At 36.3% G+C, this 72089-nt stretch overlaps 1 long non-coding RNA gene across 1 annotated transcript; it reads right to left on the bottom strand.

Annotated features, from left to right (window-relative positions):
* Positions 1 to 65185: 65185 nt before the first annotated feature.
* LOC144614708 (uncharacterized) lies at positions 65186 to 67396 on the bottom strand. Its single transcript, XR_013552727.2, has 2 exons — positions 67078 to 67396; positions 65186 to 66298 (listed from the first exon to the last, which is right to left on the bottom strand). It is a non-coding gene; the product is annotated as an uncharacterized LOC144614708 (long non-coding RNA).
* Positions 67397 to 72089: the final 4693 nt, after the last annotated feature.

Below are 72089 nucleotides of genomic sequence, written 5' to 3'. Positions count from 1 at the left end.
GTTCCATCTTTGTATTCTCAGAGCCTTGCCTGGTACATAGTGAATACTTAAAACTTGTTGGATAACTGACAGGATTAATTCAGTCATTCTTTTATAATTCTTACGTTTGCTTTAAACATAAAGTCTTTAATTAGTTGAAAGAAGCAAGTCCGCATCATTAAATTCACTTGTATGATTTTATTTTTGCTATTGTGACAGAAAGAATAATCCTTTCTTCTAGTCCTTTTTATATTTGATACAGACTCTTGTCTAATTTTCCAATTTCTTCTTTGACATTCTTTATACACCAGAGAGCTATCAGTCTTCTTGTTTCCCAAATCCTTGTTTGCCAAGTGTGAATGTTCAAAGCCAGAATAATTTCCACATAACATATACTGCATTTTCCTACCTAAAAGATCAAAGAAAGACACTATCCTTGGCATGATTTATTTTTGACAAATATGTGTGGCCTGCTTTAATATGTGAAAACATTTTTCATTAGGTTCCTGAGGGGGAGAATTATGTCTCACTGGATATGTATCTCCATTTTAACAAAGCATTACTCTTTCCAATTTTGTTTTGTTTTGTTTTATCACCTAGTATCTCAAAAGAATACATATTCTTAAGTATAAATGTTCCTGTGATAGATTTCACAGTATGTAATATAGGTGATTTTAAAACCTCTAACATGCTGAACCTGTTTAAGCCTGATTTGAAGTTCATTCTTGGATTTTCTTTTACAAGATTTTTGTAAGATTTACATAACATTAACTAATAGCCAAGTTGATATTCTTTTTTTTTTTTTATTTTTTAACTTACATCCAAGTTAGTTAGCATATAGTATAATAATGATTTCAGAAATAGAATCCAGTGATTCATCCCCTGTGTATAGCACAACACCCAGTGCTCATCCCAGCAAGTCTTCCTTAATGTCCCTTACCCATTTAGCCCATCCCCCCACCCACAACCCCTCCGGCAACCCTCAGTTTGTTCTCTATATTTATGAATCTCTTATGTTTTGTCCCACTCCCTGTTTTTATATTATTTTTGCTTCCCTTTCCTTATGTTCATCTGTTTTTTATCTTAAATTCCACATATGAGTGAAATCATATGATATTTGATTTCTCTGAGTAATTTTGCTTAGCTTAATACCCTCTAGTTCCATCCACGTAGTTGCAAATTTAGGTAAGATTTCATTCTTTTTGATTGCTAAGTAATACTCCATTGTATATGTGTACCACATTTTCTTTATCCATTCATCTGTCCATGGACATTTGGGCTCTTTCCATACTTTGGCTATTGTTGATAGCCAAACATTGGGGTGCATGTATGTGCCCCTTTGAAACAGCACACATGTATTCTTCAGATAAATACCTAGTCGTGCAATTGCTGGGTTCTAGGGTAGTTCTATTTTAATTTTTTCAGGAACCTCCATACCGTTTTCCAGAGTGGCTTCACCAGTTTGCATTCCCACCAGAAGTGCAAAAGAGATCCTCTTTCTCTGCATCCTTGCCAACATCTGTTGTTGCCTGAGTTGTTAATGTTAGCCATTCTGACAGGTGTGAGGTGGTATCTCATTGTGGTTTTGATTTGTATTTCCCTGATGATGAGTGATGTTGAGCATTTTTCAAGTGTCTGTTAGCTATCTGGATGTATTCTTTGGAAAAGTGTCTACTCATGTCTCTTGCCCATTTTTTCACTGGATTATTTGTTTTTTGGGTGTTGAGTTTGATTAAGTTCTTTATAGATTTTGGATACTAACCCTTCCTCAGATATGTCATTTGCAAATACCTTCTTCCAGTCCATTGGTTGCCTTTTAGTTTTGATGAGTGTTTCCTTCATCATGCAGAAGTATCTTGATGAGGTACCAATATTTCATTTTTGCTTTTGTTTCCCTTGCCTCTGGAGATGTGTTGAGTAAGAAGTTGCTGTGGCTTAGGTAAGAGAAGTTTTTGTCTGTTTTCTCCTCTAGGATTTTGATGGCTTCCTGTGTTCCATTTAGGTCTTTCATTCATTTTGAGTTTCTTCTTGTGTATGGTGTAAGAAAGTGGTCCAGGTTCAATTTTCTGCATGTCACTGTCCAGTTTTCCCAACACCATTTGCTGTTGAGACTGTCTTTATTCCATTGCATATTCTCTCCTGCTTTGTCAAAGATTAGTTGCCCATACATTTCTGGGTCCATTTCTGGGTTCTCTATTCTGTTGCATTGATCTGTGTGTCTGTTTTTATGCCAGTACCATACTTTCTTGATGATTACAGCTTGGTAATACATCTTGAAGTCCAGGATTGTGATCCCTCCAGTTTTGGATTTCTTTTTCAGGATTGCTTTTGCTATTCTGGGTCTTTTCTGGTTCCATACAAATTTTGGGATTGTTTGTTAAAGCTCTGTGGAGAATTCTGGTGTTATTTTGATAGGTATTGCATTGAACATGTAGATTGTTTCAGGTTGTATTGACATTTTAACAGTATTTGCCCTTCCAATCCACGAGCATGTAATATTTTTCCATATTTTTGTATGTATTCTTTAATTTCTTCCATAAGCTTTCTATTGTTTTCAGTGTATAGATTTTTCACCTTTTTGGTTAGATTTATTCCTAAATATTCTTTTTTTTTTTTTTTTGATGCAACTGTACACGGGATTGATTCCTTGATTTCTCTTTCTGTTACTTCGTTGTTGGTGTATAGAAATGCAACTAATGTCTGTGCATTGATTTTATATCCTGCAACTTTGCTGAGTTCATGGATCAGTTCTAGCAGTTTTTTGGTGGAATCTTTTGGATTTTCCATATAGAGTATCATGTCGTCTGCAAAGAGTGAAAGCTTGACTTCCTCCTTGCTGATTTGGATGCATTTTATTCCTTTGTGTTGTCTCATTACTGAGGCTAAGACTTCCAATGCTATGTTGAATAACTGTGGCGAGAATGGACATCCCTGTCTTGTTCCTGACCTTAGGGGGATAGCTCTCAGTTTTTACCATTGAGGATGGTATTAGTGGTGGGTCTTTCATATATGGCTTTTATGATCTTGAGGTATGATCCTTCTATCTCTCCTTTCTTGAGGGTTTTTATCAAGAAAGCATGCTGTATTTTGTCAAATGCTTTTTCTGCATCTGCTGAAAGGATCATTTGGTTCTTGTCCTTTCTTTTATTGATGTGATGCATCATGTTGATTGATTTGCAGATACTGAACCGGCCCTGCATCCCAGGTATAAATCTCACTTGGTCGTGGTGAATAATTTTTTAATGTATTGTTGGATCTGGTTGGTTAGTATCTTGTTGAGGATTTTTGCATCCATGTTCACTAGGGAAATTGGTCTGTAGTTCTCCTTTTTAGTGATGTTTTTGTCTGGTTTTGGAAAAAAAGGTAATGCTGACCTCATAGAATGAGTTTGGAAGTTTTCCTTCCATTTCTATTTTTTGGAACAACTTCAAAAGAATAGATGTTAACTCTTTAAATGTTTGGGAGAATTTCTCTGGAAAGCCATCTGACACTTGACTCTTATATTTTGGGAGATTTTTGATTACTAGTTTAATTTCTTTACTGGTTATGGGTCTGTTCAAATTTTTCATTTCTTCTTCTTTCGGTGTTGGTAGTTTATATGTTTCTAGGAATTTTTCCATTTCTTCCGGAGTGCCCAATTTATTGGAATATGATTGCTCATAATATTCTCTTATTATTGTTCGTATTTCTGCAGTGTTGATTGTGATCTCTCCTCTTTCCTTCTTGATTTTATTTATTTGGGTCCTTTTCATTTTGCTCAAACTTGCTAGCGGCTTATCAATTTTTTCAAAATACCAGCTCCTGTTTTTATTGATCTGTTCTACTGTTTTTTTTTTTTTTTTAATAGCATTGATTTCTGCTCTAATCTTTAGTATTTCCCATCTTCTGCTGGTTTGGGTTTTATCTGCTATTCTTTTTCCAGCTTTTTAAGGTGTAAGTTTAGGTTGTGTATCTGAGACCTTTCTACCTTCTTTAGGAAGGCCTGGATTGCTATATACTTCCCTCTTAGGACCATCTTTGCTGTGTCCCAGAGGTTTTGGGCTGTGGTGTTATCATTTTCATTGGCTTCCATATACTTTTTAACTTTCCTCTTGAACTTCTTGATTAACCCATTCATCCTATGGTAAGATGTCCTTTAATCTCCAAGTGTTTGTTGTCTTTCCAAATTTTTTCTTGTGGTTGATTTCGAGTTTCATAGTGTTGTGGTCTAAAAATATTCATGGTATGATCTCGATCTTTTTGTACTTGTTGAGGGCTGTTTTGTGTCCCAGTATGTGATCTATTCTGGAGAATGTCCCATGTGCACTTGAGAAGAATGTGTATTCTGCTTTTAGGATGAAATATTCTGAATATATCTCTTAAGTCCATCTGGTCCAGTGTGTCATTTAAAGCCACTGTTTCCTTGTTGATTTTCTGCTTAGATGATCTGTCCATTGATGAAAGTGGTGGTGTTGAAGTCCCCTACTGGTATGGTATTATTGTCAATGAGTTTCTTTATGTGTGTGATTAATTGATTTATATATATTGGATTCTCCAACATTGGGGGCATAAATCTTTATAATTGTTAGGTCTTCTTGATATATAGACCCCTTAATTATGATATAATGCCCTCCTTCATCTCTTGTTATAGTCTTTATTTTAAAATCTAGATTGTCCGATATAAGTGTGACTACTCTGCCTTTCTTTTGGTGACCATTAACATGATAGATGGTTATCTATCCCCTTACTTTGAATCTGAAAGTTTCTTTAAGTCTAAAATAGGTATCTTGTAAACAGCATATAGGTGGATCTTGTTTTCTTATCCATTCTGTTACCCTATGTCTTTCGATTTGAGCAGTTAGCCCATTGACATTTAGAGTGAGTACTGAAAGATATGAATTTAGTGTCATTGTGTTCCCTGTAGAGTTGGAATTTCTGGTGGTATTCTCCAGTCCTTTGTAGTCTTTTTTGCTTTCAGTGTTTTTTGTTTTGTTCATCTTTCCTCCCCTCAGAGAATCTCCCTTCAAATTTTTTGCAGGGCTGGTTTAGTGGTCAGGAACTCCTTTAGTTTTTGTCTGGGAAACTTTTAATCTGTCCTTCTATTTTGAATGACAGCCTTGCTGGATAAAGAATTCTTGGCTGCATATTTTTCTGATTCAGCACATTGATCTTATCCTGCCACTCCTTTCTGGCCTGCCAAATTCTATGGGTAGGTCTGCTGCAAACCTGATCTGTCTTCCCTTGTAGGTTAAGGCCTTTTTTTCCTCTTGTTGCTTTCATCATTCTTTCCTTGTGTATTTTGTGAATTTGACTATGATATGCCTTGTTGAGGTCGTTTTTTTGTTGAATCTAATGAGAGTTCTCTATGCTTCCTGGCTTTTGATGCCTGTGTCTTTCCCTAGGTTAGGAAAGTTTTCCACTTTGATTTGTTCACATAACCCTTCTACCCCTTTTTCTCTCTCTTCATCTTTTGGGACCCCTGTGATCCAGATGTTATTCCTTTTTAATGAGTCTGTGTTCTCTAATTCTTATATCATGCTCTTTTGCCTTAGTGTCCCTCTTTTTTTCTGCTTCCTTATTCTTCATAAGTTTGTCCTCTATATCACTGATTCGCTGCTCTGCTTCATCCATTCTTGCTGCTGTGGCATGTATTTGAGATTGCATCTCAGTTATAGCATTTTTAATTTCATCCTGACTAGATTTTACTTCATTTATTTCCACAGGAAGGGATTCTATGCTTTTTTCAAGCCCAGCTACTATTCTTATTATCATGTCTGGTTTAGATATCTTGCTTGTATCTGTGTTAAGTCCCTGGCTGTCATTTCTTCCTGTTATTGGGGTGAATTCCTTCATTTCATCATTTTGGAAGAAGAAAAAGAATTAATAAAATAAAAAATTAAAATTAAAAAAATTAAAAGCAACACAAAAAATAAAATAAATGATGCTAGATCCTAGGTGTGTTTTGGTCTGGTTGTTGAATGAAGCTTGATAGAATAGAGAAAAAAGAGAAAGAAAAGAAAAGGAAAAAAAAGAAAGAAAAGTAGGAAAACTTTAAAATTAAAAAAATGAATACAATAAAATAGAATAAAATGAAATGATGAAAGTAAAATAGAATAAAAAAATTAAAAATGGAGTAGAAAAGTTAAAGAAAATTCTTTTTTATTTTATTTATTTAAAAAATTTTTAAAAATTTTCCTTTATTCTTCAGAAAGAGAGACAGAGCATGAGTGTGAGAGGGGCAGAGAGAGAGGGAGGTACAGAATTGGAAACAGGCCTAGGCTATGAGCTGTCACAGCACAGAACCTAATGCGGGCCTTGAACTCATGAGCTGTGCAATCATGACCTGTGCTGAAGTTGGACGCTTAACCAACTGAGCCCCTCAGGTGCCCGAAGAAAAATATTTTCTATAAAGATGGAAAATAAAAATAATTTTTTTCTCTTTCTGTATTCAAGAATAAGAAAAGAAAAAGAAAAAAATCGAATAGATGGATCAGCAAACAGAATGAAATATGAATGAAATTATATCCAGTTTCCCTTAGAAGTCAAACTATGAAGCAATTTATAGTCTGTACATTAAGCAGGCAGAGAGACTTGTGCTAGTCCTCTAGAGCTTGGTTGGCGCTGTTGGATGGAGCTTGGTGTAATGGCTCCATTATCCACTAGATGGCACTGCTTAGCTTATTAGGGTGGATTGTTGTGGTGCGTGTCGTGTGTATGTGCAATGCAGGAGAGGTGAAGCATCAGAACTCTGTGCTCTTGTGAACCAGGAATCAAGCACACCTCCTTTGTCTCACGCTTCTGTCCACTCCCTGCTTCCATTGTCCATAACCAAACCATCAGCCTGCCAGGCAGCACCTCCCTCCTAAATTTTATCTCAGATGGGGCTGTGTTTCCAAACCCCTCACTTCTGAGGGCCCTGTGTCTTTGACTCGCTCTGACCCTCTGGGAGAGGGTCTCACCAAGCAGTGGCCAGGTGGTGGCCCATCCGCCGGAATGTTTGCATGACCATGCTGCTGTAGACGCCCAGAGACTGTGGCCGGGTGCCAGCCCACCCCAGAAAAAGTTTGTGCAATTGTGTGGCATCAGCGTTTAAGCGATTATGGTAAATCACAACACACATCTGGTGTCAGGGTTCACTGCCCCCTAATGTCCTTGTTCCCACCCCAGCAAATGTGGCTGTTCTCCAGGGTCCATTGGGACCTTTGCCTGTGGGGAGACCACATGGCCTCTACCAAATGTCCTCTCATCGGGGGAATTGCTTCTCCCTGTGTGTCTTGAGGACCCCTTGGACCTCACTGTCTTCTCCTGGAGATTTGCCCTTCCCACCAGAGCTCTGATAGGTATTGAGCTGTGGAGTTTCCAACTCTCCACTCTCCTGTTTATAGAGTCCTAATGGTATTTAAGCCCTCTCCTTTCTCCTTTCTCCCTTTCTTGTTCAGTCCCTTATGGGTGTGGAAATATGGGTGTTTCCACTCTTTCTCATTCTCTCCAGTTGCTTTTGGGGGGAGTGCTTTTCCTGTACTCTTCCCCCCTGTCTCCATCATCTCTTTGCAAACAAAAACAGTTCCCTACCTTCCACAGCTTCTCTCTCCCCCAGTTCATCAAGTTATATAGATTACTGTGGTAATCCTCAGATCAATTTTCTAGGTGTGCAAAAATGGTTTGATGCTGATCTAGCTGCATTTCAGGGTTGAGAGAAGCAGAAAACTTCCATGTTGCTCTGCCATCTTGGCCTCTCGCTCTATAGCAAGTCAGTATTCTAAAATTTAAATATCCTTTATTCACCTTCCAAATTAGCTGATTGATCTGTATTTTCTTTTGTTAATTTCATGTATTTTCAATTTATTTACACAAATGTTTTTCATTTGCTTTTTGTGTTGTATTTTGTGGTGTGGCATCTCTGACATTCTTTTATTCATATTATTTTTTTATGACATCTTGCATAATTGTGACTCTTCATTATTCAGCTCTTAGAGAAACTCAAAATTAAATCTCATTAGCTTGCTTGCTTCTTTATTTCCACATATTTTTAGGGAATTATAATGATATATAGCTCCTTCCCCACCCCCCTCCCCCACTCCTTTGCTAACAAAGAGCCTCAGACACCTCTGTGTTGCTTAAGCAATGATTGGAAAACATTTTTTTTACTCTTCCCTTTCATTAACTCTCCATATGAAATAAATCTCAAAATACTCTTCATTTTGTTTCCTCAATATCTCTTGTATTAGTCTATCTCTCCTCCCCACTGCTACTGTCCCACTGGGCTTTTGTCATTTCTCATCTACCTTAGTGAGAAGACCTCCTAACCATTCCTTCTTTCCCATTCCATAATTTCTCCTACCAAGTGACCTTTCCAGAGATTATTTTGGAAATCTCATCATTTTAGTTCCTCATATGCAATCACCCAGTTATTTCCAATTCTGTTGGAAAATTCCAATTCTCTTGGAAAAGTTAATGTTGCTTAATGTATGATTAGGCTCTAGCCCTACTGAATTTGTTTTTATGTCTTCAAACAAATCTTATTCTTTTGCCTTCCTGATCTCATGCCCTTTGGCATATAGTGGTTCCTTTGGCTGGAAAACCTCTCTTCCTTAACCCCACTGCCCCACCCACGTTTTGTTTCTTCCCAAAGCCAACTCATCCTCAGGTCTCAACTTCAAAAAGCCTTTGAAGCCCACCCTTTCCTCCCAAGTAGGAGGTTCAGTTGCCAGTCTGTGTTTTCCCTTGAAGTCTTCTACTTTCCTTCTCCTCTCTCTTAGTGCACTGAACTCGTATGGTCCCTTGGCTGTACCTTCTACCTTATTGGAAATTCTGTGAGATTACCTTGTCCCTGATTCAGAGCACATAATTGTTATTTATAAAATAAATTATTCATAAAAGTTACCTCCTGAATAGTTTTGATTGATTTCTCTTTACCATGTGGGAACATCTCTCACAGAGAAACTATTACTTTAAGGAAATAAAATGCTTTAATTTTTTTTCTATTGATGTTATGAGCTTTCTAAAATTATGAATTTGAAGTCTATATATTTTTAATCTTTCTCACACCTCTTTTAGAATTTCAAACTCCACAACCTTATGATCACTATCTTTCAAATTGTCTTTCTTGAGAAGAATGAGTCACTGTTTGATTTTTATGTGCACTGACTGTGACCTTAAATTGTTACTTTATTATGCATAACTCATAGTGCCTTAGATTCATTTAATTGGAAAAGTCCAATTGTGTAGTTTCTAATTCTGCTAATGTAATGCTGTTGGGCCAAGGGGAGGTATAGAGAAAATTTTAAATTACTTGCTATTTCTATTAATTAATAATTGGTTCAATTCTCCTTAGTAAAATGTAATATCCCTTTAATTGTACTAGGATTCCTCTATTATGGAGTGAAAATAAGGTAAAAAGCAATATGACATTCTATTTTACAGATAAAGCCTTGCACAAAAAGGTTTAGAAAATTAGTAACTGGTGCATTGTCAGTACATGAAATGATTACTAACTCTCTAATCTAATAGAGAATATTTTATATGATGGGAAAGTGAGATTAAATAATTGCCTCCTCAAATACAAGTTTTTCTTGACTAGATGCTACCAGTATGAGAGAGAGGAGAAGTAAATTTAAATTACAGATCATTAAAGACAGTAATTTATGGCAACAATTTTTTCAGAGATTAATTAGTGAAATTTCATAATCCCCAAGAACATGAAATAGGATGCTTACCTTTCTTTCCAACTTCAAATCCTTCAGGAAGATGAATTTGAACTTATTGACCCTGAATTCAGTTACCAATAGCAATGCATAGACACATGAAAAACTATGAAGATATTGAGTTCCAATATCTAGCCATGAAATGGCTTCTTAAGATCATTTGGCAGGCAGCTCACTCACTTGTGTCCTCAAATTCTTTCCTTTGTCCAGCTAACTAACCACACACTAACCATCAAATCTAGTCTTTTAGTCCTTACCCGTTAATCAACCTCTGCTTACCTAATTCATCATATCCATGTAGTGGACACCGATTCAGATATCAGTAGAGCATATATTTTCTGCTAACCTAGTGTAGGCCCTAGACAGCCATGTTTCTGCTGTGTGGACTTGTTAACCCACCCACATGACCATGATGTGCCTGCCTTCTATGTTGATCCTCAATATTTCCAATACTTAGCACTATCACTGTACATGGTAGATACTTAATTCTTTTGAGTGAGTGCATAAATGAATAATTGGGTGCCTGACTCCAGCTGGACTCATCAAATCCTCTCACTTGAAAATTACAACTGAGAAACGTGGAATTAGGATTTGTTGGCTCAGTCTCATTAATCATAGGGCTCAAGAGGGAAAAATCTACAAAAGTTGCTGATTCTAAGTTACCCATACCTGATCAGGTTCCTATTCACTGAAGTATGGTTGCCTAGCTCTACTTTAGATTATGAGAGGTATCTCAGTATCTATCAGGTAATCTATTGTGCAAATTACATTTCTTGAAATTGCTAATTTTTGTACTCTTAGGCATCATTTTGATCTTCTGAAAGAGTGTGCTTGAGAGTGTGTGGGTAGGAATAGACTGCACATATGCATGCATATATGAGTATGTATTGTGTTTAATTATAGCAGACACAAAGAAAAGACATCAATTGGGTATGTAACTGTAAATGCATGTTGTTTATCATCCTGCATTTGTACATAGATTATTAGTTTTTGTATGTTTTTCTTAGCATCAGATATGTGTGTATCTGGATATATAGGTTTGGGAAGGCATATGTTTAAAATTAGTATGGGCTATGCACGTGCAAATAGATGTATTTAAGATAATGTCTGATTTTAGTGTAACTTACCATTTTTTATATGTTTCCATCTTGGATTGAAAGCCACCATGTCTTCTTTTATCTTTTCAATATTATGGATGGATTTTATTACTCTGTTTATTTTTTTGTTTATATGCTGTTTTTATTAGTTTAAAAGTCTATCTATTTTTAAAAGTTCTAACTAAAAAACAACAAAAAACAAGAAAAAAATCAAGATTTTTTTAGCTACTTATTCTTTGCATCTTCCTCCTCTTTTATTAGCCACATTTGTTCTGGTTCATTCGTCAAACCAGCATTCTTACAGGTAAGGTGTTTCTATTTAGAACTTCTTACACTTGAGAGATGAAAGTATTAAATAATGTCTAATTTTGAGGTTTCCATTTCCATTCTATTATATTCCTTCATATTAAAGGATTGTAGCCTTTTTAACTAATTTGATTAATCTGTCTTTAGTATCATAGGCTATTTTAAAAACAAAATTTTCACAGTTTGCTGATTATCAAATGGTATTTGGAACTCTAATTTCTGTTTATTTTTCATAAGCTGGGAATACTGAAGAGATAAGAGATTACTCTAAATTTATACTTCCTTCTAAAACAGAAACTTAAAACATTTCTAAATAATTAGAAATATGGAATTATAAATATGAATGGATGTTTTCCTGATATGAAGGGGTATTTTTAAGATGCACAGATGAGAAATTCAAGATTCACTGGGTTTCTTACAGAAGATCCCATTCCAGGTTGGAAATAATCCTTTAAAAGAGAGAAGTTCCAGGGTTGGGATCCCATATGACTTAAAATTTTAATTGCATTATTGCATTTTATTTTATATGAGTGATGAAATGACTGCATGAGAATAGTTCAAGGTTTTGTGCTAGAATTTTCCCATCTCTAGTCTCAGGAATAGTGTAGGATGTTTGTTTTTCCCCAAATCTTGACATATTTTGGAGATGATTTTCAGTAGGGGTAGGAGTCCCTCAACACGGACTGGCTTACATTTTACTGTTGTGTGAGGAATAGGGTTGTTGAGGTCATGTGGTAAGCAGTTTTAATATTGGCAGTTTCTTTGTTTGAGTCTTTTCTAATCTTTCAATTCTATGCTCATTACTTATTGAAGGGGGTCTTTAAAGGATGATAAGACAATACAAAGGGTCAAACTGTCATATTAGACCAGGGGCAATCACAAGACACAGGCAATTTCTTCTTCCTTTGGGGAAGTCTACCTCCACCAATTTAACTCTGAAAATGTCCTTCATCTCTGGCATTGTTAAAGCCAGTCACTCCCAACTAAATCCATGCATTCCGTGTTTTTCTTTAATAAGTAACCTAGAAAAATCCAGTGTATTCCTCTAAAAGTATTTCATAGGTAAGTACTGTCCATTATATTTCTGCTAGTATGTTTACCAGGAAGTCTAGTTTGGAGCCATATTTACAATGGCATTTGACTGCGGCCATTCTTTGTGGTTTTATCATTTTAGAAAAGTTCTTTTCTTGGTTTCACTTGGTTTATCATAGTAGTCTATCTTACTTTGTTGTCTTTTAGGATATTCCAAAGTGGACCAGGAATTCAGGTCTTCAAGGTTAACTGTATTCTGAAAGGATGAGGGTATATTTCAAATGAGGTAGGACTGATTTAGGTGTTAAATCGTGGTAGTCTGTGGTACAGTTTTGGTCTGTCACTGTGTGTGATATCCTGTGCCATCATACAGAAAAGGCAGAGTTCATTATATAATGGAAATGACTGTACCAGAAATATGTAAGAAATTCTGGTTTCTACTAAAATTTTCTTCTTGAAGTTTTAAGACTATTTTCAAGAAAAGTATTTTCTAAAGAAATAGGCCTTTAGTGAAACACCAGGGAATAATGTCATTAAGTTGAGAAAAATGCCACAAGCTTCTTTTTATTGATCACACTCCCATGGGTTTAAATGCAATTTTTAATTAGAGTTATTACCAAAAATACCCTTTTATGTTTATTTTTAAAAATATTAGATCATATTTTGACACTTTTAACTTATAGATAGAATAACACATTCTGTGAAAGATTAGAAAAATTCAGTCTGTGATCTGCCCTTGACATGATTTGTCAGTTATTTTCTGCATAAGTGATAATAAAACTTAAAGAACAGGTTATAGAGCTGATGCTTTTTCTCAAATCAAGTATATAACACTTAATTTACAAAATTGTTAAATTTTACAAAACACATTTGAAAAATCCATTACTATCTTCCCATATTTAATGATGTTGATTTTAGGAAAAGATGATCATGTAAACACTAAGATACATTGATGATTATATATAAAGTATATAATTGTTATATTTATCCAAACAATTTAGTGCAGTTATCATCTTTGCATAATAAACTATAATAGAAATGGGCTTTTAATATTGGCATTTACATGAGAAATGTCTAAAATTTTCAGTGGTGCAATTTTTCTTTAATCACAAAATTCTTTTGTTTCTACGTTTTTTATAGTTTTTGTAATGAAATTTTATATGAATCTAGAATTTCAAGGTAGTCTATTGAATTTTAAATAGTTTGAAGTTTGACATGTTATCATATAAAAATGATATGTATCTGTTCTAGTCCTGGGCCTGTTTCCCCTCAGATTGATTCTTGCTTTTTCCCAGAAAGGAAAATCAAAAGGAGATTGCCCAGCAGGAGGTGATTCCCCTGTGTCTTGGTAATCCAGGGCTCTGGGCCCAGATAATGTCACCACTCCTTCCTGGCTTTTTTCCAGTCAGTACGTAGAAGTGGCTTCATGCTTTTGCTAATCTCAGTGTTGCTTCCTCTCCCCTATCTGGCCATTCAGCAATTCCATTGTATGTGTAACCAATTCCCTGCATTAAATTGTATCATAAGTGTAACCAATTCCCTGCATTAAATTGTATCAGTTTCAGATGTTTAGTCATGTCAATTTCCTGGGCAAACATTGGTAGAAACATTACTGATAGTACCTTTTAAAGAATGCTAATGTATAACCTAAAATCATGATTATAAATTGGAATATTCCTGGTAGATGAGCTCAAAAAGTGTAAGTTTAGTGTAGATTAGATACTATGAAACCAAGAAAGTAGTTGGGGAGTTCATCAATATTCTTTTCTTTCGTAACAGATCATTTGTTTCTCCATTACTGTAAAGTATTAGGACTATTTCTGTACTAGGGATTACAGTGTTGCTGGTGGTGGTTGTGTGAGAGTTTTGTGTGTTTATGTGTGTACATGTGTGTGTGCCTGTGTGTGTGTGTGATCGCGTTCAAGGAACATTGTTTAGCCAGCTTTAATGCTATCACAGCTAGCATTTGTGTATGTTTGTTTTGTTTATCTCAGCTCTGGTAAATCCACGAAAAACAGATGAAAGCCAAATCTTTCATTATTCCTAAATCCCTGATTATGACATGTTTCTCCTAAAATGTGTCCCATAAGAGTGAACGAGGCATCTGTAAGTACGCATGGGTTATGGCGCAGTCCCCTCAGTGGCATTTTGTCCATATGGAGCTTAATTCTGTAAACTACCTATAACTAGGTATAAAATTCAGACAGAAAATAGCAATTTATCACAAGTGTCCAGCTGGTTTCTTCTTCTAAGTGGTTATTTCCTAATCTGAAATCCAGCCCATTCACTGCCCACTTACATTTTTGAGCTATAAAATCAATAATAAATAGCAAGAACATTCCCTGGAGAGATTAGCCATGCATTCCAACTGGGAAGAACAAATGAAGGGCAATGCCATAGCACTTTGTGCTTGGATTTTAATGTGAAAAATAAAATGTGGAAAAATGGGAGTGCTCCTTCAATCAAGGTGATCAATAATGCAATGTAAGATTAAGTTTAAAATTCCCCCTGAATTCAGAAATGCTCCTTAAAAGCAAATTTTTAGAGAAAGATGTTTTCAATTAGTATAATCTCAGAAATGACTTTTGTATATTTTACTGATTTACTGATTTTCCTTTAATATAATTGATACTGATCAGTTCAAAATACACATTTTGAGCTCTCTTCAAATAGAAGTCCTGAAATCTGCCTTAAAACTGTTGATTATATTGCCCTCTGAGGAAGTGCATTATTACTTCCAAATGCATATCCAACAGAACTGTGCTTTCCAAACATTTTCAATCCTATCTTGGATTATCTTATTTTCTTATCTGGCTTTTTATGGATACCTGTATATAAATGGTTGAGAGTGTATTTGTTTACCTATATACACCTATATATATATACAAGTATGCATGTACATTTATATACATATATATATTTATATATATACACTATTTATAAGCTTAAATAAACTTATATACAAATATATACATACATTCACATACACATACACATAAAATTTTGCATAAATTATTTAATGGTAGGATGTTATCTTTCTGTCGTGTTCTTATATCCAAGGTTTATTATTTATTCATAAGTGTATTATAGGAAATTGAAATAAACAATCCATTATTAAATAAATGTTTCCTATAATTCCACTTTTTATAATAGTATATGAAATATGCTATTGAAATATGTGAAATATCTATCTATGAAATATAATAAAACTCCTTTGTTCTTAAGGGCTTGCAAACTAGGTGGTAAACAAACAAACATAAAAAATGTAGGATTGTAGCAAAATCATAGTCAGTAAGTACCAATGCTATTTCACTGAATTCTTACCATCACACTAGGAAATAGTTATTACTAATTTCCCTTTAGAGATAAGGAGATCCATTCAGAAATTAATTTAACCAAATCACATGGATAGTATGTAGCTTATTGGAAATTAGAACACAAATATGAGCAATTCTGAAGTCCTATTCTTTTCAGCATATAATACTGACTTCCATAATAAAAATTAATACAATAAAATGGAATGTATTGGAAGGTAGCCTGTAATTAAAAGACAATTGAATACAATAGAAAGTAAACTAGCCATATCCAGAGTAGCTTGTGAAATTTACATAAAAGAGAAGTTTTGTTGTATCTTAAACATTAGGTTAGACTGTAAAGAAGAGAACACTATTAATATGAAAAATGTGGAAATTGGAAAGGCAAAAAGATGTGTGTAAAGGAGCCAAGAAGAACAAATCAGAATGTAAGATCCAAGAAGGTCACAGTTTGGAGATATTGTCGAAAATGTTGATTACACACAAATTCAGAGTGACGTGAATTCCAGTTCGTGAGGTTTAAATAATATCTTGGCACATAGGAAACACTCAATAAATGTTTTTTAGATTGAATTAATTAATTTAATTAATTTTAGATTGAATTAATTAATATAAAAAAAATTATCCCGTAGGGAGTGTTGATGGTTTTTTGTGCAGAACCATGGCTTGTTGACAGTATTGTTTCATACTTATTAATCTGGCATTATTCAGCATGGGCAAAAGTAACTTGAGGGACTTCTAAACATGAGATAAAGTCAGAAGAATTTTAAGGAATGGGTGGACAAAGTATACACTTAGAAGTCATATCAGGAAGTCAAATATTCTGAGTCTCTAGAAATGAAATAATTTATGAAATGCTATTTCAAAACACGTACTGAGTACCTACTAGGGGCTATGTGAACAAAAGGGAACAGAGTTCATGAACAATGTGAGAAAGGTACAGGAAATAAAAGATGGTGTGATTAACTATGAGATTAAGAGTAATAGGTAAACCATCAGCGTTTTTTTTTTTTTTTTTTAATATTTGTTTATTTTGAAAGTGGGAGAGAGAGCATAATCGGGGGAGGGGCAGAGAGAAAGGGAGAGAGAGATTCCCAAGCAGGCTCCATGCTATCAGTGTGGAGCCTGACTAGGGGCTCTATCTCAAGAACTGTGAGATCATGACCTGAGTCAAAATCAAGAGTAGGATGCTTAAGGGCTGCATGGATGGCCCAGTTGCTTAACCAACAGACTCAATTTTGGTTCAAGTTGGGATCTGACAGTTGATGAGATGGAATCCTGCCACAGGTTGCGCACTCACAGCACAAGCCTGCTTGAGATTCTCTCTTTCCCTTTCTCTCTGCCTCTTCCCCACTCCTTCTCACCCTCTCTCTGTCTCTCAAAATAAATAAAATAAACAGTAAAAAAAAATCGGCGGCTTAACCAGGTGCCCCAGTAATAGACTTTACTTCAATGAAATATTGAACTTGTTCAAAGGATGCATAGTGCATAGTAGGAAACATCTGTCTTCTGAACAGTACACAGTTTTCTAAAAAAATCATTGCAATAAGATGAAAATATTGTAAAGCAGTGCTATTTATGTGATTAGGCATATATGTGTGATTATTTCCAGATACTATGAAATGCAGTTTGTTTGTAAATTTGTAAATTCTTTGTAAGTTTTTTGAGAGGGAGAATTTGTTTTAGTTTCAGTTTCTGTAATGGAACCCATAAAAAATCCTAATCTATTTAGGAATATATTTTATATGTTTATATATTAATATTTACATAGTTATATATAATATTTATATAATATATAAATAAGTATAACCTTGAGTAAATTATATAGTTTTATTTTAATATTCGAATAATATTCATGTATCTTCAAATTATTTGAATTCAAAATTTTGATCTGTGATGCTTTGGAGTATAAACTTTATATAAACACTATTCTTATACATAGAAATATAGATGCATTATAGAGTATATTTAATCTATAATAAAATAACATACATATTGCATACTAAGTCTGTTAATATGTCAAAGAATGGGCTGTCATTAGAAGAGTGAACATATGAATTTATTTTGGGATTTAATTCAATTTATAATTTCATTCAGTGAACATTTAATGAATTCAAGTAACAAATTAAACAAAATATGATTTAATTCTTTGAATTCAAGATACATAACCTCTCTTTTGTTAGAAAGGCCATGATGTTTTATATTTATTTCTAAATTGGTAACTTTCTAGAAAAATACACCCAACACTAAAAATGTCGTTAGAATAACACTGTAAAAACCACATTTCAAATGTAACAACATGGCACATGTCATTCAAACATAGTCGCTAGACGGGATTAACAACATTTAGCCTTTCAGGGAATGGAAGTAGCAAACATTTTTCTTTTTACCAAGATGTCCCTTTACTTTTGTGAACGCCTAATGAAGTGGTTTGTGTGTATTCTCAAGTAATAGTGTTCCCTAAACCCACCTCTAAATTTCTGAACTGAATTATGTGACATGGTGATTTTCAGATGCTTCTAGTTAGTTAATAAATAATTTTATTAATCAGCTTCTCAGCTTTCTGTTGAGAGAGCTTAGAATTCCCAGTAAGATTCTCTATTCTTCTTCCATAATCAAGGCTATTAACCAAGTTGATAGAAATTTGTGGAGAACAATAAAATCTGCCCTAGAATTTTTTTTTTTTTTGGTAGAAGTGGATGAAGTTTGCTCCCTATTTCATTGCTTAAATGAATACTTAAAGGAAAAAAAGATGTTGAAATTCTTGAAGGGTTGACAAGGAAGCTGCTGGAGTGTGATTATGACAGTGGTAACCCTGCCCTGTTGGATATGTAGACCACATTTGCTCTTGTAGGGTGATGTTATATTCCTTTAAATTTTTGTGCAACCAAAATGTTGAACACTGGCCATTTTTGTCTTACACAATCGGATGAAAGCAGTTGCTATCAATGAGTATAACATGAAGATAGAAGAAAGGTGCCCACCATTATTCAATAAATAAGATAAGACTATGAACTGAATTTCTTTATTTTCATTTATCAGAATATTTCTGAAAATATGATATAAAGATATTACAGAAATTGTTCATATAAAAAGTAAAGCCTCTTTACTTGAACTTTCAGAAAAATTCTCTTCACAAAGTAGCCCATTGGAGAGTTCATGGGCAGAACAATAAGGAACACAAAACACAATTTGAACAAAAAATCAGTAAGGCCAACTGGAACAAAGTAATCTCCCTTCAAAGATATAATTTGTCTTTTGGAAAATATTTTCATGTTTGCATTTTAATGTTGCTATACCGTGGGAGTATCTGAGAAAGTTTTACTTCCAATACTAAAATAACACTGTAGTTTTAAATATGCATCCCAAACTCCACGATTGCCTAAAAGTTAATAGTAACAAATAAGAGGTAGGAATAAGGACATGAACTTTTTTTTTTTTTTCCATATTAGCTGATGAATTTGATTCATGGACTATTCACATTCAAGATTTTGAAAGATAAGGTTTGAAAATTAAATTGTTTCATTCCTTACTCAAACATTTTATCACCTAACCAGAGTTTCTTGTTTATGGAATATATTGGCTACTTAGTAAATGGCAGGCACAGCACTACTTGCTGAGAATTCAAAACGTTAGGAGATAGATGATCCCCAGACATTGTTTGAAGGATATAATGAAAGTTCAAAGTCCTATTTGATTAAACATTCTCATAAATTAGAATAGATGGATGGACTTTTATTGCTAGCAAGCTTTAGAGAGTGAAACAGAAGAATACTTATATTTTACTACAAAGGGACCAAAAAAAAAAAAAACCAGCTGAACTAAATCTTACGAATTTAATACAGCAAACCTATCACAAACTTCACTTTCTTGGTGAAAAGGAGCTTCCTAGGCCTCACTGTTTGATTTTTCCAAGCTTTATTGTTTTATGCTAAATTTGGTATCTTAGTGACAGCTTTAAAGGAATGCCCGTGTATGCTTCTAAAATGGGCTGCAGCTGCTTCTCAAACTAACATCTTGGCTTAGTTTCCACATTTTCTATTTGAACATGAAACAGTGTTGGAGTCCCAAATAGTGGCTATTAATCCTCTCCCCTAGAATATGTGGCAATTCTAAAATTCTGAATGGCTTGCTTTTAAATTCTTTCACTCACTTCATTTGATGAGTATTTGTTCCTTTTATGTAACTTAAACAATATTTTTTTTCAAATACTTCTTATAACAGGCAAGTCTGTTCCTACTTAAGTACTTCCATACTCTAGCACATTGTATGTTGCATTTCCATTTCCAAATGTTGGAGGTATAGGAGAAGAAAAAACCATGTTTTTAAAGTGATTGAGCCCATATCTATATCTATATTTATATGTATATGTATATGTATATGTATATGTATATGTATATGTATATGTATCTCTATCTCTATCTCTATCTCTATCTCTATCTCTATCTCTATCTCTATATCTGTGTGGTTATTTTTTGTTTTTTCTGTGTTGTTTTGTGGACTCTTCAGAAACCATATCTTCCTGTTTGCCTGAACTTTGCCATCTAGAAGTGGAAGATGGGTGGAAGAAGGTGCTTAAAAGTTGATTACTACTCTGAGATTTGAGGAAACTTAGACAAATTTGCTTATTATTCTAGACTTTACCAATGTTTTAAAGTGGGCATTAGAATTGATTATACAAAGGCCATGTATATACTTAAAAGCCAGTTACTAGGTCAATATATGTTTAATCACTGGTTTAAAATCAAGCCTTTTTCCAACAATAAGATAAATATACATATACATATGTATACATTTCATATACGTTTCATATTAATTCCTATATTAAGGCACTCAGAGACCAGTTTCTAGATAATAGAGCTATAGTGGACAAAGAAAATGTGAATTCTTCAGGTCATTGCAAAAGCATACCTGAGGGTAAAGCAAAACCCGTGATGATATCTATAGCAGGTGACGTTGTATGTCTTATAAAAAGGTGTCAGAAATTTGCTGAAAATAAGATAGATTTTTATTTTTTTATTTATTTTTTTAAATGTTTATTTATTTTTGAGAGAGAGAGTGCACATGTGAGAGCAGGGGAGGCACAGAGAGCGAGGGAGCTGGAGGATCTGACGTGGATTATGCGCTGATAGAAGCGAGCCCGATGCAGAGTCCAATGTGGGGTTGGAACTCATGAACTGTGAGATCGTGACCTGAGCCGAAATCAGATGCTTAACCAACTGAGTAACCCAGGAGCCCTAAGATAGATTATTAAAAGGTTCTGTTTTAATGAAACATTTTTCATTAAATGAAAAATGAAAATGAAACAAAATGAAACATTTTTCTCATATTTGAAAATCGTGTAGAAAATGCAAATAAAATTATTTGGCCTATTTATCCTGGGAATTCAACATGAGACTAACATTCAAAAACCAATCATGTTAACAGAATTAAGGAGAAATATGTCATATAATAATTATAATGGATGCAGAACAGGTATTTGATGAAATCTAACATCTTTTCATGATAAAAAGTTTTAGAAAATTAGTAATTTTCATAAAAGGTACCAACTAAAACCGACAGCAAACATATCCTATTTAATAGTTAAATATTGAAAACTGTCCCTTGAGATAAGTGAGATAAGAATACCACTGTCTCCTCTATTCATCATTTTTCTGAAGATGTTGTTCAGTGCAGTGGAGCTAAATAAATGTAACAGTATTGAAAGAGAGGAATAAAATTGTCATTATTTGCATATACTTTTTAAAAATTAGTAAAAATGAATTAGCAAATTCATCTTCTGAACATGGTGTTTCTGTATATGATACTAACCATAAATATCGAATTAATTTCTAAATATAAACAAAATTTAGAAAAATTATATAATGATACCTTTAAGAATAGCTTAAAACTATCAAATAACTAGGAATGAATCTAACAAAAGTTAGGCAAACTCCTTGCAAACAAAACTATTAAATATGAGAGAAATTAAAGAAGGCTAAATAAATGGAAAGAGGTACCATATTCATGGACTGGAAAATCCAATATTGTAATGCTATTAAATGTACCCTAATTGATCTATACATTAAATGGAATTCCAATGCAAATTTTATCCTTTTTTTTTTGGTGGAAATTGATAAGCTGAATTTACATTATATATTGAGAAGCTAAGGACCAAGAAGAAATGACGATCTTGAAAAAAGTGAGGAATCTTACATTGTAAAATACCTAGACTTCTAAATCTTCAGGAATTAAGTAATTATTCAGTATATAATGGAGTGAGAATAGATAAAGCAACACACAGCACCAAGTTATAGTCACTTGAATTATGATAAAGTTCCTCTTCAGTACAATAGGAAAAAGATGTTCTTTTCAATAAATGGCTCTAGGTCAACTGGATATCCACATAACGAAAATCTTTAAAAAATTTTTTTTTTAAGTTTATTTATTTATTTTGAGAGAGACAGAGACAGTGCAAGTGGGGGGAGGGACAGAGAAAGGGAGACAGAGAATCCCAAGCAGGCTCCCCACTAACAGCTTGGAGCCTATGTGGGGCCTGAACTCATGAAACCAGCGAGATCATGACCTGAGCCGAAAACAAGAGTTGCTTAACCGACTAAGCCACCCAGGCGCCCCCACATAAAGAAAATCTTAATCTTGAGTCCTACTTCAAATTATTAAAAAAATAAATCATGTCTCAGTGGACTGTAGACCTAGATGTAAGGGTAAAACAATACATTTTCTAAAAGATAACAAAGGAGAAAGTTTCCATAGTTTGGGAGTTGATAAATATTTCTTAAATTATCTACATAAAACTTTTCTAATAAAGACCTCTGAAGTGGACTTTGTTAAAATTGATTGCTTGCATTCGTTAAGTCAACGGTAAGAAAGAGAAAAACCAGAGTGGAAGAAGATGTTGGCAGTATATATACCTGAAAAAGGACTCACATCAGGAGTATGCAGAGAGCTCCTTTAAATCAGTAAGAAAAATACAGACAATTTAAAAACGATGGGCGGAGCGCCTTGGTCACTCAGTCGGTTAAGCATTGAACTCTCGATTTCGGTTCAGGTCATGATCTCACAGTTCATGAGTTCATGAACTCTACCAGCAGTGTGGATCCTGCTTGGGATTCTCTCCCTCTCCCTTTCTCTCTGCCCCTCCCCCCTTTCTCAAAATAAATAAATAAACTAAAAAAAAAAAAAAAATGATGGGCAAAAGTATTGAAGAGGCATTTCACAAAAGAAGATATTCAAATGTCCAGTATGCCTATACAGAGTTGCTCAACATCGTTAATCAGAGAAATTCAAATTAAACCCAAATGAGATAGTATTAAAAATGAAATAGAATGAATTAACTTAAAAATTAAAGTTAAAAAATTTTAAAGATGAAAATGAAAATTCTTGATGAGGATATTGAGCAGCTGGAACACTTGCATTCAGACGGTGGTTATGTAAAATGAGTCAGTCACTTTGGAATACCGTGTAGAAATATCTACTGGAGCTGGATGTACACAAATTCTATGAACTGGTGTTCTACCATAGACACGTACCTAACAGAAATGAAGACTTGTGTGCCTGTAATGACATGTACAAGAATGTTTGTACCCACAACCTAAAATCTGGTATGAACAAATAAATTGTAATATAAATTGTAAATAAGTTGTGATGCCACATGAAGTGGCATATAAGTAATGTCATAAAATAACATCACTACTGCTACATATAGCATAATGGATGAATTTCACAAACATAATGTGGACCAAAAGAAGAGTTCTAGAAAGACTAGGCATAGTATGGACTTATTGGTGGCTACAGAAGGCAGCATATTGGTTACTTTTTTGGAAGTAACATAATGACTTGAGCAGATAGGAAGGAGGCTTCTGTGATGCTGGGATTGTTCTGATAAATTATATCAGAATGGGATTACATGGGTGCGTTCACATTGTGATAATTCATCAAGCTGTACACGTATACTCTGCTCACTTTATGGTGTGTGGAATAGATCTTGATAAAAAAGTTTAATTTATTTAAAGAAGAAAAGATATTTGGCATTTCTATAAGGAAGAAGTCACTGAATTATTTCCTTAAAGTATATAAAAGAAAAAATGAATTTCAAACCGAAGAGATGGTATTCCTGGGTAAATATTGGATTTGTGGGGAGGGTTATGTGAATTATTTGGTAGATAAATAGAATCTGTAGTGTGTACAACTTAAAGCAATTCTCCAGTATCAGAAACAATTTTACTCCTTGTTCACAGATGCTAACATAAAACTATAAATAGGTTACACAACTTACTAATCATCACAAGCAGGGAATATGCAAAAAGGAGACAGAATTATTAAAATCCTACAAGCATTCTCTGTTCCGTCAGAAACTCTGTTGACAGGTTCTTTCCTCTTTTATTTGGCATTACACTATTTTTTGAAAGTTCTGATAAAGGAGACAACGGGTAGTAGATAAGTCTCCCGAATATGACAGCAAATTTCCATAGATCAACCTGTGGGCATCTTGTCGTTGGTAAATTGGTGATGCTTTTTAAAATGGTTTTGAACTTCAGAGAATGTCTCTGTAATGCCACATTACAGGGAGAACTGCAAAAAGGACCCCTTTCCTTCAATGTGCCATTGTACTCTGCTGCTGTTTTGTACCATGAGCTTTATGTGATTTTAACTATTATTGTTTACGATGGTGATGTCTTAAATGTTGATGTAGCAGCCCGAACTTCTTGGTGGAAGCTTCATAATAATTAAAGATATCATTATAATAGTTTCTGGAAAGTAAAGAAATACCAGGATTCCTTAGGTAGGTTTTTGCGGGAACTAATTGCACAAGGATCAACATATTTCCTATGGGACAGTAGGAGGTAAGATTAAAAAGCACATTTTTGCCACTCTCTCCCCACCCCCCACCCCAGCCCGGTCCCCTGCTGCTGCTACTACCTTGTGACTAACAAGTAAACAAACAAGGCTTACTTGTTTGTTTTGGTTTTAATTTGATCACTCACAGTGTCACCCTATTCTCCCCACATCCTTGATGGCATTATCGCAGGCTGGGAAATACACATAACATGTACTAAACATGCATGTTGTCCTTGATAACATGCATGTTGTCCTTTGCGATGCCTATTACTATGAAAATAATTGAATTTATTAATATATTTAATGGAGGAAGGAATTTTGCAAAAATTTGAGCATTTCTGTGCACTGTGGTTTGTTCATTATTATTCTTTAGCATCATGTCATAGTGGTTTCTATTTCTATGAAAGTGATTTTAGCTGAAATTTTCTTTCCTTGAACGGTAATAGTTTACTAGTGCCGTTTTTTGTTTTGTTTTGTTTTGTTTTGTTTTGTTTTGTTTTTAAGAAAATAGTGGTTGTTATCGGGGAAAGGATGATGAGTGATTATATTACTTCAGATGTCTTTCTGCCTGTTTTACTAAAATGCAGACATTATTTAATGATTTCAAAAACTTCATCTGACCATATAGGTTAAATAATCCTTGTCTTCCTTCTTAAGTTAATGGCCATGCATTGTGTATGTTCATGTGTAGATCGAACCTCTTTTTCTTAGGATTGAATTTTATGATGTCTGCCATAAGGAAAAGTTCTAATATTTATTTACTGACCTTATTTCTTACAGGAAATAGAATATGAACTATCCCAACTGATCAATTTTTCTAGACTTCAGGAAGGTGAAAATATAAAATAGAGTTTCATACTTTTTTAGAGATTTTATACTATAAATAATCACATTACTCTCAACTTGAGAATCCTATGGACCAGCTAACAAATGTTCTGTTACTAGCCTTTGCATGTCTGACAACTAAAAATGACTTAATTCTATTGATGATACTTTAAAAACAAAAAAGGTACCACAAAATGGAATTTGCATATCTGAAACATGAAAATCATCAAAAACTTAATAGAAAGCATTAGCAATTATTACCATATGGTATAATTTTATCCTGAATTTGTTTAAAGGATTAAAGATGAGTACCAAGATGTGTTCCACAAAGAATATTTAATATATAATATTTTAAACTTTATATTGGCGAAAGGATTTGAAAATATGCTTTTTTAAAAAGAATAACTTTAAAGTAGAATAAATATACAAAAATTAATCTCCTAAATTATAATTTTGGCAGGTAAAAATGTACAAAATGCATACATTGCATTGACCTCCTTCCGAAGTGAGCAAGCTGTTAACTATTCACTGGAAAGATTGGCTTTACTACATTTTGATGGGGAGGTAAAACACAATGGGAGAAGAGTATGGGGGTATCTGGAAGAGATACTAGGAAACAATTATTTTTCTTTATTTTCCTAATTGAGATGAACATTTTGCAAGTTATGAGTTCACTTAGATAGGGACAAGGGCAGAGTTCTGGAGAGCTCTCTGAATATCCTTTTTGGACATTATTCTATATATTTGGAGATTCAGTTTCATAACACATTTTAGCTGCATCTGATATTCTTTTAATGGTACTCCGGGAATTCTTGAGCTGTAGAAATGGGTATTCCTTCTCCCCAAGTAGAACTGACCATTCCTTTCTTCTCCTGTGGTATCTTTTTTACAGTGTATAGACATGTTGTACCCATTGGTTTATGCATTTATCTCTCTCCCCCAGATTGTAATGTGAATAAGGTGTGTCTTCACAGCTCCAGGTCTATCACACTGCCTCAGCACAAATGTGTGTTCAGTTAAGTGATTTGTAAATGATTACGTGGATGAATAAATGCTTTAGTAAAGCATACCTCATTGACTCACAGATGTGTACATAACACTGTGATGTCAATCCGGCAAATGATTTTAGAGGACTATCCAAGAACTAAGTATAATCAATTAACTCCTGGGTAGTTGGAAAACGTCTCAGAAAGCAAACCTGTCCAAGCAATAAGTTACTGAGAGCACATACATAACACCAATCGGAAATTAATAAACCGCCATACATTTTGGCTTTGGATATGTCAAATTAGGAGTAACTGTGCTTACAGCCACAGTGGTTTAATGAATACAGATTCTACACAAGGTTTATAAAACTGAACAATGACTGTCAAACATATTAAGACTTCTATGAAAATATTTATCGATACGAATATGAGGAAATGCCTGGCATGCTATGGATTGGTGTTGGTCATAGATCCTAGCTATACAGTGATGCAAAACAACCAGGAACCTTACATGAGACCAGCGTCTGCATCTCCTACAGCTGAGAGTTTTACTGATTCTGCAGGACTAAGGCACTAACCTTAATGTAGAAACTGCACTATACATATGTTATCCACTAGAGCACCTACTAATTATACTTTTGTTTTAGAACTTTGATATATGACACTGGGAGATTTTTTATGGTATTGAAGATTCAATTTTAGCATTTCTTTTTTCTATACTAAGCCAATTATTTCTTTCAAGATCTTGCATGACAGTTAAAGGAACAATTCATTAGTGTGGTGGTTAGTAGGAGAGGAGTCAGAAATAACCACTCTTTTTGGAAGTAGAGTTGGAGCATATCACAGTGGGCACAGGATCAAGGCTGCTGTGCACCAACCCTTAATGGGTGTTTTGAGTACATGATGGTAGGATTGGGGCTGATTATTTGGGCCATTTGGACATCTGCCTCTGCCATACGGTATTGCTTTTTTGGCAGAAGCTGCCAGAGCTACTTTCCAAGTTTGCACCTGATCACGGACAGGACTCTGTTTCTTGTTCTTTTACATTTTGTCTCTTCAAGCCCTATCATTGCACTCTGGATAAATGCTTTCTCTAGGTTCTGTGGGATAAACCCTTTACTACCCAACACTGAAAATAAATGTTGGGAATGAACCTAGCCCCTAACTCTCTACTGCATCCTTAAATTCTCTCACAGTTTTCTTATACCAAATTATGCTATGTACAAATACAGAATGATTTGTGGTAAAGGGGAAAAGTTACACACAGCAGACAAATGAAGCCCAGGCCACTTACAATTTCCTGCACTCATGTATTTCTTTTCATTCTCATTTTTGATACTTTCCCTACATTTCATTTCACTTTTGTACTTTGGCAAGCACACACATTCAGCTGCAGGTATTTTTTTTTTCCTTTGACCTTAATAAGAATGAATCCCCAATTTTTATTCAAATGAGAGGATTTCCAAATATAGGGGTTGGAATCAGTTGTGAACACACAGAATATAATGAAATGAACGAAGTGAGAATAAAAAGTAGACAGGAGAAGAGGACAGAAAAAAAACTTACAAAACTAATGAAACAAATATTGAAGGCATATGATAAAGTCATAAGTGATGTTAGCATGTTCATTATAAATTAGGTGGCATTTCTTCTCATTTCTGCATCTTCTCATCTCTGAACCTGTTATAGCTACACAGGTTCAGTTTATGCTACTCATTGTGGTAAGCTGATTAAGAGCTCTGAAGCCCCATCCATCATTAAACCATCTCAATGTATTATTAAAACAACAAAATGACTTTTCCTCCAGGCAGACAATAAAACAAACTGCAACAACTTCATGCTGTGTCTATACAACAGAGAAGGAATGGAAATTTCTCCCCCTCCACTTATTTTGATCAATGTGCATACGTAAATGAGAGAGCTGGAGCTACATTTTTACTTTGTGGCTTGAAGAACCTGTACAGTTGTCATCTTGATCAGATCAGAACACTAAGTGTCAAAAATTTTTGGTTGCTTTTGATTTGGCCTAATTATATATTGTAGAGAGATTTTAGCTTTTTAGAATTAGTTATCTCTTCTTCAGTTTTTTTTTTAAATCAATTGACCCACAAAATAATGAGACAAAGGAAGATACCTATTTTTGAATGGAAGGAATGTAAAGAAATTAACATGTTCAGAGATTCTTAGATCAGATGGTCAAAAAGATATGGAAGAATTAGATAGAGCACTCTGGGATTTATTTTCTGTACCTCCATTGTTTATTCATTCATAAAACATGAATAATACTAGGTACCTTCCCGGTACTTTTGCAGACACATATAGAAGCTATAGTCCCTTCTATCAGGAAACTTAAAATCCAAAGAGAGAGAGGCAGAAAAGGAAATGATTGCTAACACTATAAAGGGAAGGAATAATGCATGAGTTGCAAGACACTGTAGGATGAAATGGAGGTGGACTTAGGATTCAGAGGTTTCCCACTGAAGTTAATAATGATAATTATCATGAATGCCCACTCCGTATTAGGCACTGGATTAAATTCTTTGCTTGCATTAATTCATTTAACCTCCAACAAAATTTTGAGACTAGTAGTCATTATTTTCATTTCATGTAACATGTTCAGAGAGACCTTTTCCCCAAAAACCTTAAGTAGAAAAACATAATTTGAATCTAGGTCTGTCTGATTTGATAGTTCCTGAAACCTCACTTTCAACATACACAAATTCCTTACAGACTTACTTATCCCAGGCCCCACTAACTGAAAAGTTTATAATCAGTCACTCCTCACAATCCCAGGGCAGCTCTTTCTGCCCACAGGTCCTGTTCCTGTGCTTCAATAAAAGCACCTTTTTGTACTGTGAAAAAAACAAAAACAAAACTAAATACTAAAAGATGGCCTATGGTTAATTTTCCATCAGGAATTTCAGTTCTAGGTGTGTGCATTTAGAGGGTGCTCATTTGTGTACATAAAGAGGTTGAGACCAGGAAGTTTACTGCAACAATGTTCATTAAAAAAAAAACAAAAAAACTTGTAATAAGCTAATTGTCTACTAATGAGGGAATATTTTTAAGGAATCTTAGGTATTTATTAAGAGAATCATGTGAAATACTGTAGACCATCTGGATTCAAAACCCAACTCTGCTGTTTCCTTACAGTGTGACCTTAGGGAAGTAGCTAAACTTGTCTGTGACTTGATTTTCTCATCTGTAAAATGACAATGATAAGAATATATAACTTATTTGTAAGAATTAAAAAGGAAACAACACAAGTAAAACACCAGAAGTGTCTTGCACATAAGTGTTCAATAAATGTCAGTTAGTATTATGTAATGGACCTTCTGCATAATTATTATAAGTACTCAAAATGGAAAAATAGTTCTCAAGACATATTTCTAAGCATAAATAAGCAAGTTTCAGACCATTGAGACAATATGATATTTATAAACTGTATGTTTTCATAGATACATATTATGTATAAAAGCACAGTAGAAAAGGATACCTGACAAAATCTCACCTCCCTCTCCCCCTTCCAAGAGCCCTTCAAAGCATCAATACAGCTCTTATAACCATCCAAGTCATTAGCAGTTATGTCTACACATCTGTTAGGGAAATAAAAAGTGACTTGGGTGAGGTAGCAGGGAGGAATATCTATTAAAGTTATACTTTTCATTTACTTTGACATAAACATGTACATATATGAATATGTGTGTGCCTTTCTAAAACTGGAGTAAGGCCAAGTTCTGTTGTTCCACTGAGAACAAAAATACATTCTGGAAAAATTTCAAATGTGCTCCTGCCAAATATGGCTTTCATCCTATTTTCAAACAAATATTGATGTCTTTTGCTAGCAGGATTCTTTAAAAGAGTAATGAAGCATAAATGTTTTTCTGTCACTAAAATTATGTGCCTCTTTGGGAGATATTTAGATTTTCGTAAGTTCCTTGGGATTTCTTAGCATTCATGATTTTGATGGGTATTTTTGAGTAATAGAACTGCTTCTTTAAATTCCTTCATCCATGTGGATATAATTAATCCCATCATTTGCTCTATGCCAGAATGCATGTTTTGTCTTCCTTCTTAGGCATAAGAGCTGGGCCATGTTTTGATTTCTTCTGCAGGAAGGTATAGCCAGCCTGGCACCATTGATTCTAGTGAATTTTTTCTCCAGCCATGTCAATCATTTTGCTTAGACTAGAGGAGTCTCAGCAAGGTTTATGAAAAGCATGGACTCTCTGAAAGTGTGAGGAATGTCCTGGAATGTAAGTTCCTGGAATGTCATGAGAAAAGGATTTGGGGGAAAACAAAGAAACTCTGGTGTGTAAGGTTTCAGAAGTTCAAGAGAATGAACATCTGGCTCTTGATGGTACCACATTTAGGACATTGCATTGAGACTTACTATTTGAGGTCCTAGGTAGCAAAAAGAGAAAATGTTCCACTTAAATATTTTTAACATTATTAATAAAATAAGTGTGTACTGACTTTTCAGCTTATAAAGCTCTTTCACATTTATTTTGTTTTTATCTTTATGCAAAACTCACAAAATAGTTCAATTTCTTTGTATCTTATTAGAGAAAGCTGATTCTTTCTCTAAAGATAATCAAACTTTCAAAATGACATGCCATCCTCCCCCCAAGACTCTAATATTTCTGATAAATGAAGACAACTTTTAAAATTAAATCACTGCTTTCCTTATAACGACGTTACTTTGAGCAGAAACCTTTTAGGTTCACATGGACCTGTAAAGAACCCTGGCTTTAGAAAAAGAAGGTTTACCTTAATACTTTTCTATCACTAGCTGTAGACTTTGCAAATTAGTGTAACATTAGCTTCCATTTAAAATCTTTTTCAACTATAAAATTTTCAAACTATTTGTTTCTTTTTTTAGTAAAATTTTTTGATTGTAGATTATTCAGTCATCTTTTTAGAATATGTTTTAAGATAACTCAATTTTTTCTGATTTTTTATGTCTAAAATGCAAATCTAGCTTTTTCTTATAAAATTTAGAAATGATATAATGCAAGAGAAAATACATCAGTCAGAATTCTATCATCTAGAATGAAAAGAAAAGTTAATATTTTGGTTTATATATTTCCAGAAGTGTATATAGGTATACTTTTAAAACACAGGTGCTATGCAGAGTGTTTTATAACCCATTTTTTCAAGTAAGTTTTGTAAGCATTTTCTAGGTTATTAGATGAATTTTAAAATATGACTTTAAAATTTCATGGTGTTTTCTGGTATGCCACTATCAAACTTATTTTATTTACGCCCTATTCCTTATCATTTAGATTGCTTACTAATTTTGCTTTTAAAACCAGTGCTAAAATAAACATCTTTATGTATTCATCTTTTCCCACTTGTCTTATGTGTTTTTTTATTCGGCAAACTTGGAAAAATGTCATTCTGAAATAAAGACTTATATCCTGAAAAGACACCTTCAGCATATGGTCATATTTCCCCAGAAAGACTACTTATTTACACTGTCACCAGCAGATTTCTTCTAAAAATTTTTTTTGGGGGGGTAGAGTTGACACATAATGTTACATTAGTTTCAGGTGTACAACATAGAGATTCAGTTTCTCTATACATAATGCTATGCTCATCACAAGTTTAGCTACCATCTGTCACCATCCAATGCTATCACGGTATCATTGACGATATTCTCTATGCTGTGCCTTTCATTCCTTATTCATTCCATAACTAAAAGCCTGTATCTCCCATTCCCCTTCACTCATTTTGCCTATTCTCCCATTCCTCTTCCCTCTGGTGGCTTTGAGTTTGCTTTCTGTATTTATAGGTCTGATTCTGCTTTTTGTTTGTTTATTCATTTGTTTTGTTTTCTAGATTCCACATATGAGTGAAATAATTTAGTATTTGTGTTTTTCAGTCTGACTTCTTTCATTTAGCATAATACCCAGTAGGTCTATCTATGTTGTTGCAAATGGAAACATCTCATCTTTTTTATGTTATTTATTTACTTTGAGAAAAAACATGCACATGAGCCAGGGAGGGGCAGAGAGAGAGGGAGAGAGGATCTCAAGCAGGCTCCTGCTGTTAACATAGAGCCGACACGGGGCTCGATTCTTTATGGATGCATAATATTCCTGTGTGTGTGTGTGTGTGTGTGTGTGTGTGTGTGTGTGTGTGTGAATGTGTACACATCTTCCTTTTTCATTTGTCTATTGATGGACATTTAGTTTGCTTCCATATCTTGGCATTGTAACTAATGCTGCAGTAAACATAGGCGTACATATATCTTTTCAAATTGGTGTTTTCGTTTTCTTTGGATAAATACCCAGTAGTAGAATTATTTGATCATGTAGTATTTCTATTTTTAATTTTTTTGAGAAGTCTCCATACTGTTTTCCATAGTGGCTATGTCAGTTTACATTCTCGTCAACAGTACATGAGGGTTTCTCTTTCTCCACATCCTTGCTAACACTTGTTATTTTTTTTAATTTCAGCCATTCTGACAGGTGTAAGGTGATATCTCATTGTGGTTTTTGATTTGCATTTCCCTGATGATTGGTGATGTTGAGCATCTTTGCATGTGTCTGTTGGCCATTTGTATGTCTTCTTTGAAAAAATGTCTATTCAGGTCATCTACCCATTTTTTAATAGAATTTATTTTAGCTTTTTTGATGTTGAGTTGTTTAAGTTCTATATGTATATTTTGGATATTAACCCCTTATCTGATATATCATTTGCAAATATCTTCTCCTATTTCTTAGGTTGCCTTTTGATTTTGTTGATGGCTTCCTTCACTATGCAAAATCTTTGTTTCAAGGAGCCCCAACAGTTAATTTTTGCTTTTGTTTCCCTTGCCTTACAAGCCATACCTGGAAAAATGTTGCTACAGCTAATGTCAGAGAAGTTACTGCCTGTGTTCTCTTTTTGGGTTTTTTATGGTTTCAGGTTCACATTTAGGTCTTTAATCCATTTTGAGTTAATTTTTATGTATGGTTTCACCAACAGATTTAAGTACCAATATGCACTCACCCACAACTATATTGGTATAAACATATTTAAAAAAATCTTTGCCAGTTTTTAAGTGAATAAATGAACAGCATTGTTACTTTAATTATATTTCTTTGATTTATGTTGAAGTACAGTATAACATATTATACTAAAATGAGCCTTAATTATGCATTCTTCACTGTTGTAAGAGTTAGACTCATTCTATTTGGTATTTCGGTTGGTATAAATTTTGAAGTACGTATTGGTACAGGAGAAAGGAAGAGGTGAATTTCACAAGAAAGAACAAGTTGCATTAAGTTATAGGTAGAATTGATGAGACTTGAGGGAATGTAGTAAGTGTGATAGCTGCAATCCTCAGGAACTTGAAGAAATGTGATTGATGTCCTGAATGGATAAATAAATACTGAAGAACATGAAGAACTTGTCATCTGAGAAAGAGGGAATTATCTTTTTTAGAGAAAAAACACTTTTAAATTGGAATGATCACTTCATGTGACATCTTCTCGGTGAAGTAGAGGTGAAAGAATCTTTTGAAAGCAAAGATTTGAATCTGAGGAAAAGTGAAAGGTGCACCAGACTTTCAAGTTGAGAAGTTCAAAAACAAGTACTTCCACAGTGTTACAGAAATTCTACAAAATGTCAGTAAAATATGACAGGAAGTGGAGGGGGTGTGAAACAAACACAAAGGAAGTATAACAATAATCCTTAATTTATTTAATGTAGTCGTTTTTGTAGATAAGATAAGGACTTGAAAGCTGTGAATCCTCTCCTTAGATAAGTGTGTATTCATCATATTTTACAAACAATTTTAGCTAGTAAGATGATTCTCCATGGAATTATGGATCTTTACTCATTAAGGGGATATATAAGACTTCCTCCCTAAATCTGTTACCAACCTGGGGCTGCTGTACATCTTGATGGAAAATGGAATCTTCAGAGACATGATAATGTCACCATAGTGGCTTGTAGGTTTAAATATTTTTAAAAAGGTAAGAATAAATGGCAAGGCATAGAAACTCATTTACTTTCTTTGGTTATTACTTTGTTCTTCTACTGTTCTCAGACTCATCTTTGGTGAATCTCCTTTCTTTTCCCTTCATATCTAAACTTCTAATGAATGCAGTTATGTTCCTTGGTTGGTAATTGCCTTTACCCTTGAAAATTAGGCATGAACTAGGTAGGATGCTTGAAAATGAGAGATGGAATAGTTTTTTTCAGGGTGGCTTCTACTAGAGACCTTAAGCCAAAAGTCCAAAAATGAGTTGTTTAGTTTCATCCATGATCTCACCCATGTTCCTTTAGAAGGGCAAAAGCCAGGTCTACTGCAACAAACAAAGGGACTACATGCGACTCATATATAGTTACTTCAATCTGCAAAGATTGCATTGAGAATTGGTAAAGAACATGACTCATCTGTGAATTTCATTCATGATAAATTCCTTCTCTTCATAAAGAATTGAAAGGAAATTAACTCCTCATGGTATTTACTGAAAATGTTTATGTCTTGTCTAAGTTTATGTTTATCCAACTGAGAAAGAACAGAGTACGTTATTTTCTGCTATACTAATGCCAATATTAATGTCAGTGTGGATTTTTTTCATGGTTGATTTGATCATTTCCTTGGAGATGGGCCATTTGTATAAAATGATAACAGACAAGTGGAATCAATTCTAGTGTATTGACAAGGTTTATTGTCTTCTCAGAAATCATTTGAAAAGAAAGACATGTGAATTTTGCTTAGGAGAAAACTGATTTTGGTTATAAAAGTCCTTATGCTCTTTGAGTCACCTGCCAGAAACATTTGTATCATTAAGAGTGTATTTTATGTATAATATGACTTGAGTATAACAGGTATAACCTGGGTTTGTAGAAATCCAGGTTAAAATAGAAAGATTTCAGATAACAAAAGTAACAAAAAGAAAACAAACATATGAAATTATAATCTTGGAAAAGTTATAACTGAGATAATGTTGAGTATTTAGGCACTAGACATTTAGTACTGAATCGTATGAGCATTGTACTTTGACAGAAATTAAAACAACTAGATGGAATCCATTAAAGATGCAGATGCAGGTAAAGTCACCTACCTCAAGCCTGTATAAACAGATACATATGACAATCGGAAAAAAAAAAAAAAAGCTGGTACAGCAAAATTGATAGAAAGGCTGAAGCTTGCAGTGCATCTATAGAAATGATATCTGAGGATACTACAAGAAGATATAACAATTTTTAATATTTATGCATCCAACATGGGACATCCAAATATGTAAAACAGTTAATAACAAGAATAAGGGAACTGATTGATAGTAATTCAATAATAGTAGGGGACTTGAACACATCACTTACATCAAGGAACAGATCCTCTAAACAGAAAATCAACAAGAAAACAGTGGTTTGGGGTTTTTTTTTTAGAAATTTTCTTTAATGTTTTCATTTATTTTTCAAAGAGAGGGAGAGAGACACACACACAGAGCGAGTGGGAGAGGGACAGAGAGAGAGGGAGACACAGAATCTGAAGCAGGCTCCAGGCTCTGAGCTGCCAGCACAGAGCCTGACATGGGGCTCAAACTCACAAACCATGAGATCATGACCTGAGCCGAAGTCGGACACTCAACCGACTGAGCCACCCAGGTGCCCCAGAAAACAGTGGTTTTGAATGACATGCTGGACCAGATGGATTTAACAGATATATTCAGAACATTCTACCCTAAAACATCAGAATACACATTCTTTTAAAGTGCACAAAGAACATTCTTAAGATTAGATCACATATTAAGCCACAAAAAAGTCTCAACAAATTCAAAAAAATAGAAGTTATACCATGCATCTTGTCTGAGCACAACACTATGAAGCTAGCAATCAACCACAAGAAAAAAATCTGTAAAAAGCACAAATATAAAGAGGTTAAATAACATGCTTCTAAACAATGAATGGATCAACCAAGAATCAAAGAAATAAAAAATTATGTGGAGAAAAATGAAAATGAAAACACAACTGCCCAAAATCTTTGGGATGCAACAAAAGAGGGTGTAAGAGGAAAGTTTATAGCAATGCAGGCCTACCTCAATTTTTCATTTTTTTCTTTGATATTTACAATTGTTATATCTTCTTGTTGGATTGTCCCCTTTGTTATTAGTATCCTTCTTTGTCTCTTGTTGCAGTCTTTGTTTTAAAGTCAATTTTGTCCAATATAAGTATTGTCACCCTGGTCTTCTTTTGACATCCACTTGCATGATTAATGTTTGTCTACATCCTCACTTTTGGTCTGCATGTGTTTTTATGTCTGAAATGAGTCTTTTTTACGCAGCATATGGATGGGTCTTTTTTTAATTATTCATTCTGTTATCCTATGTCTTTTGAGTGAAGCATTTAGTCCATTTACAGTCAAAGTAATTATTAGTAGGTATGTATTTATTGCCATTTTATCACTTATTTTGTGGCTGTTTTTGTAGTTTTTCTCTGACTCTTTATCCTCTTGACCTCTTTCATAATTTGCTGGCTTTCTTTAGTGGTATACATGGATTCCTTCTTGTTTACTCTTTGCATGTCTATTACTGGTTTTTGATTTGTGTTACCCCATTAGGTCCATATATAACATCTTCTGAATATAGCAGCCTGTACTAAGCTGATGGTGGCTTGAGTTTGAACCCATTCTTTACTCCTCTCCCCTCCATGTCTTAGGTAAATAGTGTCATATTTCACATCCTTTTATTTTGTGACTCTCTTGACTGATTTTTATAGATATACTTCTTTTTACTGCTTTTGTGTTTCCTATTCTTCATACTCCTACTTAATTTTTTCTTTCCACTGAAAGAGTCCCCCTTAACATTTCTTTTAGGGCTAATTTAGGGGTTATGAACTCCTTTAGCCTTCATTTGTGAAACTCTTTATCTCTTCTTCTATGCTGAATGATAGTCTTGCTGGATAGAATTTTCTTGGCTATAGATTTTTCCCATTCAGCATTTTGAATATATCATGCCACTCCCTTCTGGCCTTCAAAGTTTCTGCTGAAAAACCTCCTGATAACTTAATGGGGTTTCCCTTGTATTCACCTGTCTTATATTCTGTAGCTGTTTTTGTTGAATTATTTTTTGTTTTTGGTTATTTTATTTTATTTTATTTTATTTTATTTTATTTTATTTTACTTTTATTCCAGTGCAGTTAGCATATAGCTGATTTTAATTAAAAAAAAATTCTCTCTTTATTGCTACTTTTTGCCATTTTACTTACTATGGGTCTAGGTGTACACCTCCTTGGGTTGATGTTGTTGGGGGATCTCTGTGCCTCCTGGATTTGGATATCTGTTTCCTTCCCCAGATTAGAGAAGTTTTCAGCTATTATTCAAATGAATATTCTGCCCCCCACCTCTTCCCCTCTCTTCTCCTTCTGGGATTCCTGTAATGCGAATGTTATTACACTTGATGGAGATACTGAGTTCCCTAAGTCTGTTCTCATTTTGCATAATTTTTTACTCTCACCTGCTAAGCCTGATTACTTTTCATTACTCTGTCTTCTAGGTCACAGATTTGTTCCTCTGATTCCTCTAGCCTGCTATTTATTCCATCTAATGTATTTTTAATTTCATTTAATGTATTTTTCATCTCTGATTGGTTCCTTTTTATCTCTTTGTTAGGGGTGTCATTGATGTCCTTCACTCTTTTCTCAAGTCCAGTGAGTATCTTTATATTTATTACTTTAAATTCTCTATCAGGTGTGTTACTTATATCTGTTTCATTTATATTTCTAGCTGTGGCTTTGTCATGTTCTTTTATTTGGGACAAATTACTCTGTCTTTTCATTTTGTCTAAGTCTCTGTGCCTCCTTCTCTGTGTCAGGAAAGTCACCTATGTCTTCTGCTCTTGAAAGGAACGACCTTATGAAGAATAGGTCCTGTAGTGTCCTACAGTGCAGTATCCCCTCTTCCCTAGAATGTGGCATCTCAGGGGGTGTCTCCTATGTGTGTTGCATGAATCCTGCAGTTTTGTTCTGGCCACTTTTTTCTTCAGTCCAGTTGTCTGCAGCGGCTCTCTTTGCCTGTTGTGGGCAGTGTTTGGCCCCTGGCCAGGGTGGGGCACGCAGTTATAACAAGGTGCAAGCATGTCTGCTTGTAAAATGAAAACTGTCATAGCCACCATTACGACCTGGGCCATGTGGGTAGGGTGTGCACCTCATCCTTTGCAGGGGCCACCACCACGGCCAGCAGGATGGAGGCTCTGCAAAACACACAGGTGGGGGACCGCAATGTTGGGAAGGTTTTTGCCAGTCTTCTGAGTGTGGGGATCCACAAAACTGGGACTGAGGCAAGCATGGCTGCAAAGGGAAGATCCAACATAGGGCAGTGGGGGCAGGGCTTGGTGTAAGCAAGTTAGGTAGTGAATATAAGCACTATGCTGGTTTCTTCAAGTGACTATGTGTTTGTGCTGGGGGACAGGGGAGGGAGATAGCACCTGCCAGCTCCTTTGTTTTTGAAGGATTCTCTGTCTAGGACACACTCTGGATTGAGTAAACTACTCTCCCTCTTGTATGTCCCAGGCATTTTTGAAACTGTTTCTTCTACACTGTATCTCCTCTGGCTATTTGTTTTGCTGTCTTTATAAAGGCAGGACTGGGGCGCCTGGGTGGCGCAGTCGGTTAAGCGTCCGACTTCAGCCAGGTCACGATCTCGCTGTCCGTGAGTTCGAGCCCCGCGTCAGGCTCTGGGCTGATGGCTTGGAGCCTGGAGCCTGTTTCCGATTCTGTGTCTCCCTCTCTCTCTGCCCCTCCCCCGTTCATGCTCTGTCTCTCTCTGTCCCAAAGATAAATAAAAAAAAAAAAAAAAAAAAAAAAAAAGGCAGGACTTGGCTTCCTATTGCTCTCCAGGCTCTCCCAGAACCAAGCGTACTGATTTGTAAAATTCCAGGCTTTAAGTCCCTCTGGTTATAAGAACTCAGGATATTTGGCCCCTCTCACTTTCAATGCCAAATGCTATGGGGATTCATTTTTCTACCTGGGCTCCCAGATGTGATAGTTGTTTCTCACCTTTCGCTGTGTCTGCAACTCCCCTCCACCATCCCCCACCAATTATATATGGCCGTAGTCTTGTTTGCTTCCCACCACATCTCTGCTCTTCCTACCCTCTTAGTTGTTGCCTCTTTTCTACCATTAGTTGTGGAGTTTCTTCTGACAGTCTTTGGGTCATTTCCTGGGTTATTTATGCTGATGTGTTACCTAGTTGTATACATGGAATGAGGTTACCTTGGGTTTCTCTTACTCTGCCATCTTCCCAGCCTCTAAGTCAAGAGCACCATTATCTTGATGGGTACTGAGTAATATACGGAACTATTAAATCATTATATTAAAAAAAAAAAAGAAGGATTCCTGGTTGGCTCTTCTGTAGAGTATGAGACTTTTGATGTTGGGGTTGTGGTTTGAGCCCCACTGGGCATAGAGATTACTTAAAAAAATAATTGAAAAAGCCTATAAATGATATCTGCATTAATATAATACCACAGGGAGAGTGATTAAATTTTTTTACCACAACAATTTTGTATTTTAATTATGCCTAGTGTATAACTGAAAACATATATTATTAGAAAAATCACTTACAATCCCTGCTTCACATCAATGCATCTAGTATTCCCAACATAAAAAATTTGGTGATAAAAATTTAATTGTAAGTCACTTATATAATATCTTTGGAATTTTTTGAGAACTTCAAAGACTAATCAAAAAAAAATATAGAACAAAAGAAAATAGGGATTGTGGCAATGACACAAACATAGCAAAATCAAGATGGGGGGGCTATATATTTAAGATCTGTATGTGTGTGTATGTATATATACCTCTATATTCTTTTGCTGGCTTTTAAGTTTTGATGAAACTAAAAGCTTTAACTCAGTGTTTAATTAACAATCCAAAAAAAGGTTATTTGCCCCATGAGCGAGAAACATGTGCTATAGAGGCTGACGGATGCTAAGGCAGTTACAGTATTGGGAGATGGGAGACTCCTCTAATGGGCAACTTTGGCTTGAGGTCAAACTTTGTCAAACTTTCTAAAAACCCCCATGCTGTCTACAATCCTCATACCCAGCTTTTCATTCTTTCCTCTCCCCTCACCGGGGGCAGACTTGCATCATGTTCTGTAAGCTCTCTCAGCCACTCCAACTTCTTTCTGAATTTCCCTCATAGATGTTAACCCTAATAAATTTTTGCACAGCTAATTCTATCTTGGTATCATGTGCTTCTCACAGTATCCAAATAACACATGTGGTATCAGGAGCTATCCAACAAAACAAGCAATAAGACATGGACTTAGGACTGGATTATTCATTGCCTGGTGGGTGAAGAGGACATTGTCCTGTTTGGTAGGTGAGGCAACAATACTCCTTTGTACAATCTGTGTTAACTGCTCAAGATTACACTGATGGTGAATTTTATTCGTAATGACAGGAAAATGTCAGGGTGGAGGTGTGACAGGGTTTAAGGATTAAGGCATTTGAAAGTTTTGAGTTAACAGTGCCTACAAAGATAGTGGAGTTGGCTGGTTACTTCCAAGTTGTATTGATGCCCGCCAGAGAGATAGAAAGGGACTGAGGGCTATAAACAAGCTTTGGTATCTTATAAAGAGGTCCTTATCCCTTGTGGTGAAAACACAGACAGAACTGTGCAGCAGGCTAAAGATCTAATACAGTTGAAAAGCTCCAATGGTATTTGAATGATCACCCAATTCTCTGCTTTGTTATGGCAAGGTCAGGATGATGGTTGGGAAAATTGGGGATGCCGAAACATAGAATGGGACTGTCTTGACCAAGGCCCCCGAGGATGTGTCTGCATTTGCCCACAAGCAATTTGGGATTCAGAAGTAGACTATCCTTCCTGAGAAAGAGCTATCATTTTTACTGTAGGTCTTGTGTTGGGCTGTGGTGTAGTGGCACAGCAGTGCTCTCCACCACCAGCAGCTGCTTGATCAAGTGATGGCTGGTGGTAGCACTGTGTTCTTCCTGCTGGCTCTACTGCTCTGGTTAAGCAGCTGATGAGCTCATTTCTGCAGGACATGAACTGCATATGCCAGGCCTACTATGTGGCTCTAATATGCAGTGGTAGAGGTGCCAGTGCCCTTGGGGTGCTGCTCAGTGGCCTCGGGCTGCTGGTCACTGGCCTGATGCTAGCTGGGTAGCAGCTGCCCTTGCTCTGCCATTGGCTGCCATGCTGTTCATGGGCATAGCTTGGCTGCCTCAGGTTTTCTCTGGCTGCTGGGCTTGCTGCTGTATCAGGCGGGTATGAGTGGACACTGCCTTCCCATCCGTGAGGCCAGCCCCTCTACCCACAGAGACCATGCTGACAATGGCAGAATTTTCAGCATGTCAGGGTGGTTATCTGCTGGATGAGACCACATTTAGCATTGCCATTCTCATCTGACCCAGCCAGAATCCTCTTTCTTACCACCTGCCTCAGTGTCCACATAAATGTGTGAGGGCATGAATGAGTGAGTGAGTGTGTGTGTGTGTGTATGTGAGTGTGTGTGCATGTATGCTTATGCATATGTGTGAAGGGAATAGTGCGTATATGTGAGTGTGTTCCCAGAACTGTATAGCCCTTCTTTGGGATTGAATGATGTATGATTAAGAGCTGATGTATACCTACACATCCACACCTTGGGAAGAGAAATGTGTGTCTCTTTAGAATTCTGTGTTTGTGTCCACAGAACAGTCAGAGTCTGTCTATATCTGGGATCACTAGGCCAAGAGGTGTCTGGCATCTCTGAAGATACTGGACCCCTATTGCCAGAACCCCTTAAATCTAACCCCATCCTGTAACACCTGTTAGGAATTTCCATAAGAGTGACTCTTGGCCACCCCAGAGATTGCACCAGTGACCCTTTATTGAGGAGAGCAACTGGTAGCAAAGTGGAAAGAACATGGACTCTGGAACGTGACAAATCTGGATTGAGATTCCCCCTCTACCGCTTACCAGCTAGGGAACTTGGGAACATGGTTTAACCTCTCTGATCCTTACTTTCTTGAAGGTCACAATTGTAGTCATGGTCATGTTAATTGATTGGTGAGGATGCAATGACACCAAGTATGGAAGGATTGGGCACATGACAGATGTGTAATAACAGTGGTGGCTGCTGAACCAAAATAAAACAAACAAAAAGCTCTCTTCCCAAGGAAACAGGTGATCCTCTCAGGAGCATCCCTCTTCTCTACTTCTGGCTGCAGGCTGCTAAGTCCCAGAATGACCATGTTGGCTCTGATAAAGAAGGAAGTAGACTTCATACACCAAATTAGTTGAAAGAATTAGCTAGTATGTACTGGTTTAAGCCAGGAGAATACCTCTGTGATGGAATGTTGAAGGTGCTTCATGAAAGATACCAGAATGTAAACTCATGTAAGCAAGTATTCTTGATGTGGCACAATTGATTTTCTTCGGAACAAGGTATATTCCAGCAAAGACCCTAGGAGATGGGGCAAACTTGCTGCTGGGGTGACTCTTGGAGACCTTGAAAAAGTGATGTTCAGAACTAAGTGAGGCAGGAATGCCTGGGTTGCCATACAAAGAAGCCAAGGGAAGCAGGCATGCTGGAGTGGATATATTATATGAGGTCAGAAGATCCAGCAGACAGTTATGTTCCACAGGAGGACCCAGAGGTCACATTATTCCCCAAGGCCATCATGAATGTGCTGGTGAGAGAGATACCAGCATCAGAAAATCAGTGGTGGTCTCCTCTGTACGGGCTTACAGTAGGGGAAGCAGATAAAGTCTTCAGAAACCAAGAAACACAGCCAGATGCCAGGAGCCACAATTACCCTAAAGATTGGCAAGGTCAAAGGGGCAGTCAAATGAGCTTGACTAAGGGCAGATGTGAAGATGATTAATAGAACTTTGCATCCCTGGGAGCAAGAGTGCTGTTCAATAGCTGTAACAACAACAGTGCAAGGGCAAAGATGGAAGCTGGGGATGATTACCCCGATCAAAAGTAACAGTTTCTTGTTCATTTCCTACATTTGAGTCAATTTTCAGATGCAGTACATCCAGTGGGCATGACTCACAATGAAAGAAGTGAAGCAGTCAACAGTGGGATCTACTGGTTATGTCACATAGTGCATAATCTCAAACTGACCAGCCTCACAGAACTCTGGAATAGCCTCTAAAAATACAGCTGAAGAATCCCAGACTTTAGCCTCTACTACAAAGCTGTAATCATCAAGACAGCATGGCATTGGCACAAAAACAGACACATAGACCAATGGAATAGAATAGAGACTCCAGAATTGGACCCACAAAAGTATGGCCGACTAATCTTTGACAAAGAAGGAAAGAATACCCAATGGAAAAAAGACAGTCTCTTTAACAAATGGTGCTGGGAGAACTGGACAGCAACATGCAGAAAATGAAACTGGACCACTTTCTTACACCACTCACAAAAATAAACTCAAAATGGATAAAGGACCTGACTGTGAAACAGGAAACCATCAAAACCCTAGAGGAGAAAGCAGGAAAAAGCCTCTCTGACCTCAGCCGCAGCAATTTCTTACTTGACACATCCCCAAAAGCAAGGGAATTAAAAGCAAAAATGAGCTATTGGGTCTTCATGAAGATAAAAAGCTTCTTCACTGCAAAGGAAACAATCAACAAAACTAAAAGGCAACCGACAGAATGGGAAAAGATATTTGCAAATGACATATCAGACAAAGGGCTAGTATCCAAAATCTATAAAGAACTCACCAAACTCCACATCCGAAAAACAAATAATCCAGTGAAGAAATGGGCAGAAAACATGAATAGGCATTTCTCTAAAGAAGACATCCGGCTGGCCCACAGGCACATGAAAAGATGCTCAACGTCACTCCTCATCAGGGAAGTACAAATCAAAACCACACTGAGATATCACCTCATGCCAGTCAGAGTGGCTAAAATAAACAAAACAGGAGATTATAGATGCTGGAGAGGATGTGGAGAAATGGGAATCCTCTTGCACTGTTGGTGAGAATGCAAACTGGTACAGCCTCTCTGGAAAACAGTGTGGAGGCTCCTCAAAAAATTAAAAATAGATCTACCCTATGACCCAGCAATAGCACTGCTAGGAATTTACCCAAGGGATACAGGAGTACTGATACATAGGGGCACTTGTACCCCAATGTTTATAGCAGCACTTTCAACAATAGCCAAATTATGGAAAGAGCCTAAATGTCCATCAACTGATGAATGGACAAAGAAATTGTGGTTTATATACACAATGGAATACTACTTGGCAATGAGAAGGAATAACATATCGCCTTTTGTAGCAACATGGATGGAACTGGAGAGTGTTAAGCTAAGTGAAATAAGTCATACAGAGAAAGAGAGATACCATATGTTTTCACTCTTAAGTGGATCCTGAGAAACTTAACAGAAGACCATGGGGGAGGGGAAGGAGAAAAAAAAAGAGAGGGAGAGAGCCAAACCATAAGAGATTCTTAAAAACTGAGAATAAACTGAGGGTTGATGGGGGGGTGGGAGGGAGGGAAAAGTGGGTGATGGGCATTGAGGAGGGTACCTGTTGGAATGAGCACTGGGTGTTGTATGGAAACCAATTTGACAATAGATTTCATATTAAAAAAAATAAATGAAAATCCAGCTGAAGAGCTAGTCTGGAGCAATACTCTGGAATTTGGGAGCTGTCCTCAGGATGTAGTGTATGCATTAAATCAGTAACCTCCATGTGATGCTGTGTCTCCATGGGGAAGAATATATAGATCTCAGAGCCATGGAGTAAAAGGAAGTACATCTGTACTTACCATTACTGTCAATGGCCAGCTGAGGATTTTTTTCCTCTATACTACTGTTGACCTGAAAAAACAAAAGAGCCAGTTATTTTACCTGCAAAATGGGTTTATTTGTGAATAGTGGAGGAATTGAAATTTGGGACAAGCAAACTATGGTGAATTATAGGCAAGTCTGGAGAAGAGAAGAAAGGAGCTTGCTTTTACGGGGAAGAGGAAGAAGCTGGGAGGGGCTTTCACTGAGTTCTTGTGGGCTGTCACTGGGCAAGGAGATATTCCTCCTTCCTCCTGCTGGGGTATGTTAAGTAAGCTTCTTCCTGCTGGGAGGTAGGATTCTCACAGTAAGTAGTAGTGCCTGAGAGCTCCCCTTTCAGAGCTTCCTTTTATTTTTATTTTGTTTTTTTTAATGAATATAATTTATTGTCAACTTGGCTTACATACAACACCCAGTGCTTATCCCAACAAGTGCCCTCCTTAATGCTCATCACCCATTTTCCCCTCTCTGCACCCCTCCCCCATCCACCTCAGTTTGTTCTCTGTATTTAAGAGTCTTTTGTGGTTTGCCTCCCTCCCTCTCTGTAACTATTTTCCCCCTTCCCTTCCCCCATGGTCTTCTGTTAAGTTTCTCAGGATCCACATATGAGTGAAAACATAACATCTGACCTTCTCTGACTGACTTGTTTCACTCAGCCTAATACCTCCCAGTTCCATGCATGTTGTTGCAAATGGCATGATTTCATTCTTTCTCTTTCATTCTTTCATTGCCAAGTATTGTATCCCAATGTTTATAGCAGCACTTTCAACAATAGCCAAATTATGGAAGGAGCCTAAATGTCCATCAACTGATGGGTAAAGAAGATGTGGTTTATATATACAGAGCTTCTTTTTAAATGAGGCTTCCTTTATTTATTGTCACACACCATACTCAGAATTTTGCAGACTCAGAAGTCCAGGTGAGCAAGGGGACATATTCTTGCTAGGGTATATCAAAGTGCATGTTACACCTGCTGCTGGAGCACTTTGGACCACTTATGCCCAAGACCATCAGGGCAGAAAAGTCATCATACTGGCAGAAGCAATTGGCCCTGATTGCAAGAGGACATGGAGGTACTTTTTATATAATAGGAGTAGGGAGGGATATGTGTGGAGCCCAGGTTATTCCGTGGGCACCTCCTAGTACCCACCTGCCCCACTGTAACTATGAATGGATATATACAGCAAGCCCACCTAAGAAGGGTATGATTACAAGGAAATAGACTCCCAGGACTGAAGGTTTGGTTTGCAACAAGATATGCCGCTAGCAACCTGCTGAAGAGATCACTAAGTGTGAAAGGATTCTGAATGGAAAGTAGAAGAGGAGGAGTTTGAGTTTCATTTGTGGTCTTGAGATCAACTGCATCAAAACTACTTCTTCTGACATTCTCACAAAGAGGGGACCATGGGGAACATGGTTAAGTCACTCCCCAATCTGTGAGGGAAAGTAGATGTGAGAGGCGGCCTGTGGCAGCCATGAGACTTTTTCAGAGTTCCCACTGAGTGCAGCATAAGTGAGCAATGTCTTCAGCTGCTGCTTTCAGAAATCCATCACCGCTCTGGCACCAAGGCTGCCTTTCCCAATCACTTTTCCTAGTCTGTGTTGAGTGCATCAGCAGGGCAGGGCATTCTTGGGAGATGGGAAGTCCTCTGATGGGCCACTTTGGTGGAATACTTCCCATTAAAAATTGACCTTGCCAGACTTTCTTAGAACTGCTTTCTTCCAATCAACCTTCACTTCTCTCCTTCTCCAAAGTCAAATAGACATCTTTGGTGAGGGTCTACAAGACCTTTTTGGTTCTCTCCCAATCTTCTCTCATAGGCATTGTGCCTAATAAATCTCTTATCCTGTGTTAATCATGTCTTGGCATCTACTTCTAAGAGATCTTCTGGTATGCATCAGTGTTGATTGAAAACACAAGTCAATTTGTGGCATTTAAGTAAACTGTATTCTAAATCTAGACTGCTCTGTAACACTGATAAGGCCATGAGTATTTCTTGCTTCTTGTGTATGCTGACTGGCTTTCTTTCATTCACTAAGGATAACCTGTGCTGTTAATCCATTGTGTAAACTTTCAGTTATTTCTTACTTAATATAAGCCAGGAAGGGTTAGCCAACAAGGCAATGAGAATATGTACAGTTTCCCCACAATTACTAGAAAAACAGCTCAAAACATGTGCCTTTCTGACAAGAGAATACTTCTGAGATAGGATCTATATTAGAAAGTAAAGCAGGGATATGTATGAAGCAAAAATAATGAAAGTCAAAACCTCCACTTGCTTCAACATTCTGAATGTGTTTACTTTGTTTAGTCTTTTCATTGGCTTCAAATTCTAATAATTAAGCAAGCTCACAAAGTGATTTGCAGAAAGAGAATATTAGTGAAAAGATTATCACATATGTCACCCGTAAGTCTGTCAACCAGGAAGCACACACCTTACAATACTAATTTCTCAAATAAATAGATTCATTGATTGTATGAATTTATAAATTCATGTTTATGTTGCTAATGTCACTATCAACATAAATATTTTTAGCATCCATTATAGAAACTTTCAGGTAATTGATGCCTACAGAGATATTTGTTGATCTGAAATAAAAAGGATCTTTGAGAAACAAGTTTGATTAGATGCAGGCCATAGAGGTAAAACTGATGAACTGTGTGACAAAGAAATAAATAGAGTGAGGTGTCATCAACCAGATCCACGGGCACACCAGTGTGTAAGTGGGTTAGCCTACGATGATTACAGCTGATATATGAACAGCCTATATGATCACCATTTTGTTGTCACAAAGCAATTGATGATTTGGAGAAAGGCAAATTCAATGTGTATGTTTGAGGGTGGAACTCAGAGGGCTCTACAGTGTTCAATATAATCATGATTTCCAACATGGTAGGCAAGTTTCTGGCCTTTGTAGGTTTTTGACATCTTGAGAAAGAAAAAGTTCTCCAGCTACATCTCATTTATCACTCTTCCCATGACTGTATCTCACAGTGGAGGTTAAAGGAAGTTCAATGCAAGGAATTTCTATTAAATATGGTAATAGATAAAGAATAAAAGGGAAATGATGGTATATGCCTGAATTAAGGTGATGAGAATCCTTTTATGGAAGTGTTCTGAAGAATCCAAACAGTTTTGTGACATTTTAGACAGGAAAAGTCATTTTTATACCGAAGTAGTGTAAGGTTGTGCAAACCTTCATATCAGCTGATAAAGAAAAATATTACTTTCATAGGTTCACACAAGAAGTTCAAGTATTTCATCTCAGCTTCGATTTTTAAGCCATTTTCCTGCAAACTGGCAAATTTCTGCCTACAGCAAACTGATGAAAATTCATGGGTGTTTTCATTCCTCTAGTTTAGGGAGGAATAGTAAAACTTTTGCCTTAGATCAAACTTTTGAATATTTGAGGGGAGAAAAAAAACATATCACTTCTCAAATGTGAATACCCAAAGTGAAATGTGGCCGTTTCTTACATTTTTAGATGCCTGGAAGTTTTCCACAAACTTCTATAACAGTCACTCTGCTGGCTTCTGCTATAAATGTTTCAGGAACTATCTAGGGAAATATTCTATTGAGAGGGAGAGGGAAGGCAGGATTATCTAGCAGATAGAGCGTGGAATTTGGACTTAGACAACCATCTGAGACCTGCACCTGCCTCTTTCATTGCCTTATGGTGCAGCACTGTATAAATGATTCAGACTCTCTTTGCTTATATTTTTCCCTGTGGCAATAGAGGGAAATGGGCTAAGCATTAGCCCCTTCTCAACAATCAGAGAACACCATAAAGGTAAATATGACATTGTCTGTAAAGTGCTATGACCTGTAATCTAGAAAAATAGTGCAGAGATGTGAGGCCACAGTTTGTAGACATTATAACATCCTCACATAGAGACCTGTCTAGCCTGCCCCTCACTTTTGTACTTAGTCAGGAGTCCCTATGACACAATAGACAGTAAGTATTCCCAATTGCTAATTCCTTCAACACACATCTTCCTTTCAGCATCTGGAACATATTAACCTCCCTCTCACGAAGTCAGTGAAGGGAGACCACCCATAACAGCCAATCAACTTGCATCTATTGATTGCCTAATATGCAAAATGCATTCTACTGAGTATTAGACCTTTAACAAGAGTCTATTAGAACAATAACAATTTATAAAACAGAATTGCTGTTGTCAAAATGCTAGTGATCAAGATCTAGTTATAAAAGAGGCAATTCTGGAGTGGTAAAAAATCATATAAAAGGACCATAGATGACAATTGATAGAAATAATGGTTCTTAGGAGCTTAGAGGGAAAAAAGGTGTGAGGGTTCAAGGTGACTCCTTTGCATATTATTTAATTTGTAATTAGGAAAAATATACAAAAATATAGAAGGAAAAATGCGTATGCACTCAGAGGTATAAAATATTATATCTTTGGTAGTTATGTTAAAAAAATAACTCATTAATGGGGCGCCTGAGTGGCTCCATAGGTTGAGAGACCAACTTCAGCTTGGATCATGATTTTGCAATTTGTGGGTTTGAGCCCTGCATTGGGCTCTGTGCTGATAGCTCAGAGCCTGGAGCCTGCTTAGGATAATGGTCTCCCTCTTTCTCTACCTCCTGCTCTCTCTCTCTCTCTCTCTCTCAAAAAAAATGAATAAAAAATATTTAAAAAGTAACTCATTAATATCTATGGCTGCCATCATATGTTTCAGTGTTCTCATTCAATTTGATCAGTTTTTTTTGAAGAGTGAATGACTTCTTTTTTTATGTTTATTTATTTATTTATTTATTTATTTATTTATTTATTTATTAATATATGAAATTTATTGTCAAATTGGTTTCCACACAACACCCAGTGCTCATCCCAAAAGATGCCCTCGTCAATACCCATCACCTACCCTCCCCTCCCTCCCACTCCCCATCAGCCCTCAGTTTGTTCTCAGTTTTTAAGAGTCTCTTACGCTTTGGCTCTCTCCCACTCTAACCTCTTTTTTTTTCCTTCCTCTCCCCCCATGGGTTTCTGTTAAGTTTCTCAGGATCCACCTAAGAGTGAAAACATATGGTATCTGTCTTTCTCTGTATGGCTTATTTTGCTCTGTCCTAATGATTATTTCTCTTATGTGCTAAGTTTGAGAAATGTTGATGGCTGGTTTGAAACCCAATTCAGTTAGTTAATATGGATGTGTTTTATGAGATAAAGTTTGGAGTGAAAGGAGGAAATTTGGAGTGAAAGGAGGGTCACATGCTACAATGGGAAGAGAATTGAATGAGGATCACAGGGATCTCACTCTGAAAGATCAGCAGGCAATCTCTCAAGACATTTGTGGGTTCATTTGTAAAAGTAGAAGAATTGGGCTAGATTTCATAGTCTGGTTCTAACATTTTCTGGAAAGAAATACTGCTTGAAAGTTCTACATTTCCTCGTGTTGCTAGAAAGCTCATCCAGCTTCTGTATATGTCTGGATCCACAATCATTTTTTGTCATTAAGATCATATGAGGACTTCAAGATACAAAACAGATGAACATAAGGGAAGGTAGCAAGAATAATATAAAAACAGGGAGGGGGATAAAACATAAGAGACTCTTAAATATGGAGAACAAACAGAGGGTTACTGGAGGGATTGTGGGACGGTGGATGGACTAAATGGGTAGGGGGCATTAAGGAATCTACTCCTGAAATCATGGTAGCACTATATGATAACTAACTTGAATGTAAATTTTAAAAAAATTAAATAAAAAAGATCAATATCTCAATTTCATAGACCACAAATGCAGGTAGAGGAGAAGCAAATGGTAATATGGTGCCCTCAAAAGCTGCTCTAACTGTAATTCTTAATTTAATCAGGTTTAGACTGGACATTCCCAAACTCTATTAAATTTTAATGCTCAATTCAAGAGAGTTTTGGTCTTGCCAGTAAGTAGTAACTTAGATGAATAGACTGGTTCTTGGTAATAGAACTTGTGTGTCAGTGAGCAAAGCATCTGTAAAACAGAACGGAGTACATGTGCTGGGAGTATATTGCCATATACATCTATTTTCAAAGCATATTGGCAAAATATTTGTAAATATGATAATATGTATCACCAAAAGTATTGACAATGTCAAAACATCCAGTCAATTCAGAGAAAATAGTAACCCAATTTTAAATAAAGTATGAAATATGTCATTTGTTAAGTGCAAAATTGGAAATTTTATTTTTTTAAAACTGGCATGTTTTAATGTGTCATGTTGACAGCCTATGAAAAAACTAAAATTTATTCAGTCTGCTTGGTATAAATAATGCAAATGATGTGGTACATGGAATAAAAGGTCAGTTTTGTTGAGCATAAAAGAGAGAATAACTTCTCCGAGAAATTTTTAGACTTTTTAAAAATATGATTTTAAGTAGCTAATATTATAAGTTGTCAATAAGTAATTGTGGCAAAAAAACAGCGATTTTAACGCATTTTGAAATGAATTCACTTATTCATATGAAGGACGTCAGGGAAACTCTGCAGTGTATATGCATGGTCTGCGTCAGCACTGACCAATAGAAATGTAATGCAAGTCCCATGTGCAATTTAAAATTTTTCAGTTTCCACATTAAGAAAAGTAGAAAGACACAGATAGATTTCATTTTTTGGCGGGGGTGGGGGGTGGTAAATTTTAACACAGTACATGTACAGTGTTATCATCTCAGTGTAAAAATTATTGAGCTACTGTATTTTTTTTAAGTAAGACTTCAAAATTCAGTGTGTATTTGGCTTACAGCACAAGTCAATTTGGACTAGCCACATTTCAAGTTTACGATAACCATATGTGGCTGGTGGCTACAGTATTGACAGCCTGGGTGTAGATAGTGGGATAGAATAATAAACAATATAGGCATGACCACTACTTACAGACAGTTTATAGTCTAGTGTGAAAAACAGACTCTAAACAATAAATCAAAGTGTAAAATTTTATACTTTATTTTACAGTTTCTGAAAAGCATTACATAAAATTAATATTATTGAATAGTAGTATTTAATGCATTTTTGCTTTACTTATTCTATAGATAATGTTTTCTCTATATGGGTGAGATCACTCTTGTCACTTTTTAGGAAATGCATTCTAAATTAATACTCTTTTGTAGTCTATTAATATTATTTTATATTCGTGCTTCCCACTTTCCCTATTATCAGTATTGTGCTATAAGTTTGAAGTTAAATCATGAGCTGGGAGCATAAATATCCATTAATATTAGGGGTGCGTAGGTGGCTCAGCTGGTTAAGCATCTGACTTTGGCTCAGGTCATGATCTTGCAGTTTGTGGGTTCAAGTCCTGCGTTGGGCTCTGTGCTGACAGCACAGAGCCTGGAGCCTGCTTCAGATTTTGTGTCTCCCTCTCTCTCTGCCCCTCCCTGCTCACGTACTCTAAAATAAATAAACATAAAAAAATTTTGTTAAATCCTTTAATATCATTATATACGGTTAAAAAATAGAGTAGCTAGGTACAAAATAAAGATAAGGTATCAGAGAGAACCTTATTTATGATGACAAAAAATTCATTTTTTTCCATGCCCTTCCCTAGCTTTACAATTTCTGTGATTTCTGCTGACATGTGTTCGCAAAGGCTTTCTACTACTAAGTCTATAGATTTCTCTAGGTTTATTTTAGAAGTAGTTTATTCCATGTGAAAATTTTCATTTATACCTAATTTATACATGAAAGCTGATGTGAAAAAAGTACTTAGGCATTAAAATAATAAGAGTATAAAGCAATAAAAAATATAAAGAGGATAGTTTATACATGACCTAAACTCAGCGTTGCTTACAGAGTTGTCTTAATTGATTCTATGTAGCTCAGGCTTAATTACGGATGGTGCTGAGGATGGTTATGTATTTATTGAGATTTGAGGAATGCCAGAAAGCACAGATGAACCAGAAGTGTCATGTTCACGCATCTGACTAAAAATACATCTTTTCCCTTCTTGCTTCCTAACTAAAATTGCTATAGAATGTCAGACAGGGAAGATTGTATGGACTGGAAGAGTCAGTTCCATGAGAGAAACTTCCCTTAGCTGAAACTTAATGACTGGATCAAGCTGGATTTTTCAGGAAGATGTAGGCAGGTCTTTCTCACTTGGAAAAGCAACATAAATAAAGTAAGAGAGTTGACATTGGCAAGAACTTTTGGGGAATAAAGCAGATGGTGTAAGTTTGAGAAATTACAGTAGAAGTTAAAAAAGGATGAGCAATCTAAGACTAGTTAATGGGGACTTAGAATCTTAAACTTGATCCAATAGGTGATATGGTACCAATATAGTTTTCAATCAGGGAAGTGGCATAATGAAAATAACATTTTTGGAAGATTCATCTAGCAGAGGTGACAGGATTGATTTAAAGAGGCTAAAGGAAAATCAAGAAGGTTGAGTTGAAAGACCAGATCCAATAATAGATTTGGAAGATTTAAAACAAGCCTTCTTAAAGTAGGAGACTCATGCTTTTTTGACAGCATAGGAGATGGAACTGGTAAAAAGGGACAAGAAGAGAAGGCTGAGAAAAAGTAGAATAAATGCATGATTAAGTGTATTCAGAAAGTAGGCTATAACAGGATTCAGGGTTCTGGTTGTAGAGGGGGGATGGATGTAAAAGAACGAAAGACAAACTGACAGTACATCAGAAGTCAGTGATATATTGAACTGTGGAGGTGAGTTTTCTCAGGTTTCTCTTGTCCGGCGTAAAATATAGTGGGGTTACATTTTATGTGATTATTCTTAGACTTCATTCCTCAGAGCTAAAGTAAATTGAAAGTTGGTTGAAAAATTACTAAGTGAACTATGGCAATACCTCCATCTCCTTTCTAAAAGCATACATATTTTGGTTTGAATTATTTAGGAAGTTATACAGAAAAACAGGATTTATGTTTGCTTTATTTTGACATATGGTTTACATTTTGAAAACTTTGCCCTAGGATGGCATTGGATAAAATTATGATGATAAAATTGGGCATAGCGAAAACAAAAATCACAAAATTCAAACCAGTAATAGATTTTATAAATCATGTAATTACATGTGTAGAAAAACAATAAATATTTATTGACTATCTACCAGGTGTCAAGCCTATTGAAGGCATTGGTCATACACATGTAGAAAAAAAAAGAAAACAAAAAACTGTCCTCTACAGTGTGCTAAAGGAAATGGCCATTAAAACAAATGAACAAGCACATATATAATCATCCATTTTGAAAAGTGCATGTTATGAGTTTAATTGTGTCTCACCCCTACCCCACCCCCCCGCCCAACACCATTCATATGTTTAAAAACATTCTATTCCCAGGACCTCAGGATGGGACCATTTTTGGTAATAGGCTTGTTGCAGGTGCAGTTATCTTCAGGTGACGTTATACTGGAGTAGTGTGGGACCCTAATTCAATATGTTGTCCTTATCAAAGGGAAATTTGGATACAAACATGAACACAGTGAGAATGCCACACAAAGGTGAAGGTAGATGTCAGGGTGATGTTTCTATATGCCAGGAGTGCCAAAGATTGCTAGCAAACCACCAAAGACTAGAAGAGAAAGAACAGATTCTTCCTCATAGCTCTCAGAAGAAGCCAACTCTTCTGATACCTTGATGTTGGACTTCTAACCTCCAGAATAGTGAGATAATACATTTCTGTTGTATAAGTCACTCAATTTGTAATATCTTGTATGGCAACCCTAGTGAAATAATACAGTATTGCAAAGGAGAATTACTGGTGACACTGAGGGTAAGTGGATAGAAGCTTACTTTGGATTGGGTGAGCAATGGAGACCTCTTTGAAGAAGTTATATTTAGTCTCAACCTGAAGAGGGAGAATGAGCCAGCCATACGAGGTAATATGGGATGAGTGATCTGGACATAAGAAAGAGTATATGCAAAGGCCCTCAGAAGGAAAAGAACTTGGCATAAGTAAAATCAGTGTGTCAGGAGCATAGCCAATGAAGGGGATAGTGGCACAGATGAAACCAGATAGATCTTGGTTAGGGGTTTGAATTTTATTCTAATAGCAATAAGGAGAATTTCATGGGCTTTAAGTAGGTGGTGACATGATCCAATTTACATGTTTAAATAAATTCTAACTACTATGTAAAGAATGATGGAGAGGGAAGTGGAGAACATAATTAGAAAATGGCAGCATTAGACCAGATCTGCAGGCTGGAATAGGTTTGTGCCAGCAGAATATAGATGAAGTTTGTCAGGCCAAAGAAAGGTCTATGAAAGAGGAAAAATGGAAGTTAAGTGAGGTGCACATTAAGTTAAGTGCACATTGAAGTCTTCTCATTCTTGGTCCGGTGTCCTTGCAACCTGCAAATGTGTAGTCATTGATTTTATAGTATTATTTGAATTATATAGTAGTAAGGGGGTGCTTCCATGGATTGTATTGAGAATAGATGCACAGGCACATGCCTGGCACATAAAAAGGCCAAAATGGATACAAAATAGCGATACAATGTCAAGAGCACAGAAATAAGATCCAGACTTGCAATCTACTTTTAGCCTTGCCAGTATTTGTTTGTGCCTCAGGAAAAGGAGTTCAGAGTGTCAGATAATTTCTAAGATGCCTATTAATTTTAAAATTTGTTGTCTCCCCAGCAGTTGTACTCCTGGGTATGTGACCTAATAATATTCATAATACGTTTGCACAAGGGGATGTGTATAAGGATCTGCACTAAAAACATTGTTTAAAACAGCAGACATAAAGGAACTTAAGCATGCACCAACAAAAAGAAATAAAATATGGGGCACCTGGGTAGCTCACTTGGTTGGGCATCTGACTTCGGCTCAGGTCATGATCTCATGGTTGGTGAGTTCGAGCCCTGTGTTGGGCTCTGTGCTGACAGCTCAGAGCCTGGGGCCTACTTTGGATTCTGTGTCTCACTCTCTCTCTGCCTCTCCCCCTACTTGTGCTCTGTCTCTCTCTCTCTCTCTCCAAAATAAACATTTAAAAAATGAAAAAAAAAGAAATAAAGTATGTTATGTTTATATAACACAATGCTATTTAGCTATTTAAAAGAATGAACCCTATATATATCACAAATACAGAATGTTGAATGCAAAAAGAAATAGGTCTTAGAATGGTACTTGAGACCGTTCATCTTTCATAGAATCACATGTATGTAAAACTGCTAACAGTAAAAAGGAAGGAGGCAATTTGGTTAATTATTGGGCTGGATAAGGAAACAAGACTGGGGATAGGCTATAAAGAAAGCTTGTCAAGTTAATGCTTTATATAAACTCATATTAAACTACAGGGGCACCTGGGTGACTCAGTTAAGTGTCTGACTCTTGATTCCAGCTCAGGTCATGATTCCAGGGTGGTGAGGTTGAGCCCTGCATCAGGCTACATGCTGGGTATGGATAATGCTTGGGATTCTCTCTCTCTGTGCCCCTTCTCCCCACCTGTGTGCTCTCTCTCTTTCTAAAATAAAATTAAAAAGCAAAAATAAACTATATATAACAGTGTTTTAAAAGTTTGTTATATTATTCCTTGTATATTTAAATTAATTTTATGACTCCATAAGTAAGTTAAAATAGATTATTTTTATTTTTACCATGGAGAATAAAAGCCTCATTTGGATATGTTATATATTTTAATACCACACTTTTGATTTCCTAAGATTAGAGAAATCATTGTATGACTTCCGCTTATACCTAACTTTCATAATTCCTTAAAGTTGGTGTTTTATTCAGTTAATATGTAGTTTAAATATATTGAACACAATGCTCACATACTTTGCATATAAATGCCGTAAAAATTTTAGAAGGACACATTAGCAAGTAAAGGAAAATAAATAACATTAGCTATTCTTTTTAACCATAGCAAAACTAATTTCCATGTTGTGCTGTGGTTCTGTTTTTCTGAATATCTTCATAGCTATTCTAGTTTTGTTCCCCTTTTTGGAAAGTTAATTGTATGTGGTCATTTTTTTTAATGCTAAGATGGACAAAGATTTTGCTGTACTAAGGAACAAAAGTGTTTCACTATTATGGAGGGTGCAACTCTATTGGTTGATTTTCTAAAAAAGAAATATAAGACAACTTCAAAAAAAACTACAACAAACATATTTGACAGGAGGTTCACAAATGTAAGTTTTAGTCATTTAAATATTTTGTTCTATCTTTCTTATCTTCTCAGCCTATTGTCCCCATTCCTCATCTTACAGTTTTTGTTATGCTTGTATGATGAGCTCAAAGCATGAAAAGCTGTTGTTTTCAACCTTTATTAATGTTTCCCAACTTATTTCCCTGTTTGCCTGTTGACAGCCTGCCAAAATCACCCTCCGGTGAATTGTAAAAAGATTGGGGTGGCAGTCATGGGACCCAAAATGTGTTGCGGATAATTAGTAGATCAGATCTTTGTCACAGCAGATACTTGGCTACCCACACATCTCTATTTTTAAGCCTCGTGTGTCGCACAATGTGTATTCATTGTCTGCTTTAGTGTGAAGGGCACATCTCTGCATTGTATATAATAGAGCTGCGTTGAATGAGAAATGCTATTATTCTTCTGTCGTTTTGTACTGTTGCTGGTTAACACATAAGATGTACATATTTGGTGAATAATTGAAACTACCTTTGGCTTTTAAGTGGCTTTAGAAAGGGGAATTACCTGTTTTGCTACTTACTGAAGTAATCCAACCGTTACAGTTTTTGTTTCCCAATAGAGGGAGGAAACAAAAATCTCCTTAAATGATCACATTTGTTTTCATGCCAAGTAGCTCCAGCTAATTTGATTGGCAAGAATAGAGGGTCAGGAGATTAGTTCTTGAATCACACAAAACAGAAGAGCTTTTTTAAAAGTGTAAGATACAAGGTGATAAATTGAGGTAAAAGAAGAAATGAGATTTCAGGATGATGAAAATGCCAGGGTTATCAGTAGGCTTTCACCAGAATCAATTGCAGAATAGCAGGTCCTGAATTATTATTCAGTGATGTGTTCTCTTTAAATACTGTCTGATGGCATAGCCTCTGTGTGTCTGGTGTGTGTGTGTGTGTGTGTGTGTGTGTGTGTGTGTGTGTATGTGTGTGTGATATTCAAGAATTGTACTTAACACTTGTCCCATTTCATTGTTCTCTCACTTCTTGTGCCTACCTGTGTTTCAGTAGTAAAGGAAAAGTATCAGTTTACATAGTATCAGTGGTCTCAACGCATGATGGTTATGTAGTTATGATATAACCAATTAGTTGCTATAGTATTTTGACTAGAAATTACTTACTCTGAAAAAAGTAGTAACACTCAAAATCAGTCTTAAAGTCTAAAAAAGCAGGAAAGATCGTGCTTTCTCCTATAGCTGAGAAGGTTAAATTGGCGAAGTCACACAAACTCTAAAAATTGTAGATTTGTTATCTGTAAAATGGGCACAAAATAGCTGTTCTTCCTATCTTATGGGATTCTTATTAAGTAGAAATGAATTGATATAAGTAACTCCTTTGGAATTTCTTAGATGTTTTGACAAGTGTAAGGTATTATTAATAATAATTTGAATACTGACCTTGGCTTCTTCTTTTCTAAATCAGCATTCATTCACTCTTCTCTTCAAAAACTAATACCAAAATACTATTTTTCAAGTATATACTGTAGGTATTGGCAAAACAGCAGCAAACTAAACAAAGAATAATTTCTGCCTTCATAGACCTTAAACTTTAGTGATTTGAAATAGCAATAATGGGTAAAACTTATAATGTCAACTGGTGAGAAGTGCTATATAGTAAGAGGAAGAGGATGCTTTAAATATGAGTCATTTGTAGAATTAACTTGAAGGAGATGGTGGCCTAAGCAGTGATGAGGACCAGATTGTTTATTACAATACTAGTTTAAAGAAAATGGCTGTTCAATTTTATTGAATGAATGGCTTTCATTAGTCAATCAAAGCTATGTGTGTCACTTACCAACATTTAACAAAAAACCTCAGCCAAGTGGTTTGGCATTTAAAACTTTTTTCTCATCCTATGTTTTATATTTCAAATAAAATTTTTATTTTTCTCCATTTCTCCTTTTCTTGGACATGCACACAAAAATTATTAATTTAAGAAACATGAATGAAATATGTGTGTGTGTGTGTGTGTGTGTGTGTGTGTGTGTGTAGGGTCATGTGAATGCAATGTAATAAAAATTAAGTTGGGATATTAACATGTGCAAAGTCAAGGGTAAGTCTGCTCTCCAAAATAATATAATGTGCTTGTAAGGTTGTTTACAAAAATGCGGATTACCTTCTCTCATGCAAACATACACACAAAACAAATGTATACTTTGTTAGCACAGTTGCCCTAGAAAACAGATTTAAAGGCAAAACTTTATGTGCTAACATTTCATTAGAGAGAGAAACAGCTAATTTCCTAATTATATGGGAAATTCCTAATTTCATTAGGGAGGAAAGGATGGGAGAAGTGTATCACAAAATTGACCAGTGTCTTAGGCACAACTGATTGCTCCATGGCTATCAAAAGATACCATAGGAGAGTGCCTGTGAATTTCTGAGCATCCTCAGAGTCTATTGAGGTGGTGCATGAGGATCTAAAAAAGAATTTATCTAGTGTCTCCCGTTTCCCATGGAGCTCTTCTGGGTTGGCCATCTAAGATACCAGAAGCCAAGACAGCAGCAGTGGCATCTGCGACCTGGAGCGCCTTACTACTCATAGCATTCCATACCTGCCTGCCTATGGTTTGTAGCCCCAAGGGGCAGGCCAGGTGAGTCAGTCACCCTGTGTGTGCGTTGAGTAGATCCTTTGGCTCTGATCTTTCAGTGGCAAGAAGGAAGGTTTGAAGTACAAAGCTGGAGTTGTATTCTAGGAAGTGGGGAACTCTCTGATGGTGCCTATGAGAAACAAGAGAACCTGGGATCATCTACTATCTCATATCTGGACTACTGAACAGATGGAGCATAAAATAAAATATTGGACCTCAATGAACTTCCACTAAAAGTCCTGTCTTCTCCATGGAGTGTGACAGATCTCAGGTAATCTTAACTGGGGGTGGAGGCAGGTGGCATCAGCAACACTGAGCCAAGACTATGGCCCAGTCATTAGAAGAGGAACATAAATATGTCTGGAACCTAGGTCTTATTGAAACTTATTAAATTATAAGGAAGAGAGGTTCCAACCACAATGGAAATTTATAAAATATAAATTAAACCAAAAAAAATAAAGTTATCTTTTAAAATATCTATTAAATTGGTTAATATAAAACATCAATATTCTGCACCACATTTTGTTACATTGAAAGGATACTTTTTCTTATAAAGCTAATGATTATATTAGCTGATTTGATTTTTATAGTAATATATTTAATTTTTTAAGACTGTTGCTACAGAATGACATACATTCTCTTTCACACACATGCAAACACACATTCATACACATAGCAAAACATTAATGGTGGGTTAAATTAAGTCCCATATTTCTCAGAATAGTGTAACCACATGATGTGGGGAAAGTATAGTGTAAGTTAGTTCAGCTCTTCTTGGTTCCTAAATTCCTAATGGTAGTACACAACCAGTGCCAGTGAAGTATTTGAAGAGTTGGGCCCTTCCAGGTGGGGAAAGCCCATTTATTTAATACATAGTTCCTTTATACCAGGTGTAGAGAAATTATGGCTGAAGGCTAAATCTGGACCACTATGTTATAAATAAAGTTTTATTGGAACACAGCTACTCTGATTCATTGACATATTATCAATGGCTGATTTCCAGGGTTGAGTAATTGCAACAAAGACCATATAGCCTATAAAGTGTAAAGTATTTACTATTTGACCATTTACAGTCAAACTTTGCCAAGTCTGTATTATTGGGTTACATTAAAATTCATGAAGACTATATAGTCACAAATAATATACACCCTTACAAAGAGTATTTATAGAAGTTTGAAGTATTTATGGGTTTTAGACTCAACTTAGCATTAGCAAAACCTTGTCCCTGTTGAGGATGGGTCAAGTGTTCCAGGTTTCCAGCCACCCATAAAACTTTTTTCACATAGTCCACCCTCTGACTCTAACTTAATAACTATTTACACGAAGTCATCTTAACTAAAGATCAACTAAACATCCAATCATAATATTGGGGGTGCCTCTATATATTTGTACATATATTGGCAAAATATGTAAAATACCTCTTGTTTTAGCAAATTCATCTCATCAAATTTATTCTAAAGGCATATTTATGTACAATTTTGCTAAAAGGTTTTTCATTCGTACAGCATATCACAGAAGATTGGTAAAATAAATTATATTACTATTAGGTTGTAATTCTTATAAATTGTATGTTGTGTAAAATGGCAAAATTGTTTACTATGGGTATGTAAAGGATGGTCACAATTTCAACAATTTTGTTTTGAATAATATTTTGAAATGTAATTGATATGATTTTTATTCTTGATAACTATGTTTTCATCCCTATGCCCCTCCCACCATTAACACCAGGCTACAAGGTAAATACTGCTCTAAGGAGAAAAGTGAAAGCGTCATATACAAGTGATCAGTTCTTCCTTTAACTTTCAAGTTGGGAGTTTTTAAATTCAATTACCAAAGGAATAATCTGCAAACCAAAGCACATTTGGCATGTAAGAGCTAGATGGTTAAGGTAGAAAATTTTTGTATGAGTTTTCCTATGAGTGGTTAAGTTGGAAGATCATAATCCAGAGCCTCCAGGACTCAGACTGAGAAAAATCACTGAACAGGGATGGATGCATGGTAGGACATAAAATTATAATGCTCTGCACTGGGTGAAATTAACTACTGCAAGTGTTTTTCATATTTTAAGTTGTTGAATTCTTGTGAAGTAGATGCTGTATTATTACTGCTATTTTGTAGGTAAGAAAACTGAGGCATAGGCAGGTTAGTTAACTTGAAGAGGGTTATACACAACTGGTAAGTAGTAGAGCTGGTATTTTAATTTAGGCAGTTTAGCTCCAGAGTACATGCCATTCACCTCTATGCAATACAGCTTATCCAAGATATAATAATATTTCTTCTGCTACAAAAAGAAATATGATTCAGGGGCGCCTGGGTGACTCAGTCAGTTAAGCCTCCAACCTCGGCTCAGGTCATGATCTCATGGCTAATGAGTTCGAACCCTGCATCGGGCTCTGTGCTGACAGCTCAGAGCCTGGAACCTGCTTCGGATTCTGTGTCTCCCTCTCTCTCTCTCTGCCCCTCCCCCATTCACACTCTGTCTCTCTCTCTCTCTCAAAAATAAATAAACATTAAAAATAAAAAAAAAAGAAATAGGATTCAACCACTTAAAGGCTAGAAAGAGGAAGACAGTCAGAATAAAAAAGGAGATCAAGACAGCATAGATGCATACACATGATTGAATCCTGGTTCTGCCTTCTCCTGGGTTTGAATTATGCTATGGACTGAATATTTGTGTCTTTTCATAACTCATATGTTGAAATCCTAATCCCCAAAATGATGATGTTGGAGATGGGACCTCTGGTAGATAATTACATTATGAGGATAGGGCCTTCAAGATGGATGAACAGTCTTCTAAGAAAAGACCAGAGAGAGCTTGGTTCCTCTTTCTGGGGCTGCAGCAAGAGGGCAGCTATCTGCAAACCAGTTACAGGACCATCATCAGAAACCAACCATGCCCCATCTTGGACTTCCCACACTCCAAAATCCAGAGGAATGTTTCTGTTGTTCAAGCCATCCAATCTGTGGTGATTTGTTATAACAGCCCAAACTGCCAGAGACAAACCCTAACAGCATGACTGGCAGTGGGGCATAGAAATCTTTTCTCCTGAAGAAATTCTAGAAAGAAACCTAAGGAATTAGTTTACTTATACATATAAGACCATATATCTCCATTTCCCTGGAAAGTCCTGGTTTCCCCTATTATTGTATTACTCTAATTACCATAGCACCCCTTTTTACTTTCAAAAGCAGCCCAGCTTAGAGAATAAATTTTACGGACTCCTTATTTATGCATCAGTTAACACATAGACCTCAGGTAAGAGGCTAACCCACAGAGCACCCTTCTCCAACACTAGCAGAGTAGAACCTAGCAATAGTGTCAGTGATGGTCCAGACAGAGAGAGGACTTGAGAGAGCCATCACTCTGACTATGTCAGTTACCTATTGCTGCACAACAAACTATTCCACAATATAATGGCTTAAAACAACAACCATTTGTTTACCTCTTGATCCTGTGAGTCAACAGTTTGGTCTGGTCTCAACCAGATTTGCTCCTTCTTCTGTAAACATCTGCTAGTTCTGCAATCAGTTGGTAGATGATTGCTTGGTGCTTGCTGTTCTCAGGTGGACTCACTTCCATGTCTGGCAGTTGACTGGCTGGTGTCTGTGACAGCTGTAGTCCTTCAAGGTGGCTCCACATCTTCCAGCAGAACAGCTTGGACTTATTTTCATAGTGGTCTTAGCAAGTACACCAAGAGAGAGGACATGCCCCAGCCCCTAAGTATATTTCCAACTTCTGCTTGAGCCAAATTTGCTAACATTCTAATGGCCAGAGGAAGTCATATCACTGAGCCCTGAGTCAGTCTAGAAAGGTTCACAAAGTTAGGGGGTATGTTACTAGAGAGAGGAGAAGAATTTGAAAACTTCTGGAATGGAGGAGTTAAGTAGTTACGATGTACCCACTGTGGCAGCGGGGAGGGTGCAGAAAATAGTTAGGTGTCCCATTTGTCAGGGAAGTCATTTGTATCTTTGAACAGAGGGGACTGCTCAAACTAGGACCTGAATGGGAGTTGAAGGACAGGCCAAGGTGACAACCTAGTCAGCAACTGGACACGATACCAGGGGGCTCTGCAGGGGAAACTACCATGTGCTGCCCATGACGAGACAACATCAGCAGCAGATGCACCAGGAGCACATGTGCGTTCGAGTGCCACGTCTGTTGAGACCCCTCAGCTAAGGACCATGTGTGTGCAGGCCGGGGCCTTCACACCATGCCATCTGTTTTAGTCTTCTCAGGTTGCTCTAACAAAGTTCCACAGACCTAGTGGTTTATATACAGCAGAAATTTATTTCTCACCGTTCTGGGGGCTGCAAGTCAACTATCAGGGTAACAGCATGGTCAGGATTGCAGGCTTTCAGTAGTAGGTGGTAAAGGCTAGGGAACCCTGTGGGGTCTCTTTTATAAGGCATCTGCCTTAATGATCTAATCACCTCCTCAAAGATTCCCCCCCACCCCCACCAATACTATCAAACTGGGCGCTAGGCTTCAACATATGAGTTTTGAGGGGGACAAACATCCAGATCATAGCACCATCACATTGTGGAGAGAAAGGAGGGAAAACAAAGGTGGGGGTGGGGGGGAGAGGTTGAAACTTTGAAATAATGAGAGTGAGCTAATGCAGACATGATTAAGTTAAACAAAAAGTGTTTTGATCACTTTAATATGGAAAACTCATCTGTTTTCCACCGCAAATATGCCAAGAGAGATTTGTCAGCAAGTCCAGTTATAAAGAAATAAAATCAAATATGTGTACCTCTAAGTAGTAACATTAAAATTTAAACTACTTCTATTTTACATACATAAACAAACAAAAAGTGAATATATTCACCCAAATGTTAACCGTGGTAATCTTAGGTGTGAGGTTATGGATGACTTCTATTTCTTTAATTTTTCTATGTTCTCTAATATCCTCAAATGAACATGTATCAGCTTTGCAATAAGGAAGGAAATTTTGTTTTAGAACAGATGCATTTGTGCCTTCACCCATTCTGTGCTCGATGAAGCTGGTTAATCTGAAACCTATTCCACCTTGAAGTGTTAATGAGCTAATAAGTCATTTCAGGGTGAGTTGCTTTTCAAAACTGCTGAGATCACACCTCTACCTGCACTCGTATTCTGTCTACCGGTAGCAAGGGCCTGGCTACAGTGGCTGTTACCTAATAGAAGAAAACATGAATAAATCTGCTTGCTGTCTACACAAATTCTTACAAACATTTAATTAATTGAAATAATCCCATTTTAATAAGTTGGTAACTACCCTTTGATTCCACTCATTTCTGTGTAAGGCCTTGATAGAACATGGCTTAATCTTTCATAAAGTAGGCATAGAGATCAAATTGACTTACATTCCGTCTCAAAAACTTTGCCAGATATTAATACACAGTTTTAAATCTATTCATTTAATTGGAATTTAAAAAGTGAAATGTAAACTGGGCTGTGAATCACTATAGATGAGAAGCATGCAATTAACTATGATTATAACATCATAGGAAGTCTCAAAGTCTTGCACCTAAGTACAATGTTAGAAAACCCATATAGAGTATTGGTTGTGCAAAATACCAGCTGATGTGAATTTTAGCTTAAGAATGATTGTCTTATACACCAGTGTCTGTACATGCATGCACATGTACACACACACACACACACACACACACACACACACACACACACACAGAGGAATGGAGACAGAGGAGTTACTTGATTTTATTTTCCCATTGCCCCTATTATGTATTTTCCTAGGGTCCTCAGAACACTCTGGTTCACTCTTTCCTGTTTCTTCCTTAATAATTCTTAGAGAGATTTTTTTTTTTACTGTTATTAAACTCCTCTAGTAGTTAATTATTGGCTGCAAAATGAAAGAGGTAATTTTATAGCTATCACATTCAAGGTAAAATGAAATAGATTAGATAAGATGAAATAAATGATAAATGATAAATGATGAAAATCACAAAAATGCTGGGCTTAAACATCAACTAGTTAAGAAATGCTACATCCTTCAGAGATAACAACCCTGGTATATTAGTTAAAATGCTTTATGTTGGAAACAGTGAAAATTCAATCTAACCTGGCTGTGAAGTTAATTTCATGTTATCAACTTGACTGGACCAAGGGGCATGCAGAAATTTGGATCAACGTTATTCTGAGTGTGTTTGTGAGAGTGTTTCTGGATGAGGTTGACGTTTGTTTGTTTTTTAGGTTTTTTTAATGTTCATTTATTTTTGACAGAGAAACAGAGGGTGAGTGGGGGAGGGGCAGAGAGAGAAGGAGACAGAATCTGAAGCAGGTTCTGGGTTCCAAGCTGTCAGTGCAGAGCCCCACGCAGAGCTCGAACTCATGAACTATAAGATCATGACCTGAGCCGTAGTCAGACATTTAACCCACCGAGCCACTCAGGCGCCCTGAGGTTGATATTTGAGATGGAAAACTGAGTAAAGTAAATTGTTCTCCTTCCACTTCCCAGTGTGGGTGGGCATCATCTAATCCATTAAGGTCCTGAACAGAGCAAAAGGTGGAGTAAGGGAGAATTCATTCTCTTTGCCTGATGGGCTTTGAGCTGGAACATCAGTCTTCTCCTGCCTTCAGACTCCAACTCAGGTTGTAACTTACACCATTGGCTTTCCCAGTTCCCAGACCTTTGAAGTCAAACTAGAGTTTACTGCATCAGCATTCCTGCTTCTCAGGCCTGTAGATCATACTGGCCATACTCGGTCATATCATCAGGTCTCCTGTGTCTTCAGTTTGCAGATCTTGGTATTTCTCAGCCTCCATAATCATGTGAGCTAGTTCTTCATTTTATATATCTAGATATAAAATATACTCAAGTACCAAGAAGTCTAGAGTTAAGGCAGATTAAGGGTTGTTTGATTTAGTAACTCCAGAGTCGTGAAGGACCAGTTTCTTACATTCTCAGTGCTCTGCTTTCTACAGTAACAGATTCATACTAACTCTAGTTACCCTGGTGATTAGAGAAGTTTCCAGTGGCAGTTTGAGTTACAGGTTTCCTTCTTAATGACCAGCATACTAAAATAGAATCTTGCTGTTAAGTTGACACTGATCCAATGATTTTGTCTAGGGGAATAGTAGATGACAGTTGGGTAAAGTCTACCAGGATTTCCAGCTATAGATGGAAGGAATATCAGCTTCTCTGAAATAATGTGGGTTGAGTTTGGGAGCTGTGGGTATCTGAATAATAATCTGGATAAGAGGTATATGCAAAGCAATTTTGATTCTGGGTATGCTACCAACAGTGACCCCTCTTCCTGAGTTTGTGAAGAAGATCCTATATACAGGGTCACAGTTAGCAACTACTACTTCTTTAGAAACCCTGCAGCAAATACTTTGAGTTTAAAAACTATTGTGCCTCAAGTTAGAAAGATTTACCGTATAGTAAATGATTACAGATAATATACAACCAACAAAAACTGTTTCTAGGAGTGACATCAACACCATAGTCGTATGAGATGTGCTTTGTTTTTATTCCCCTTAACATCTAAAATTCATCTATCCTTGAACAAAAATTACTCTGTGAGAGTTGGATCCAGCACCATATGCCAAAGGACAGGTAAGGAGTATCACCTACCTGTGCATTGGGTAATAGGCAGACACATCTTGGTGTGGACTATGGAACAAGCAGAATCCAGTAAACTGGCTTCAATCCCCCCTTGGCCATGGTACCTGGCAAATGCTGACTTGAGCAGATGTCCACAGATTTGAGATCCCTTGTATAAGTTCAGGTTTCTAGAGGAGAAATTTTAGCACTCCATTGAAGAAGAAAGAAAAAAAAAAAACAAGTTTGGATATATTATACTGGGCAAGAGGAACTTTGCCAGCATTACCCCTCTCTGCAAAGTAGCACAGCTTAGAAAAAGAGGAAGCAGGGGATCCCTCCTGTAGGGAGAAAGGGAGAGTGGTGAGTGAGTATTTGGCTTTTCCAGTTGTAAGTGACACCGCTAAAGAAATCTATTTATATCCTAGCCTGTTAAAGCCAGAGCTCAGTGATCGGGGGAGGGAGGAGATTGGGAAAGAGGCCAATAAGAACATCAGAGGGCATTAAGGTGACAGTTCTTGCTGACTATGTTCTAGACATCAGCAAGAAGGCCCCATATGAGCTGCTGGCAAAACCTCATCAGAGGATCTCCCCAACTGGCCTACAAGCACCCCCGATGCCCCAAGTGCCAACCCATACCCCCCCTCTTCTCTGTGGCCAGCTCCTTGTGCATGCTTTCAAGGGTGGCAGTGAGAAGAAACTCAGACAAGGAATACATGCAGAAAACAAAACGGAGTCTATAGGGAAGAAAGCAACCATAGCTTTAAGCTGTAGCACCACCTCTGGGGGTGGGAAAGAGAAGCTACCAACAGCTGGCCTGGTGCATTGTAAGATTGAGAGAAGACATACAACCTTGAGAATTCTTCAACAAGTTCCCACTTGTTGGGAAGCAAGAAGTGTGGAGCTGGTGTATCTATACAAGATCAGAGAAAGCCCCAAATATAAACAGGACCAACAAAAACTCTCTCTTACCTGAAGCCAGCTAATAAAGATTAGAAGAGTTAATGGCTACTTCAAAAGCATAAAAGAGTCATGCAAAACTTTAGGGGACATGAATAATCAAGGAAAATGACATCACCAAAAGATCATAATAATCTCCCAATAACTGAACTCAAAAATACAGACAGCAAGACAAAATATCCAATAACTGTAGAAAAAATTTAAAATGTGTCATAGGCATAATTGAAATATCAGAGGAAGAAGAAATAGAGAACAGAGCAGAAACAATATTTCAAGTAGTAATGGCTGACAGTTTTCCATAATTAAAAACAGACACCAAAGCATAGATACAAAGTCCAAGAACACCAACTAGGATGAATACCAATAATCATCATCATCATCATCATCATCATCATCATCATCATCATCTGGTCATATTGTCGTCAGAATGAAGAAAAAAAGAACATATTAAAAATCTTGAAATAAGTCAGATGAAAAAAAATTTACCTGTAGAAAAACAAAAATAAGAATTTCAGAAGACTTCTAACAAGAAGACATACAAACTAGAAGACAATAGTGTGGAGTTTTTAGAATGTGCCAAGAAAATATCTACCAACCTAGAATTCTATGTTCAATGAATTTAAACATTTTATTGTCAGCAGAACCACTCTGCAAAAATAAAACAAAACAAAACAAAACAAAAAAATTCTTCAGGGAGGAGGGAAATTACATAGGCCAGAAATTTGAATTTACATAAGAACATCAGAAAAATAAATGGTGGTAAAACAGAAGCTCTTATTTTTCTCTTCTTAATTGATACAAAAGACTGTTTATTTAAGGTAGTAATAATAACAATGTATTAGGTGATTGCAGCATGTAAATGAGGGAAACAAATGACAGAAATGGCATAAGAGACAGGATAGAGGATTTGGGAATACTTTTTTATAAGGTACTTGAACTATGCACGAGTTGTTATAGTGTTAGCATAGCCCCAGTTAGAATCCCAGCAGGCTGTTTTATACATATTGACAAGCTAATTCTAAAATTTATATGGAAAGGCAAAGGTTTAAGAATAGGCAATCCAGTCCTGGAGAAGAAAAAATTGGAAAAATTTTACTTCCCTTTTCCAAAAGTTACTATAAAGTTATAGTAATCATGATACAGTAGGATTGGCAATAGAATGGACACATAGGCCCATGGAATAGGATTTAGAACCTTATACATGTATAAGCACCTAATCTTTGAAAATGGAGGAAAGGGAATTAGGTGGAGAAAGGATAGTCTTTTCAACGAATGATGCTGAGCAAACCTAATGTCCAAATGTTAAAAAAAAAAAAAAAAAAGGATTCTACATATAGACCTTACATTTTTCACAAAAATTAACTCAAAAAGAACATAGACCTCAACATATAATGCAAAACTATAAAACACAGAAGAAAATATAGGAGAAAAATCTACATGACTTGGCTTTAGTGATGAATTTTTGGATATAACATCCAAAGCACAATCCACAAAAGCAAAATTGATATTAAAAATTGACATTAAGGGGACACCTGGGTAGTTCAGTTGGTTAAATGTCCAGCTCTTGATTTCGGCTCAGGTCATGATCTCACAGTCATGAGATCGAGTTCTGTATTAGAGTCTGTGTGGGGCATGGAGCCTGCTTAAGTTTTCTATTCTCTCTCTCTCTCTCTCTCTCTCTCTCTCTCTCCCCCCCCCCCCCCCCGCTCCCTCAACCCTCCAAAACCCCCAAAACAAACACAAAAACAAAACTTAACATTAGGGAAAGAAAAAAAAAAAATGGCTAAAGATCTAAACAGACATTACACCAAAGAAGATAAACAGCAAATAAACATATAAAACGATACTCGACTTTGTGTATCCTTATGTAATTATAAATTAAATCAGCAACTAGATATCACTGTACGCTTATTGGAAGGGCTAAGGTATGAAAACCTGCAATAGTAACTTTTGGCATACTTGCAGAGCAACAAAACTTCCATTCCTTGCTTGTGGGAATGCAAAATTGGAAAACCACTTTTGAAAATAGTTTGACCGAAAACAAAACAAAACAAAACAAAAACAAAAACAAAAACAAACAAACAAAAAACTAGAAGGAAAGAAAGAAAAAATAGTTTGACAATATCTTATAAAATTAAAAATTCACATTAGGAGGCATTCTGACAGTTTATAAAACAACGCAGTTTGTAAATCTAAGTTTTATCATACAATCCAGCAATCACACTGCTAGTTATTTACCCAACTGATTTGAAAACTTATATCCACACAAACACCCACACATGAATGATTATAGAGCTTTATTCATAATAATCAAAACCTGGAAACAACAATGATGTCCTTTCATAGATGATGGCTATGCAAACTGTGGTACATCCATGCAATGGAATATTATTCAGTAGAAAAAAGAAATGAGCTATTAGGCTATTAAAATCAGTGGATGAATCTTACAATGAAGTTTTTTTTGAATGTTTTTATTTATTTTTGAGAGAAAGAGAGAGAGAGGGGGCGGGGCAGGGAGGGGCAAAGAGAGAGGGAGACGCAGAATCTGAAGAGGCTCCTGGCTCTGAGCTGTCAGCACAGAGCCCAACGCAGGGCTCAAACTCAATAACTGGAAGATCATGACCCGAGCTGAAGTTGGACGCTTAACAGACTGAGCCACCCAGGTGCCCCATAAGTGGATGAATCTTAAATGCATTATTGCCAAATGAAAAGATAGTCTGAGAAGACTATATATTGTTGATTCCTATGACATGATCTTTTGGAAAAAGCAAAACCTTAGCATCTATATAAAGGTCAGTGGTTCCCAAGACCATTGGCTCGATAGCTGAAACACAGGATAATCACAGGGAAGTAAAACAATTGTGTATGACACTGAAATGATAGATATTTGACACTGCATTCTTCAAAATCTATAGAACTTTCAGGAGTAAGAGTGAACTTGAATGTATGCAGATTTTATAAAAATTGGAGGCTCCCAGAATAATATGCAGAATGTGACAAAATCATCTAACTCTAATACAAATGTATGAAACAACTTCACTGAACGGTGTGAATAAGTGTTCTCCTAATTAACTTTAAAACTGAGTAGAATCTGTAAAATTAAAGTTAAAAAACAGCTGTATATAAGACTGTACTTTGGTTGATAAAGTAGTTTACCATCAGAGCCTGTTAACAATTCTGATACTGCTATTAATATATATTAATGTATATATATATTTGAATTAAACAATTAAGTAAATGGATGGTAGGGGGCAGATTTTTGCTGTTAAAGGAGTTGAACATTCATGTGGTATGAATAAGAGTTGAATTTTTCAGTATGAACTCAGGTTTAGCTTAATATAGTTACAGATAGTTACATATAGAGATATGTATAGATATGTGGGGTTAATATGCACACACATATTTCCTTGCTCTGTCAGATGGAGGGGCCTAGAAGCATGTGTTTACGTATAGATCTTGGTTTCTTTTTTTTTTTTTTAAGAATTAAAAACTTATTTTTTCATGTTTATTTATTTTTCAGAGAGAGAGAGAAAGGGTGTGAGCTGGGGAGAAGCAGAGAGAGAGGGAGACAGAATCGGAAGCAGGCTCCAGGCTCTGAGCTGTCAGCACAGAACCTGACGTGGGGCTCCAATTCACCAACCGCAGATCATGACCTGGGCTGAAGTTGGGCACTTAACTGACTGAGCCACCCCAGTGCTCCCAGACCTTGGTTTCTAGTAGCAACCCCCAGTAAAAAGGAACCAAATCTCCTTGGAGAAATGGTTGATTCTAGGATTAAGGCAGGAAACATATGAGTCGGGAGCATTTTGTAGTGCCAGAAAGTAAGAGAGAGCGCAAACTTAAAAACAAATGAACAAACAACAAAACCCACAAATGATGGATACATATCAAAGGGACACAGGTGCTAACTGAAAGAGCCCCAAAGGCCAAAGCTGGAAAAAACAATTGAGCAATAAAATGATACAAGTATACCTCATTCCATCATGCTTTGTTTTACTGTGCTTTGCAGATATTGCTGTTTTTCTTTTTTCTTTTAAACAAATTGAAGGTTTGTGGCAAAACTGTGTCAAGCAAGTCTATAAATG

Source organism: Panthera onca, chromosome A1, assembly GCF_046562875.1.
Source record: "Panthera onca isolate mPanOnc1 chromosome A1, mPanOnc1 haplotype 2, whole genome shotgun sequence".
Classification (NCBI taxonomy): Eukaryota; Metazoa; Chordata; class Mammalia; order Carnivora; family Felidae; genus Panthera; species Panthera onca.
The sequence above is the reverse complement of the archived record's forward strand: the minus strand, read 5'-3'. Positions and strand labels throughout refer to the sequence as shown.